We start from the raw sequence: 72,089 nt of genomic DNA, 5'->3' as shown, positions 1-72,089 counted from the left end.
ACAGTGCATGTCAGAGCACAAACCAAACATTAAGTCAAAGGAATTATCTGTAGACCTTCAAGATATGATTGTCTTGAGGCACAAATCTGGGAAAGGGTACAGAAACATTTCTGCTGCTTTGAAGCTCCCAGTGAGCACAGTGGCCTCCATCATCCATAAATAGAAGATGTTTGGATCCACCAGGACTCTTCCCAGAGCTGGCTGCCTGTCTAAACTGAGCGAGTGGGGTACCTTAGTCAGGGAGGTGACCAAGTTTCCAGATTCCCATGGTTCTCCACTCCCACACTAATTTCTTAGGCCTTTTAACTGGACACAGTTCCCCACCTCTGTATCTGATTGTTAAGCTTCATCCCTGATCTTGCACTGTTCCTTTGTGTTTTCCTCTGTGTTAAAGATACATGTGTGTGTGTGTGTGTTTTTTTTTTTAATGAGTTCAGCCTGTGAATTCAGCCATCAGGTTTTGGTCACCTAGTATGACTAATAATAAAAATAATAATAAATTTTATTTATTTTTTTTTTTTTTACAGTAAAAACATCATAAAAATATACACATCAATTAATAACATTAGCTGTAAGCTTTTCTAAAAAGATAAGATTTTAGTCCTTTCTTAAAAGCATCAACCGTCTGTGGAGCACTGAGGTGGTCTGTTAGAACATTCCACAGGCGGGGAGCAGTGGCCTCAAAGGCTCAGTCCCCCCATGGTCTTGAGCTGTGTCCTGGGCAGGAGAAGACGGTGCTGGCCTGACCGGGTTCTGCCTGAGGTGTGTAGAGTGAGCAGGTCTGTGAGGTAGGTGGGAGCATCACCATAGAGACAGTGGTGGGTGTGCAGAAGGACCTTGTACTCAATACGGAGGTGAACGGGGAGCCAGTGGAGGGTGTGGAGGATGGGGGTGATATGCTCATGTTTCCGTGCCCTCATCAGGACCCTGGCAGCGCTGTTCTGAGCATACTGGAGCTTTTGGATGCTCCTGCCAGGGATCCCGATGAAGAGTGCATTACAGTAGTCCAACCTGGAGGAGACGAAAGTATGGACGAGCTTCTCTGCAGCTGGGACGTAAAGGGAAGAACGAAGTTTGGAAATATTACGGAGGTGAAAGAAGGAAGTTTTGCAGATGTGGGTGACATGGTTGTCAAAAGAAAGGTGGGGGTCAAACTTGACCCCAAGGTTTGTAATAGAGGGAGAATGGGGACTGCTGTGGCCAAAGAGAGAAATGGAGGTGATACTGTTTTGGAGCTGTGGGAGGGGCGGAAACCAGATTGGAATTTTTCATACAAACTGTTTGAGATGATTGTGAAGTTAAAGGGAAATTACTCTTTCAAGGATGTTGGAAATGAATGGAAGGTTTGAGATAGGACGATAATTTGAAGTGGGTTCAGGGTCGAGAGTGGGTTTTTTCATAAGTGGTTTGTTGAAAGCTGTTTTAAGGGAGGTTGGGATGGTTCCAGTTTCAAGACAGAGGTTAATGATTTTGGTAATGATGGGACATGGATTTGAAGTGAATTTTGAGCAGAGGGGAAGGAAGGGGATCTAAGAAACAAGTCAGTGGTTTTAAAGTACGGATGATCTTCTCGACCTCCTGCTGGATTGTTATTGATTATTGTGGAGTAGTGTCCTGACCTTGCAGCGGAAAGAGCTTTAGCATAAGATCTTTGATGTTCCCGGTAGTCTGATTTATGAACCGTCAGGCCAGATGTTTTGTAGGTCCACTCCAGGACACGACCAGACCTTTTCATTGCTCGGAGCTGGTTCGTGAACCAGGTAGCTGAGCGGGAGAAGGTGACAGTCCGGGTTTTTAGTGGAGCATGAGAGTCCAAGATGGAGCTAAGGCTGTTATTGTAGTAGTCCACAAGGTCGGCAACAGATGATTCGGGGGGGGGGGGTGGGGGGGCAGACAGAAGTTGAAGGTCCTGTTTGAGAGAGGTGGAGTCAGTGTTCTTAATCTTCCTAAATGTTATTTTCCGTTTTTGTTTGGTGAAATGGGAGGATATGGGACTTTGATGGCAATTGCCTGATGGTCAGAGGCACCAATTTCATAGACCTGGAGATCTGTGATTGGGATTGAGTCTGTGATTACCACGTCCAGTGTGTGACCCTTGCTATGTGTAGGACCATTAACGAGTTAGATAAATGATAGATGAGGGACAGTGTGGCAGGGAATGGGTGTTTACAGTTGAAAACCAGGCTTTCGAATGAGCAAACAGAGGGGACAGGTAGAGGATATAGTTCGATGTTGCTGCGATATAAAACAGCAAGATCCCCGCCATGCCAGTTGTGCGGGCCTTTTCTGGGTACATTTACATTTACTAGGTACATAGTACGAATACCCAGGCCTCATTGAGGGCAGAGTAGACTTCAGGCTGTTGCCATGTCTCACTAAGGCACATAATATCTATCCCCTTTTCCAAAATATGGATGAGTCCAGCTTTGTTAGACAGTGACTGAACATTTAGTTGTTCAAGTGTGATGTTTTTTTGAGAGTCTGGGTTGTCTTGGTATGACTGATCATTGTTTACTGACCCTGTTCCTGTTTTTGTGGACAGCTCTTCTGCTTCTCCCCTCAAAGACACAGTTTGCTTTTTGGACTGTGTTTGGACTGTTTTTTTCATGTACTTGACCTCTGCCTCCTTATCTGCCATTTCCTGGAGAACATTGTGGTACAAACGATTCCTATTATGCCTGTACTCCCAAAGCCTGCTGCATTTTGATTAAATAAACCAGCTTTTTACCTATCTCCATTGTTGTTCTCTGCATTGGGGTCCTCTGTCAAGCCATTACAGCTCTAACTTTCAGGGCACAACATCTCCAAAGTAATGAGGATGATTGAGCACTAATGTGCAACCCTGTGTTGAAGAGTGTCGGTGCATCATGAACCTGCCTGTGTAAGGTGTATCTGAATGTTGCACTGTACAAATAGAAAATATCTGCTGGCTTGACTTTAGACAAGGTATTTGTTGGCTGATGCAGCATACGTCACTTTCTGTTGCCTCATGTGGCAACAGCACTGCACCTGAACACCTCATTTTAAGACCAACACACCCATGGGTGCACAAATACCTTCGCTATTTTAACAACATGGGTGCAACAAATACATTTACTGACTGCAATGTGTTGTTTAAACCTGATGCTTATTTAATGGCTTTCTTTTTTACAGTACATACTCAGTAGTCTAAATTACAAACGTGTAAGAGCAATTATACATCTTCCTGTAATTAAACATAACTTATGTAACAATGATTATGATTGGACTGAAAAATAAACCTCTTGGACAAACTGCTTATAATGCTAATGACTCTGTGCATAAACATTTTAAAGAACCTTTTGACTGTGCGACAGTAAAAACTGAATATACCACAAATACTGCATTAAATGAGAATGAACAGCAACTTTGATGATGTACTTACAAGGTGGTTGTTATTGGGGCGTATGTAGGCGTACACCCCACAGTGGGCACGTAGTCGTGAACTGTGTGAGTTACGTATCACAGTAATAACACATCTATTATGAGACGTTTGGTATTAACCATGCTGCTGAGTGCTGTCCATCAAGATGCTACAGATGAGGTTATGTGGCCAAGTAGTACTGTATAATTCATTCTAAAGTACACTTTTCTGCACGCTTGTACTCATACAGTATTTGAGAGTCAAGACTCCAAAGCATTTGTACCTGCTTCAAATTATTGGCAGAGAATTTCAAATATATTGGGAAATAACAATATTATCCCAGATTACTGATCAACAATAAAAATGCATTCAGGAGATTGCTGCAACCTCTGCTTGTATTTGTCATTTCTATCCTTTTGATTGTTGTATTTTTTTTTATTAATTAATCATGAGAGTGCTGTTTGTTCTCCTTCTCCCGCCTTTGTTTTCTTTGAGTGTTTTGGGCATGCACTTTGATACGTGTCTTTGGGTCCAATCCTCAGCTTAGTTCAAAGCAGTGCACAGCACAGCACAAGTGTCATTACTAGATTCCACTCTCAGCTGGCACTCATATTTTATAAATCATAGTACCACTGGCGCTCATATGCACAGGTTGGTAGAAACTACCAAAGACACTGACACGTGAACGCTTCAGAATTCATGCAAACAGGATGGTGCTGTATGACTAATCTATTTGGAGTTGGCAGTTTCCAAAAACTGAGTGAGTGTACAAGACGGAGACTGGTGAGGGAAGCCACCAAAACACTCAGGACAAGTGTGAAGGAGTTATATCGTAGACTTCTGTGCGTGTGACTGGAGAAACTGCATTTTTTTCACCTTAGAAAACAAGAACCTACAGTAATTCAACAATGAAAAGTTGCTCAGCACAAAAAGAAAGAAAACCATCACTGTAACAGCCCAAAAACATGTACACAAAGACGCTGATCTCAACTGCATTTACATATTTATATACACATAATTCACCAAGGGTATCCACATTTTATTAAAACTGTCCCTCTCTTTTTTTTGTTAGACAGACCAGAAATTCCAAAGATGTGTTTCATTTCATCGTGAATTGGCGCTATATAAATTAATAAATTTGATTTGATTTGATCTTGTACCTACAATTGTGTTGGAGCCTTGCATAAGAGCTGAAGTAATTTATTTGTCTTTGCACAATATGTAGGTCAAAACATGAAACACTTTTCTATGATGTGCATTAATAATATAAATGTTAGGAAGACCAAAGACAACACAAACTAGATCCAACCCAGTTCAATTCTCAACATGTTTCTATATTTTAGGAATTTCAGGTCAAAGCCATAAACACTACAGTGTATTAGGCTTGCCAGTACTTATTTTGCACTTTAGCCACAATAAAGTTCCAAGATCAGTGTACCCTCTGAAAATGTTGGAAAGGACATTGTGAAAAAAAACAAAAAAAACAAAAAACTAGAAGCACTCAGAGAGTGCAAACCTCCGCCAAGGCCATAGGGTCACTGACGCCATAACATCTACACGCCGTGGAATCATTGAACCTAAAAAAGTCTAACAATGATGTTTGCTCAGTAGTAAAAAAAAGTTTCATCTGCTGTGACTGGATAGCATGTATCCTTAGCGCTTGGCATCACAGTTTATTGCAACTTGCACCTTTCCCAGAAGCTACTGTCATCTGAGCACTGATATTGATATTGCATGTGCTTATAGACAAAAACAAATAAGAGACAAAATTTAATTTATTATTCAACTAAACTGCAATTATATGAATTTTTTATGAAACACTTCTCTAAACAAGGCCATAGGGTCACTGACCCTAAAGAGATTCCCTCCTTGGCACAGTGATCTATTCAACAATTCAGTGTTACAACCAAAACTATGATACGTACACTTTTCTTTCCTTTATATTTGACATCCTTGACCATGAAAACATACCACTAGAACTTGGAATCACTTTTACGTCTTTATTAGTTCAAACGTTATTGTATAAAAACGATTTTTCGGTAATGGCGGTTTTCTTCTGGATCTAGCGCCATAACATTTGAAACTACATCAAATCTGATGACACCTTACTGAATCAGTACAGATTCAGCTACAATTTGGTGTCAGTTGTGCATCTCTAGCTTCATTTGTCACCTCACACTGACACATTTTCTATTTTTCCTATATTTTTGCATATTCTGGATCACCAGATCCGGAATCCGGATCCGATCATCACCAGACTTTGTTGTTTGATAGAACATTTGACTATGTTACACCCTAATTTTTTTCAAGCCTTTCTACCTTGTTTTTGTGGAGTTAGAAACTAGAATGTCAAAATTCCCCATATCCCGCAATGGTGAAGAATCCTTTAAAAAATTCCTGGATCCGGATCGTGATCCGGATCACCACTAAAATATAATCACTTGTTCCTCTTGTCATTTCCAACCACTCCACAAAATTTCATCAAAATCCATTCTACACCTTTTGAGTTATCCTGCTGACAAACAGACAAACAGACAGACAGACAAACAAACAAACGCGACAGAAAACATAACCTCCTTGGCGGAGGTAAAAATCTGCTTCTCTATGACAGAGACACTGATGTCAACAAAGACATTTTTGTTCTTCACGACCTCCTTTATGTGAATGAAAAAAAAATGGTGATTTCTAGGAATACCATTTTGGTGACTGGCAGCATTCCGTTGAGGAAGACTTCTACATATCTCATAGCTTTTGGCTGCTCACCTGATATTCCTTTTACTGTGGGTGGGTTCCTGGGGTTCCTGCCCATTTTCCATTTAGCTGTTGTCCTACTTCAGGTCCCCCTCCTCCCACCCATCTTTGTCTGTGGTGGGGGGGTTCTCTTGGCCATCGGTGTTGGCCACTTGGGGTGTGTGTGTGTGTGTGTGTGTGTGTGTGTGTGTGTGTGTGTGTGTGTGTGTGTGTGTGTGTGTGTGTGTGTGTGTGTGTGATATATTATGATTTATGCAATGTCAGCCAAACCATTGAAAACTATTTTTTTGTCTACCTGGTATGTTGGAGATCTGTATTTCAGCCATTTGCCTGTTTAACTGGACTGTTTGTTTGCTCGTACCCTCACGGACACCGTTGCCTGTCGGACTGTGTTCCCATGAACCAAACGTTCACCTGTGAGTATGACAACTTTACCAGTCTGTTCCCACACGGACCCTATTGTTGAACGGACTCTTGTTCCTGTGTTGTTTGACTGCCACAGTTCCATTAGCAACCATTAAAGACCATGTTTACTGTTCATCAGTGTGGTTCTGTGCTCACTGGTTCTCAGCAGTACCAGAATAATTACAGACATGTTACATGACAGAAAGGATAACCATATTCTGATCATGTTGCACACATTACAGCAGTTATTACACACATATAACAATATATTCTTTACTGTAACAAGATGGAGTAATCAACCAATCAGTTTGTTAAAATAAGCAGAATGTTCCCAAAGCCAAAATTGCTGTTTTACGACTAATCCTCAAATTTCAGTTGCATGATGTATGTTTAACAATGTTGTGCAGATGGTGTTTTGATAGTAGTCTCACAATGCTGAAAACTGTTTTAATAGACAGCAGAATTAAATCATTCTTTATATTGTTGTTCTGAAGGTATGACAGCTATATTTCTTATGTTTTTTATCAGCCCCCATAAAAATCAGTGTTAATTCAATGTTATGATATTTGTTTCATTTTTTCAGTTATGTAATTTTGACACACATTGTTCTTCTGTCTTGTTTTGTTGTGTGAATCTGAACAGCAACATCTGAAGGACAGTTTATTTTTTTTTAAAGTTCTTGTTCTTTCTTGTATTGTCTGATGACTCTGAGCAGTACAGAATTGATTTTGTATGATTTCTAAAAAAAAAAAAAAAAAGCTTTTCCCAGACATCTTTCAGTTTCAAAGGGCAGTGACCCAGAAATATGAATGTCACGACCAAGATGAATGAATGTCTCTACAAGTTCGTCACTTTCACCACATACAGATATGCTTCTGATGCACGAGTGCAGGAAGTCATTGAAAGTCTGGGTATTGATCCAGAATAATCACAAACCCAGACACTCTGGTGCACTGGATGTGCTGTGTGCAAGCAGTGGCTGGATAACTGCATTCAGCCATACATATATATAGGCATGCATGCACATATTTATCATAAACACATTTGAAGAGACAATTATTCATAGAGAATGCAGGTCTGGAATCTCTTTCCAACACACTGCTGCAGAGAATTTGCACAGAGGGGAACTTTGCAACTCTCCATCATTGTGAGAGAGTTTCAAAAATGTAAAACTATTGATCAGTATAGCTCCCGATGACCAAACTATACGCTCAAAGAACACAAGCAGGCAGTGTAGGTCAGGGACACAAAGTCAAACATGGAGAAAGTAGGCACAGAATAATTACATCTGTTTAACTGATCACACATATTGTAACAAACTGGCAAGCAGGTGGATCCTGCAGGCACACAGACAAAAAATGGAATTGTAGGCATGTGTGCCATGTTAATTTCATGTTACAGAGCAAACTGAGCTGCAGCGTGTAGAGGAGTCTGTGGTGTGGAGGAGTTGCAGGTTGAGTTCAAAGAAGTTATTTTGAATGTAACAAACACAAATCTCAAAGCTGTGTGTGGATCAGAGCTGCTAAAAAAGTCTTTTCTTGTATGTTCTTAGAACATGCCAGTACCAGGAATCTTTGAGGCAGGTCGAGTCTCAACAAAAGAGCAAGGGGTTGAATGCTTCAATCAGTTCTTGGCACTGAACACCTGGGTGCCTCATGTACAAAGACTTGCATGAATTTCCTACTAAAACATGGCGTACGCCAAAACCCAGAATCTGGCAAAAGCACAAAAATATTCTGATATATCAAAGTGTGTGTAGGCATGGATCCACGCACGTTCCGTTTGTACATCCCAATGAACGTGGAATTGAGCCTGGAACCAAACTCCTCCCTGGCCATGCCCCATTTAAATATGCAATTTCATGTAAATAGGCCCTTTGAGCAGGGATTCCCCACGACATCACATCAGAAAACATGAACACAGAAAATAAATTATTCAATAGATGATTGCGGGAGCTACCGAGCGTATGTGTGTGAGGCCGACACGCAGAACAGCGCACACACACTGACGTTAAAAAGGTGAGGCGGGCCTCCGCTGACAGTGTGACATTCACATGTGTTTATTGACAAATACTGAGCACAGGAAGCCTGTTAAGAAGCTCTGCAAATCGAGCAAAAATAAAAAACAAACCCCTTAATAATAATAATAATAAAATCATATTTGAATGCACACATGCCCAAATGTGGCCGTGCTGGTTTACGTTCGGATAATAAATACATGATTTATACAGCAAACAGCTACTTAATTAAAGTTGCTTGATTGATTGAGCAGCTGCCATCGTGCAACATGCCAAAGACCAGCCTGATGCACATTTGCGCATCCCATACGATGTGAACAGGTGAGCAGTAATAGCTCAGATTACATGGAAACTGGTTCTCGCTGCAAATGGCAATTTGCAATGGCCTGTATCTGGATCACTTGTGGATGACTGTGTTCCACACAGCTGGCGTGGCTCGGCTCAAGGTTGTCTGGCACACTCCTGAACGATCAGTTAGCTCACACTGAAATGCCCCTGTTTCCAGGAAGCCCAGTGTGGTCAGCACCTGTGTGGACACAGACAACCCCTGGCTCCTCACCGCATTGTGCTCTGGCATGGCCACAGTTCTGTGCGCTACTCCAGTAACAGTGGCCTTGGTAATCGAAATCGGTTTATGAGCCAATTATTGTCATTTGCAAGTAAATCCGGAAATCAGCCAGTCAGAGTGCACATAGCATCGTAACCATATAATAAAAACTGGTATTTTTTTCTTCCTTATTATCATGGTTATTTTAACCCTAATGCTAGTCCTTAGCTTTAACCAAATATAAACTCATGTTTCTGAACATTTTAAGCAAAATCCACAGTGTGAACATGCATGGGAATTCATAGGAATATGAGCAAGATGTAGCACTAAATGTTTCATATCATATACTGTATCATGTCATGAGAATATGCTGTTATGAGGCTAATCTTCCTGCTACGACATCTCCAGGATCAGGGTTATGGTAATCCACCACTGATGTGAGAACCACCTTTTTCTCCCAGGCTGCAAAAGAAAGGGTATTTACCTGGATTACAAACACTACAGGGATATGACATGACTCCCTGTGCAGAGAAAGGTAGTTGCAAGGGTTATAGTCAACAGGATTCAGTGCCAGCTAAATTGCTGCTCAGCTACCGGAGCACTGTGGTTTCACGCCAGAGAAATCCAACATCAACCACATTCTAGGTTTGGAAGAGCTCACTGGATGCAAGCATCAATACTGTATCAACATTTGAATACTTGGATATCACTGGAATAAATTTGTGTTAAATGAATGGTTAATTAGGAAGATCCAGATGAGGTGTACTAATTGTATTGTTTGGGAAATTCAGCTATGAATTACGTCACCCAATGATTTGGAGTCATATGGGGTTAAAATGGAATATTGCTTTGCTCATATCCTTTATCCCTTTATTGATTCCACTTTAATAAGCGGCTGTGCAGATACAAGTGATCTTGTGAACGAGAACCAAACATCATCCTACATGCACAAATACAGTGTGTTCCCAACCTGCTGTGATGCAGTGCGCATGTTTTGTGACCACACATCTCCGACCAACCTGCTTCTCTTCATTTCTCTCGAATCTGACAGAGGCAAGATTGTAGGTATCTTTCTTGTTCGACCTCCTCTCCTCCACATCCTGACTGCGAGGAGTCATGAGTTCAAAGCCACATTCATGAATGGCAACCATTGTGATGACTGGTGTGTGGACTGGAGTGAAACAGAACAGATTGTTGAGTATTGAGTATTCCACGCCACTTCTGCTTTATTTGTTCCAGCAGTTGTTGCAAATGGGAAGCATAATAGGCCCCACTGATAGTCTATCACTTCTGAAGATAGTCCACCATTATAATGCCCTCAGCCTCCCAGAAGACAGAGGCCATGGCCTTTACAGTAGATTAGACAGCTTTGGCTTTCTTCAGAGGGGGAGAACCCAGGTTTCCATTGCTTCATCCATGGTCACGAATCATCGCATGAAGTTATCCGGATTTGCCTCAAAAAGCCAAAGATTGTCCCTGGATATCTAGAAGCATGTGCGTTTTGATTGGCCATGAGAAGCCTTGGGATCCATCGTGCTGAAAGTTTTGTCATTCCCAGTTCTTCCATAAGAACCCAGTGAACTCACTTCTGGCAAATGCCTACAGTACTGGCTATGTGATGCTCACTTACTCTTCAGTCAGCGAGGACCATATCATGGATCTTCTGGATCATATCAGTCGAGGTGGCACTTCTGGGTTTTCCTGATCTTGCTCCATCTTTGACTCTTGTTCTGCCCCTCTTAAATTCAATTAACCAGCATTATGGGGTATCCTCCCCTAATGTCATCACCATGCCCTCATGGATCTCCTTCAGAGATGTCCCCTTTGTCGTGAGATTCTGAATCACAGCACGCCCACCAGGTTTGTCCAGTTTTACAATCTGACACACCCCTTCTCACTTCACTGAAATACTGTCTGCAACATTGCACCCAGTGAGTCAAAATTTCACACATTCCTAAGAGATATGTTGGTTTCTTAGAATGCAAAAGATGGAGAACCAAGCCCTTCTTTTTCTGGGTCGGGCTCAAAACTTTTCATCACCCCATGTATATTGGTGTAAATTTACTCTTTTTATTTAAATTCTAGTTTCCAGCAGAATTTTCATAAAGATTTACACTTGCTGCAGTCATTCTAATGGTTTCCACATTACAGAAGACAGTCTGAGGAGTCAGTGTTGTTTTGGTGTCAGTTAAGACTTCTAGAGAACATGTCTGTGTTTTTACTGAATCATTTCTACTTGGCAGATATCAAATGTCATCACTCTGCTGTGATATGTGTCACCACCCCGGGTGGCCCGTGCCAGCCATCTGGCCCGGTGAGGCTGGATCACACAGAAACATACTGCACTGAAAATCATGATCAGAATGTGACGTGTCCTGTGGTTTGTCACATGCACACATACTAAATTAAATCGGTCAAGTCAATGAATACCTAATTTTACACACACTGTTAAACTGAACATTCCATTTTAATACAATAATTAAGTTAATGTAAATCAAACTTTGAAAAAAGTTGTAGTCACTCATTTCCATTAATTAAACTAACTAAAAAATGCATTGTTGTCATAACAACTCAGTTCCTTAAAGTGCATTTAAAGTTTTGGGGCATTTAAGTGTTGGTGACGTATTGCCAGTGCATTCCATTCACTCATTTTAATTGAGTTTATGTAACGGAGGCCAGCAGGTGTCGCTGTGCATATGTATAGTAGTGTTCAGAATAATAGTAGTGCTGTGTGACTAAAAACATTAATCCAGGTTTTGCATATATTTCTTATTGTTACATGGGAAACAACGTACCAGGAGTTTCAATAGATTCTCACAAATCCAACAAGACCAAGCATTCATGATATGCACACTTTTAAGGCTATGAAATTGGGCTATTAGTAAAAAAAAGTAGAAAAGGGGGTGTTCACAATAATAGTAGCATCTGCTGTTGACGCTACAAACTCAAAACTATTATGTTCAAATTACTTTTTTAGCAATCCTGTGAATCACTAAACTAGTATTTAGTTGTATAACCACAGTTTTTCATGATTTCTTCACATCTGCGAGGCATGGAGTCACCTTTCAGCTGTTATTCCACTCCAGGATTCTTTAACAACATTCCACAATTCATTCACATTTCTTGGTTTTGCTTCAGAAACAGCTTTTTTGATGTCACCCCACAAGTTCTCAATTGGATTTAGGTCCGGGGATTAGGCAGGCCACTCCAAAACATTATGTTGGTTTGGAACCAAGATTTTGCTCGTTTACTAGTGTGCTTGGGGTCATTGTCTTGTTGAAACACCCATTTCAAGGGCATGTCCTCTTCAGCATAAGGCAACATGACCTCTTCAAGTATTTTGACATATCCAAACTGATCCATGATACCTGGTATGCGATATATAGGCCCAACACCATAGTAGGAGAAACATGCCCATATCATGATGCTTGCACCACCAAGCTTCACTGTCTTCACTGTGAACTGTGGCTTGAATTCAGAGTTTGGGGGTCGTCTCACAAACTGTCTGCGGCCCTTGGACCCAAAAAGAACAATTTTACTCTCATCAGTCCACAAAATATTCCTCCATTTCTCTTTAGGCCAGTTGATGTGTTCTTTGGCAAATTGTAACCTCTTCTGCACATGTCTTTTATTTAACAGAGGGACTTTGCAGGGGATTCTTGCAAATAGCTTCACACAGGCGTCTTCTAACTGTCACAGCACTTACAGGTAACTCCAGACTGTCTTTGATCATCCTGGAGCTGATCAGCGGGTGAGCCTTTGCCATTCTGGTTATTCTTCTATCCATTTTGATGGTTGTTTTACATTTTCTTCCATGCGTCTCTGGTTTTTTTTTGTCCATTTTAAAGCATTGGAGATCACCGTAGATGAACAGCCTATAATTTTTTGCACCTGTGTATAAGTTTTCCCCTCTCCAATCAAAATTTTAATCAAACTACGCTGTTCTTCTGAACAATGTCTTGAACATCCCATTTTCCTCAGGCTTTCAAAAAGAAAAGCATGTTCAACAGGTGCTGGCTTCATCCTTAAATAGGGGACACCTGATTCACACCTGTTTGTTCAACAAAATTGACGAACTCACTGACTGAATGCCGCACTACTATTACTGTGAACACCCCCTTTTTGACTTTTTTTTTACTAATAGCCTAATTTCATAGCCTTAAGAGTGTGCATATCATGAATGCTTGGTCTTGTTGGATTTGTGAGAATCTACTGAATCTACTGGAACCTGGATTAATCTTTTTAGTCACATAGCACTACTATTATTCTGAACACTACTGTAGTTAATAAACCTGACTCAAAAGAATTCTCTGGTCACAAGGCCAGGGTCCTGGGTTTTAGCCTTCTGGTTAGAAAGTTCGACTTCCATGCCGGAGATTGTGAGTCCGCTTTTCCTTCATTCAACGGCAATCTGAGGAATTTGGAGGTGTATGCCGCCTTTTTTTAAAGCTGAAAATGGTAGAGTGATAGAAATAAACAGGTCTGTGAATAATACATCAACAAGATCAACATCAACATTCATTCATTTATTCCAAAGTGCTTTACAGTAAAATCAAAGATCAAGAATTCACACATATAAAGCAAATGTACGATAGAGTTAAAGCAAAAAAACACGAAGGCTTGAGCACAGCATCACCAGCAGACTGTTTAATATTTATCCGGTCTGATCAGTTCCTTGGCTAAGTAATTGGTGGTCAGGCTTTCATTCTCTCTGCTGGCTGTTTGCTCACTTTGCTGAATGAAACCTGAAGGAAACCAAGAACTGGAAGTAGGCGGGCGACGGCACATGATGTAATGCGTGCTTTTAGAAATTATTAGATTTGTATGTGTGTGTGTGTGTGTGTGTGTGTTGAGAATGGTTGTAAATTGTCCAGGGTACAAAAACAGCCAAATCAAACTTCATAATTCATAATTTCATGCATCATATGATATTGATTGTTACAGTCAGTGTGCTGTTACCAAGCTGAACTAAATTGCTCAACACAGTGTGTGTTTCTGTGTGTTGGTCTCATTATCTGCCCGCCGTTCTACTTTCCAGCTCTCAGCTTACCCTCAGGGTCCACACTGGGCCACTGTCAGGTCATAGCCATTCGGAGTGGGCCTAGACGTGAAGTTGTCCTCACTGGACTTCCCAGCCCCTTGTCCTGTGGAGAGATAATTAGGTTTAGTTTCATGTTCTTTTTTCCATTAATTACCCAAAAACATACATACTTTGTCTTGTATTTCACTAAATTGCTTAAATCCTCAACACCCAAGTCTCCAAATTTGCTGATTTTGGTGTTTTTGGAGTTGTGGGGGAATGGTTGACGTTAGAAAGAAAGTGAGTTTCTTATATTGGCCACGATGGGTGTGAATATTTCAGTACCTCATGATTTGATTAGATTCTGATTCATGGGGTCACGATTTGATTCAAAATCCATTTTTGATTCTAAATCAATTCAGTACATAAAGCTGCTAATTTCAGGATCTATCCAAGTGCGCTGCAGTGTGCTAAGAAAGGTGCGTGACGGTATGATGCACGTTAGTATGTCTCAATTGTCTGCGTCATAAAATTGAAGCCTTCATTTTACACATCGCTGTTGGGATGCGGGCCTTTTGAAGTGAATCAGGTGACAGATTTATTTTAGTTTTTCTTATTTATTTATTTTGTGCAGCCAGTCTGCTCTGTGTCAGCTTGATCCCGTCAAATCTCAGAAGCCAACAATGCGGGATCTGGTTAGTACTTGGATGGGAGACCTCTCTGGAACACCAGCTGCTGTGTATGTTTCTCCAGATAAAACTGGAGTTGCATCAAAAGGGCAAAACTATCACTACTCTTGGCTTCATAGTGGAGTAGAGCAGAGAAGGATTTTCTTTCACCAAAACAGATCAAATCTAGGCTTGCATCTCAGATGTACCTTTTGGCAATTTGTAGCTAAACTTTCAGGTCAGATAACTGGTGATACAAAATGCAAAGCTTGCACTGTGCATAATTTCTCCAATTACAGCCACGTAAGCCTATAACTTCTTCTGGGTTGTCTGGGTGTCTTCTACTTCTTGCACAGTCACTCAGTTTTTGAGAACTGTCTACTCCATGCAGATTTACCATAGAGTGCCATATTGTTTGTATTTCTTTGTAATTGATGTAAATAAAGTCCAAGACATATTCAGTGGCAGCTTTACCATCAGAGAGCCTCATCCAAAACTACCACAAAAGACTCCAAGCTGTCAGTGATGTTAAAGGGGCAATACACAGTATTAAGAACAGGGGTATGTAAACGTTTGATCAGGTTCATTTGGGTAGTTCTCTTGTCATTTTGATTTAAAAAGAGGAAACACAGTTGTTTGACAATAAATGGCTTCACCCAACCACTAACCATGAGTGAAAAAATGTTTTTGTGTTGTCATTCATATTCTCTTAAAAAGGCCAAAAAAAAGCAAAAATTTTGCCAGGGTATGTAAACTTTTGAGCACAACTGTAGGCTATTGAGCACTTTAGTACCAGTACTAGTACTAGTAGTTAAGGGGAGAGAAACTTTTGTTCTGCATCATCATTACCAACTATGCTAAAACGTTCATGCCATATTTTTCTATTTTCTTCTAGAGAGTGGCTATACGCCCAACCGTTGGGTCAATAAAGTAAATACGCCAGCATATACGCCCAACCACAACCGACCAATGAGCGTGCTTGTAAGCTCACTTCCGGTTTCAACGTGGGAGGGAAAAAAGGCGGATATTTTCTCACCGGCTGCGGGAGGGTTTGCAGCCCGTGGAGGAGCTGTGATCTAAAGTGGTTCTGTTTGGCTCATCACACCCAGGGAACAGTGTTAAACTAACACCATCTTACAGCCAACAAGCAGCATTTTGTTCAAAAACTGTTTTGTCGTTAACAGGCTTCTGTTCAAAATGCTTATGAAGTTTGTCTGTTTTCATCCATTGCGGTGTTTTCACAGTAATTAAAGACGGCGCCATTAAATGTGTCAAACATACGCCGCAATAGAACCTTAAAAAGTGGTGTAAAAAACGTAGTTTAGATGCACAAAACATGTCAAATACACGATCATGGTTGGGCGAATAAGATAAGACATTATATTTATCTGCCCAACGGTTGTGCATGTAACGTTCAATGTATGACTTACCTGCCCAACGGTTGGGCGAATAAGATAAGACATTATATTTATTTGCCCAATGGTTGGGCGTATAGCCTTTCTTCTATTTCCTTTGAACTTTTTACACCTTCATTTTTGCAAGTAGCATTAGCACAGTAGTAGTAACAACAATAGCAGCTGTCTCTTCTTGAGGCTGCATTAGCTACACCTTAACAGTTCTCTAGAACCCGGGATAGGTGGTAGGTGATAGCTTTGTTGGTGAAGATGAAGTTTTCATTTAACTGTACCCTGGCGCGGGTGGCTGGCTAGCGTTAGCTGTTCTGCTGCTCTGCTTCTTTCATTTCAGGGTGATGATGTGCTAAATGTGCTCCAGCATTTGTTGTGTTTCCAAAATGTTTGACCTTCATTTTGCGCAGCTTGCATAGAGTATCCCAGAATCCTTTGCGCGCTGGGGAGGGAGGCTTGATAATGGCTCAGCTTAACACTAACTTTAACATTGAAAATGCCATAGGCATGCTAATGTGTTAGCGTCGCTCCTGTTTTTAAGTTATAAAATACATCTATCAACTGTTTCAGAAGACCATAACAGGTCAGTTTAACATAAAAAAGGTAAATATTACTCACAGACATATGCTCTTTAGGGTTTTAGTGGGGAAAAATTAAGATAAAGCGAAGTAAAACAAAGAACCAACGGAGCAGCAGATTGAAGATTGAACCACTGCTTCATTAGTTCAAGGTTCAAAGCAAAGCCACGCTGCAGAAACAATTGATTACAAACCTGCTGCAGGGTCTCTAATCAATGTAGAGAAATGATCATTTTCCTGACAAACACCCCCAAAAAACAACGGCCACTCTGAAGGACCGATAAGGGAATCGCTATTGATGTCGATGGATCGAATAATTTCATAAGGATACCAGAAAAAAACAGGTTCCCAACACGCAATCCTAACAGCAACACGCTTTAAAAAAAAAAAAAACCTCACATTAAAGACTCACGATTATCTTAAACACCTAAATATATATTTTGGCTGAAGTCACCTCCATAACGCCGCAATGTTGCAAACAAGTTGCTGCAAACGCTTGTTTACACTGACAACGAAATCTCGGCCTCCCCAGTGAGAACGTGATTACGCGTGAGATTTGACACCATAAAGGCGTCAATAGAGTTGGTCATATCATGTTCATTCTTACCCGGGACACTGTAGAATCCAAAGTGCACTCAAACGCTCGCTTTTAATGTTGGTGGAGCAGGTTGACCTTCTTGCATTTGCTGCTACTGCATGCTAACAACGAGCCAAGCTAATCTTTGCTAACGTAGCACAAACTGTTGTATGGAAGACGAGAGGAATGCATGACAGCAACTCCACATTTATGGCACTGACGAGAAACGAACTGAAACTGACAACGTTATTTTAAAAATAGATTTTTGAAAGTTCTGAATCGATTTTGAATAAATGGACTGAATTTCCATCTGCATCAGACGCTCAAAGCGCTTTACAATTATGCCTTACATTCACCCATTCACACAGACACACTGATGTTAGAGTGCTGGCATGCAAAGCGCTCACTACACACGGGGAATAACTTGGAGATTAAGGACTCTGCCCAAGGACCCTTAGTGATTTTCCGGTCAGGCTGGGATTTGAACCAAGGATCCTCTGGTCTCAAGCCCAACACTTAACCACTAGACCATCACCTCCCATCCCATTTTGAATCATTAAGGACAAGAATCGTGATTCTGATGTGAATCGATTTATTTCCACACCCCTATTGACCCCTTTCACACATGGAGCTGGGCACATTTACAGGAGACGATTGACTCAAAATCAAGTCAAGTCTTGGAGCATGCGCTGGTCCTGCGCTTTGCCACATCCACAATACCCTGTAATAAGCAGTGCAATGTACAGACTGCAAAAGTGTTGCCTCCACTGTGTAAACACACCATCATTCAGTGCAGCTGCTACCTCGATCTGGCAGAAAATCAACTGCATTTGTTGTGTTGGAGGATTTATGTGCAGAATCCTGTTTCATGCCTGGAGCAGTGAATGCCGCTCTAAGCTCAGCAAAGTTTCATTAGCCAGTGTTTACTGGTGGGAGTTTGTACAGACTTCAGTGAAAGGCCACGGTTAACCTCCAGAGGTTTAAGAGCAAAAATATCTGACAAATGTGACTGTGTGAGCATTATTTTGTTCAGTTCATCAACACTGTGCACATGGCGCATCTGCAGGACTACAGTGAATAAACTGTACAAACAGCAGCGAATTGATCAATTTTAAGACAAGCACAAATGCATACATATGCAAAACTGATTGTATTCAGATGCATTCAGAATTGTGTGCACATTTGTGTTTTTAATGGAGGAGACTAAGCCTGGCACATCCAAATTCATACCTTCCTGTTTTTCCTCTCTGCCTGAACCTAGTGAACCCTCCTTGCAGAAATAATGCAACCCTGCAGACATCATTGCATATACAGAAATCGACTTATTGACAACAGGATGACGTGTGTGAAGAGAGGATAAAAGAGGATGAAAGAGTAAGAAATGAATCAGGGAACAAAGAACCAACTCCACAGGATTAATATATGCGAGATCTGAGTCTGTTTTTCATGGAAAACAGCTGTCTTCTGGAGACGTCGGGCTGAGTCTGACAGACTGCTGTGATGTGTTTGAGCAGTATGAAACAGGATTACTAGAGAAAGTGTTATCCGATAGTGTCCGATAGTGGACACTATTTCAAATCAAATCAAATCAATTTTATTTATATAGCGCCAAATCACAACAAACAGTTGCCCCAAGGCGCCTTACAATATAAGGCGCCTTGGGGCAACTGTTTGGCCATACAATAATTACGGAAAAACCCCAACGGTCAAAACGACCCCCTGTAAGCAAGCACTTGGCAACAGTGGGAAGGAAAAACTCTCTTTTAACAGGAAGAAACCTCCAGCAGAACCAGGCTCAGGGAGGGGCAGTCTTCTGCTGGGACTGGTTGGGGCTGAGGGAGAGAACCAGGAAAAAGACATGCTGTGGAGGGGAGCAGAGATCAATCACTAATGATTAAATGCAGAGTGGTGCATACAGAGCAAAAAGAGAAAGAAACACTCAGTGCATCATGGGAAACCCCCAGCAGTTTAAGTCTATAGCAGCATAACTAAGGGATGGTTCAGGGTCACCTGATCCAGCCCTAACTATAAGCTTTAGCAAAAAGGAAAGTTTTAAGCCTAATCTTAAAAGTAGAGAGGGTGTCTGTCTCCCTGATCTGAATTGGGAGCTGGTTCCACAGGAGAGGAGCCTGAAAGCTGAAGGCTCTACCTCCCATTCTATTCTTACAAACCCTAGGAACTACAAGTAAGCCTGCAGTCTGAGAGCGAAGCGCTCTTTTGGGGTGATATGGTACTACGAGGTCCCTAAGATAAGATGGGACCTGATTATTCAAAACCTTATAAGTAAGAAGAAGAATTTTAAATTCTATTCTAGAATTAAAGTATTTAAAGTAAATGCCAGTCAATTTGATTGTCTATTTGCTAACTGGTGAAACAAATAAAAATTTGCAAAATTGACTGAATATTTGATGCAGGCACTTGCTCTTCTAAACACTTAGCCCCCGATCTTGACAATCTGTAGCACATGGACAAACGCGCATAACACAAGTGCATTTGGGGAATGTCCAGATCCAATCTGAGCACAAATTAAGGCACAGAGGACAAAGGAGTTGTATTTAGTCAGCTAATCGTAGGTGGGTTTTGTTGTAATATAAATGAAAACAATCAGATTGTTATCATGTTATGTGTGCTTGAATATGGTATATTGCAATTTTATGGGGTTTCAATTGAGAGGTTTTCTGGCGAGTTAACAGATCTGGACACAAAGAGACATAATGTGAGTGGATCATTTACTGCAGCAGCCACCAAAGATCCCTGACGTGAAGCGGTTGAGAGCCTTGTTCCTCCTTCTTATGCTTTTATTTTGTTTATGCTTAACTTTGCTGTAGTTTGACACACTAATGCATGTGTTTGTGTATAAATACAGAGTGTTAACACATCACAAATCCCCTGTATAAGGAGTATCTGAATATTTCACCATATAAATAGCAGAAAACTAGTCCCATCTTTTGGTGGTTCATGTGCGCTTGTCTTCTGCTGTCTCACGATATCAGCAAACAAAAACTGCACCTGATCACATGTTATTTTAAGTCCAAAACACCCATGGGTACAGAGTTGGGTGTAACTACAGCTACTGTTTGCACAATATGTATGCTGTGTGTAAAAATGACAGCTGTGGCAGTTATGATAAAATACGTCATGTTCAGTGTGTCATTTTTCCTAGCTGTGTAGGTTTTTGGAGTTTGCACGCTGATTACATTACAATAAGTCTGCAAATTTACAACACGGACTCAGATAAAGAGGAAATTGTACACTTTACCTTTAATTGAAGGTGATGATTGCAGAAAGAAAAGGCTTGTTGAGGACAAATTAATCCAGAATAAAGCATAATTCAGCAATGGAGAACTTCAAAATGTCATGCACGTCAAAGTCATTGAATGACACGCAGTTACAGAGTTGCAGAAACATAAATCAGGCTTTAAATTAATTAAATAAATCATCAAAAAAATTGTATTTTATATGTATTTTGATAGTACCTGTATCTGGATGTGTTGCTGTATGTGGTTAACTGATGAAAATAAAAAATCTTGAAAACATAAAAGGTTTGTTCAGTAGTTCAGCACAAATGGCCCCAAAATGTTGCCGTGTTCTCAGTTGTCGCTACTTTCTGTATAAAGGGACTCTAGCATATTTGAACCCCCTCAAAGCCATTTTGTTTGAGTAGTGCGGGTGCTCTTGGTCAGCGTGCTGCACTTGTCTGGCCTGAGTTGCATAGGTGGTCTGGGCTGAGGCCCAGTTGAGCTTGGGCATGATAGGGTGTAATACGCAGCAAATATATATATATATATATATATATATATATATATATATATATATATATATATATATATATATATATATATATATATATATATATATATATATATATATATATATATATATATATGTGCCAGGTTAATTGGGATTTTTTATTTTATTAAAGGTACTGTAATAAAAGTAAACATCTTCAACAAATCCTATTTTTCCAGATATTGATTGCAATTAAGTCTTCTGCAGGCCCTGAGGCCCACTGAGCCAATATTGATAGCTCTACATGAAGAACGTAATGGTGTAGTTTAAAAAAGATATGAGACAGACTTGACAGAAATAATATTTGTATTTATTTCAATTGCAACTGTTAAATTAAAGGAATTTATTGTGTGTATGTATGTGGGTGGTGTAATCCTGAAAAAACATATATGGAATATTTCTCAATACAAATATAAACAATTCCATTGTAATGATGACGCAGACTGAGAAGCAATACCACAGTTGCTGTTTCTACTGATACACAGCGGGTATGATGGTTACACACTGTAAGTACTCTTATCCTACAGAGATGTGAGATAGCCTGAGATGTCTTTCTTCCTTGACTGCCAAAACCCCAGCAGGTCGCAATGATTTTCAATGTCCCATCATTTATACCTAATCAACCTTTTGTCTGGCTCGATGCTGCTTTTCTGGTTTTCTTGGGCCGTCTTTCGTCTACCTCCTCGCCCCGCATCTTCTGCATCATGCGTCTGATGGCTACGAACACAAGCACACAGAAACCTGTGAGAGGAAGCTCAAGTATCAAAACCACCCACTGTTTGAAGTAACACTTCTTTCATACACTTAAAAAACTGATGCACTGGATAAACTCAGTAGAATTGTGGGCATGATTTCAGTCTAATAAATATCTGTAAGCCCCAAATGAAATAAAGTGCATCCATGCAAGATAATTCAATTTAATTTAGTTGGGACTACATATATTTTTTAGATAGAAATCCTGCTCATAATTTAATTGAGTTCATCCAGTGAGTCATTTGTTTAAGTGATACACTCAAAAAACTGACTCACTGGATTGGATTCCACCTAATAAATATATGTAGCCCCAACTCAAATAAAGTGCATCCATACGAGATAATTTAATTTAACTTAATTTAATTTGGACCACATACATTTTTTAGATGGAATTCTTGCCCCTAATTGAATTGAGGTCATTCAATAAATCATTTCTTTAAGTGACTCAAAAAACTGACTCACTGGATTGATTCCACCTAAGAAATATATGTAGTCCCAACTAAATTAAATTACATTATCTTGCATTAATGTATTTTATTTGAATTGGGGCTACATATATTTATTAGCTGGAATCCAATCCAATAAGTCAGTTTTTTGAGTGATATCACTTAAACAAATGACTTACTGGATGAACTCAAATTATGAGCAGGATTTCTATCTAAAAAATATATGTAGTCCCAACTAAATTAAATTACATTATTTGTATGAATGTATTTTCTTTGAATTGGGGCTACATATATTTTTTAGATGGAAATCCTGCATATAATTGAATTGAGTTAATCTAAAGAGCCATTTTTGAGTGTATATATGTTTCTTATTTTGTATTTGTATTTAAGTGTTGGCAACAATGGAACAGTAAGCCTGTTGACATTTGCAAAATGTTCAGTTAAATATTAGAAATAATGTTTATGTGTGATAGTATACTGGACAGCATGAGGGTACCTGAGCAAAGCCAGCCCTCTAACCTTGATTTCTGACACTTGCTTTACAGAGTTTGTTGATTGTTACTTTTCTATTACAAGCACATACAGACATGTTTATTTTTAGTTTTTGTTTTGCTCAATTCCTCCAAATGAGATTCCAGTCTACCTTCCAGTCACGTCTGAAAACTGCCTTGAAACAAAGTGCAAAGGAATAAAACATGGACATTTTTGGCAGTATGTTTTATGACTGAATGATTATTTTCATACATAATTTTTCCCCAAATATTGATATTAAGGCTGAATGGATCCTTGTCATTTGACTGGTGGGTTGTATGTCACGTGACATGGATTATTCATACCCTTTGCCGTTGTGTTTCACGAACCGTCCAATAGTTCTTTTTTTGTGTGTAATTTTGGTGCTATATGAAATGTACTATTGCACGCCCCGATCACGCTCACTCTACTGGGGGCGGAGTTTAGCTAAACATAGCAGAGATTGTTTTGCTGGAGGATGGCAATTTGAAGGAGCTAACTGATGCTGCTAATTCTTCTAACACACACATACACACACACACACACACACACACACAAAAATCCACTATGCTGTAAGCCATCTGGAGGCATGAAGAACTGTTAGGATGAAAAGCTGGAAAAATTTCTGATGTGATTTTTCACATCAGAAATTTTATTTTTATTTATTTATTTATTTATTTGGGGCGGCATGGTGGATTAGTAGTTAGCACTGTTGCCTCACAGCAAGAAGGTTGTGGGTTCAATTCCCGTGGCCTTTCTGTGTGGAGTTTGCATGTTCTCCCCGTGTTTGTGTGGGTTTCCTCCGGGTGCTCCGGTTTCCTCCCACATCCAAAGACATGCGGGTTAGGTGGATTGGAATCTTTAAATTGTCCTTAGGTGTGCGTGTGGGTGTGTCTGTGTTTGTTTGTCTGTTTGTGGCCCTGCGACAGACTGGCGTCCTGTCCTGCGTGTACCCCGCCTCACGCCCTATGACTGCTGGGATAGACTCCAGCCCCCTGCAACCCTTAATTGCAGTAGAAGATGGATGGATGGATGGATTTATTTATTTTTTGAAGTACACAAGGTCAGTGCACAGCATCACGGACTACATCGTCGAAAATGTTAGACTCCTGTTTAAAGTTTGTGTTGGACTGTTAAGCACCAGTGGAACACCAAAATGTAAGTCCCTTTTCTGTTTATACATTAATAAAATATCAAATGACAAAGATCTATTTTAGACATTATACAAAACAAATAAAGAATGTTTTTTCATTCTTTCAATGGAACAAATATTTAATTCAGTGAAAGATGGAACATTCCATCTTTTACTGAGATTAAATATTTGGTACAATTAAATATTTGTACTCATTGAACTCATAAACATTTATTATTTGTATATTGCTGAAATAACATTGTGTCAAACGTATTTGGAAACAATTGCAATTTGCAAGATATTTTTTGGAAGCAGCTACCTCCTGTTGAATTGATGCTGATGTTTTTCTGCTTTTGTTCATGTTGTCTAAAGTTGGAAGTGCTGTGGATCCTGTTGGCCACAGAAAAGAAGAAACTACTCTGAGTGGTTCACTAGTCCACAGTATGTGTGAATTATTGTCAGATTAAATCATCATTGGCTGGGTTTATCACTCAGTTTGCTGATAGCAGCACCTTGATCCTTTCTCACAGAAATTCACTGAATCACCCTTACAGGGTGCAAAATCCATCTGTGTTTTGCTCTTTGTTCTTCAACTTGTCCAACCTGTTCTTCAAACCCTACTTCTGACAGGTGTGTTGTCTTCAAAAGGTAAAAGTAAACAAAGATTTGAAAGAAAATTTTAAAACCTGATGGATTATTTCCTGGCATGTCTTAAATCTACCGTGCTAAACCCCACAGCACACTGAATTCATACTGAATTACTTTTATTCAGTAATTTATGCTCCGACCAGAGAAGACTCACCATCGCGGATTTCCTGTGTCATTTCTCTTGAAGTATCGCAGTTTGTAGACACAGATGAAAGTGGTTTCAGAGATTTATTTGGATCAGAGTTGTTTTCGCCTGCTCACATCAGCACACAGCTGTCATCTGAAACTGGATCACTTCCTCCGTATGTAACAACCTACTCTAATAAATCGGACACACCCACTGATTCACTGTAAAAAACAAGTTCATCCTCACTCTATTCTCTGCTTCTCTGTTCACTTCATTTAACCAGACACAGCAAAGTCTGTTTTTCTCTGCCACCAAGCACTCAAACAGATGTGGTCAGAAGTTTACATACACTCATCATGGTCATGAATGTCATGGCAATTTTGGGCTTTCAATGATGTTGTTGAACTGGTTGTTTTTTTTTTTTGTTTGTTTGTTTTTTTGCCAGGGTGGAATGATTGAACAGCACACATCATTACTTACTTGACAAAACAAAAATAGAGGGTACAAGTTTCAATTTATTTTGGATCTTCTCTAATCCACATAAGGTTGACATACATACAGGCGCAAATCTATACATACATTCATTTAAATATTTTAATATGTGGTGCTGAAGGTTCTACAAGAAGAAGTGAGCAGAGCGAGTGACTGCGTCAGCGCACCACATCAGAGCACAGCTCGTCTGAACGATTAGAACGAGATGTTAAATCTATTATAAACGTACTTTTACAACTGCGCACAAGAAGGAAAGAACATGCAACTGTTTTACCATGCCATGACAATGTGAACATGACAAATACTTACCTTCATAGATGGCTCCAAATGCTTTCTCTGTCTCGTTCAGCACATGCACTCACACTGCTGCTGCTGGAGTGGTCCTCTGTGATTCAGGAAGCGATTAGAGCCGTTTTCAAAAGCTAACTTGCAGAGAAAATGATTAATCCACCATGAAGTAATTATTTTATATACGCAGCATCCAGTGCAGAGCGCGTGGCAGCCAATGGGACAAAGCATGGTGTCCAGCTGGGTACACAGCAGGTGGGATCATCACGACAATGTGCGTGCAAGTGTGTGCATCAAAGTCGTGCAAGTGTCAGAGGGCCTTAAGAAGGAGAATTGTAGATTTACATAAGTTGGGAAGGCCTTTTGGAGCCATTTCTAAACCACTGCAGATTTCAAGATCATCCGTTCAAACAATTGTACATAAGTACCAGTTAGAGAGATGTGTCACCACTTTGCCAAGGTCTGGAAGAAGACCCAAACTGTCACTATTAGATGAGAGGGAATTGGTTAAGGTGTTCAGGAACCACCAAGACTCAGGCCTGCCACGAACTGCAAACTGCTGGGAAACTAGCATCACTGTCCACAGTGAAGCGAGTTTTACATTGCCATGAACTGTATCTGAACATGTAACAGAGAGGGTGCCGACCACGAAAGAAGCCTCTACTCCAAAACCAGTTTCTTCAAGCTAGAAATTTGCAGCTGCCCACATGGACAAGCCAAATGCCTTCACCACAGACAGGGCACCGTGAGATCAGTCCAGCGCCCTGGGGTGCAGGGCCAGTGTCCATCCATTGCCTCATCAGTTTCACTTCAGAAAAAGCTGTCTTCATGGAAGACTGCATTCCAAAAGCAGACTGCAGTGGCTCAGAGAGGTCACCCTCAGCAACGTGGTCCATGGGCTACTGGATCAGCTTCAGCCAGGGCATCTTGTGGTCAGTCCAGCACCCTGGGGTGCGTAGCTGTCATCCACAGGAGGTCTCATCAGTGCCTCGGACAGAGAGAAAAAGAGCAGAATCAGTGAGCTAGAAATAACTGCACATAAGGTATGAGCTCACCAACAATAAATAATAGCACGTGTTGGTGCGTGATAGTCGTGATTTTCGTGGCGCATGTTTTTGGCTGTCAAAAAAATCTTCCACAAATGTCACACACCACCCTCATTTCACTTCATGTTGTGGAGGTTGCAACTGAGCGCGTTGATCCATCTTGATTAGTGTTGATCCTTAACAGAGCGTGACAGCGTTCTCTGACATGTGCACAATTAAACCCTGCTGCACTGCATTCAATTTCATTGCTGCAGTATGCTGAAGAAGGACAGTGATGCCAAGTTGGCTAAAAGTCTTGTTCCAGTGCTCCAGGTGTTCCACCTGCTGCATGTGCCTAATATTTGGGAAAACGAGCAAGAGCCGCGTGAAGCCATACATCTGGCTCTCTTCGTCTCCTCCTCCTCTCTGTGCCACAGAGCCTAACTAAGCATGTTCTTGTGGTGTGGATTTTGAGAAGCAAACTGGAGCGACCTGAATTGTTCAGCAGCTGACGGTTGAATGAATATGGGTGTGTGTGGAGACAATTCACCTCATTCACAACGTGACAGAACTTAATGATGCGCTGTTACGCGTACCATTAATCGTAACACGTGGTAACAGGCTGCAGCAGTTCCTGAGGACACCTGACACCTCTGCCTCAAATCATCACATTCGTGATCAGCGGCCAAAAATGTATACTTCATGGCATTCGTGGCATGCCGTCGTTATGTGTAAATGCAGCATTAGGAGAAAGAGGAAGCAAGAAGACTCTACGGTGCACGTGGGCAGGACCAATGCCATGAAGCAGAGGGATGAAGACCACTCAGATGAAGGACAACGCCTCAGATTAGCATGAATCATTGCATTAGCATAAGAAGACAGATGAGTATAAAAACAGAGTCCAGCCCACTGTTCAGGGTTCCTCTTTGCTGAGAGCTTGCTGGAACACCAGACGCCTGGTTGGAAGCTCTTAGCTACTGGGACCCTTAGAACTTCTGGGTATGATTTAATCTATGTCACTCATTCTGTAAAACCTGAATTCTGTTAAATTCTGTGACACTGAAATTCTGTTTAATAAATCTCTGAGCGGTGGTTTAGCCCTCAGGGTAATTGTGTTTAAATTTAAATAACTGGTCAAAACCTTCTTTCAAATTGACAGACGCGCGGGATAAGAGAGACAGGAGGAGGCAAGGTCACTGGAGACCCCTGAATTATCCCATGAGTATCTAAATCTTGTTTTTAAAGGCATTTATAATCATTCCACCCTGGCAAAAGAATAGCTCAAAGACATCATTAAAAGCTCAAAATTAACATGACATTCATGCCCATGATGAGTGTCTGCGAACTTCCAACCAGAACTGTACGTGACTATACAATAATCCATTTTATATAAACTAATATGGAAATGTAATTTCCAACGCCATGCAATTTCAAAACCAAGGAGAAAAGATTATCATTTTTTGTTCTTTATACCCAAATATGGAAGCAATTTAAATCATTTCAGTTCCAGTTTTACTTGGCTCGATTCTGGGAAATGATTTACCTTTGACAAGCATCAGTGTATTTCTGGAGCCACAGGTGTGCCACTTAATAGAAAGCACCAGGCAGAAGCCATTCTGACAAGTTCTGCCGGCCTCACAAGAATTGCAAACACATCATAGAAATGCCCAAAGCTGCAGAAGGAACTCTCTGTGGTGTCTGTCTGAAAGCCATGCAGAACCTCAAGTTGCACTTTTTGTCTCTGACATCACGTGCACACTCTGAAACAACGGGAATTGCAACCCTTTTCACATTATTTGTAAGACAAAAGCTGGCTTGAAATTAATGACATCTCAACATTGCTGTGGCGCTCTGGTTGCTCCCCCATCTTTTATTGTGAAATAATGCTGAATTTATGTGTTGTGTGGGCCGCCAGAAGAGGAGGTACTGCTGGCCCACCACCAGAGGGCGCCCTGCCTGAAGTGCGGGCTTCAGGCACGAGAGGGCGCTGCCGCCACGGACACAGCCGGGAGCGACAGCTGTCACTCATTCTTCATCATCGCACTCCATAAAACCCAGACGTCATCTCCACCTCATCGCCGAGATATTGTACTTCTATGAAGGTAACTTTCTCTGCTTATATTGATTGATTGTGTTGCAGCTGTCTTACAAGAGGACCGGCGTGGGTCACGACTGTTTCGTCCTTCGTCTCGTCAGATAAGTGGTTAAACAGACGCTGCACGAGTGTGTGTTAGAGGTGGAGGTGGCATTCCCACCGTTGTTGTTACGGGGTGTACACACACCCACACTTGACTGTCTTTGTTCTTCGCCAGCAGTACCAGATCCGACAGTCGGGGACGGTGATCACCTGGGAATTCGGGACTTGGCGGCTCCAGTATTCACCAGGTTCGGTGGCGGCGGAAATCGTGTGGTTCCGGCTCTTCTCAGGACAGACGTCTTCTATCCTCGAGCCTGCCCACACGTCACCTTTGTGAATTGACTGTTATCAGATTCTGAGACTGTCTGTGTATTCGTTGTGCACCTTCACAACATTAAATTGTTACGTTTTGGCTCATCTATTGACCGTTCATTTGCGCCCCCTGTTGTGGGTCCATGTCACTACACTTTCACAACAATGTGGAAATGATTGTTGTATAAAAGCTTCAGCTATCTGACGCTGAGATACCGTCCTCATTTATCAGGCCTTAGGACATCACACACCCCATGCGGCTGAGTTAAAAAAGATCAGATATAACAGTTTTTTTTTTACTTTATCTTAAGATCTCATATAAAACAGTATCCAGAGCCTATTTGCATGGACTACTGGTTTTACTACTGGTCCATAGATAAACTGTTCTTGGCAGCTGCAAATTGTGGGCTGCCAGAAAATGCACCCCCTGCTTGTTTTTCCTCTGCAGACACTTCAGGATCAAATGGTGTTATCCACATTATAATTTGGTCTTTTTTTTGGGGATAATAGTGTGAATTTCATACATATGGCAATCATCTTGGCTAAAGATAAATGCAAAAATGGAGCTGCTGTTATTGGCAGGACTGATGCAGAGCTCTGGTGAGTAATGCTTCTCCATAGGAATCAAATGCAGTCTGTTTTCTTCCCATTTTGACTCACAGTGTAAATTTCAAACATTAAAGGTAAGTACATAAAATGCATAGCTGTGGATCAAGCAACACTTTGAAATATCTTTGTTTCAAACATTGTTCTGCCATAAGATTCCTTTTAATTGCAGGTACGGGATGATCTGCTGGCAACCAGAAATACTCAAAAGTACGGGAAAATAAAACTGGAATCAAAAATTTGGATTTATTTGGTAAAAATTCATATTCATGTAAAATACAAATTGTGACAGACAATAACACAAAGTATAAAATACACTTCAATGTAGTCCCCATGTGATTCAGTACAAAGTATGACTGACTTCATTTTAATATTTAATATATGAATGCAAATGTTCATTAATTTGAAAATCTTTACTTGAATATATGTTTTGCATCTGTCCAGGCTTTCAGCCATGTATTATATTGGAAAAGCTAGTAAAGAAACAATGTGGGGTTTTGCAGTGGCACACTCAAACTGCTTAAAGGACATGTTGCACAGAATTCATATTAACATAGATTTTGGCTGTTTGTTAGTTTGTGCACTGCTGTGAATCTTCTGTGAACATACGCCAATCAAAACAAACAGCTACAGAGACTGCTGAAAACAAAGTACTTGTGAGTACTCAATCTGAGTGTTTCTGACAGCGTTTACACCACTCTGAGCAAACATCCCAGCAAGCTTTTGAATGGAATGTAGACAAACTGTTGCTAATGTTAAGAACAAAGCTGCAAATTAATTGCAAAGTATACATAAGCGTGATGTTGTTCATGATGACTCATTTTTAAAGTGATAACTGTGTTCCTTTTGATGCTGTCGCAGTAGAAGCATCAGCCACTCTCCTCTGTGAGAAGACTGCATGTGCACATCTATTAGTCTTGAATGCAGCCTTGTAAAAACAGTCTCCATGAGAGACACAGCTTTGTGCATGCTCATAAGTGTTGTCATCGATGTAACTGTGAAAAATCTAAGAAATACATCTGTGTGACCAGGCAGCCTGCAAAAACAGCATTGTGGAAGAGTTTGACACACCCACACAGAATCATAGAGACTTTCCATGTACCCGTTCACAGCGGCAGTTACAATGGGGTTAAAAGCAGACTCGGCACACATTAGGATCCAAAATCCGACAGACTCTCTCAAAACATTAAGAGAGTTCTGGTGTGAAGTGTGTCATTTCCTCTCTGTATGGAGCACTGAACTGTGCTGGCAAGCAGAGCTCGTGCACAATTGTGAGCTCATAGAAAGTCCTGAAGCTCCTGTAAATCACATATTCCTGACTTTTTCCAACCATTAACGTAGTGGAGGTATAAGCGGGTAGCAAGCTGAGGCAGAGTCCAAAAAACAAGCAAAGTTCCAAATACATGGCGTCAAGGAGTTCACAGGGCTGAGGCAGAGGCAAAGTCAAAAAACAAGCTGAGTACAGGGATAAGACGAGGCAGAGGTTAATTACACAGGCAAGGTCAGAAATACAGCAAGGCAAAACAGGACAATGGCGTGAGGCTGGAAAGTGCAAAAATGCAACAATCTATTGAGGGACTGTGAGACTGTCAGGGCTTAAATACTAGTGGAAGAATCGGTGTGAAATGAGGAACAGGCGTGCAGAAGGTGCTGGAAGGGGCGTAACCGGGGAAGACAAAGGTAAGTGCAAGAGAGTGCAGTAAGACAAAAGCAAAGTGCATTGGGGCAAGATAATTAAGTGACAGAAAACCCAAAGGTGCAAAACGTGATGTGCTAGAATAACCGTAATAAACGCGAACAAAACAGAGAGGCAAAACTAAAAACTAAGGTGGCGAGTCAAAGAGTGGAAAGCCAGAAAACTAATGATAAGAACTAAAACGAGAGGACGTGATACAGGAAAGTGAATACACTAAACATGACAAAACAAACTATTGACAAACTATGGAGGCCATAGTGCTGCACACTGGGGATGTGAAGTTATGAAAAGAGAAGTTGAGATTCACAGTGTAAAAATGAAGGGGTAGATGTCGTATGCAGCAGCACTCAAAAGCATCCAACCACCAAAGAAAAATGTTGGAAATATTAGAAGGGAAACTGCATCAGTGACAAGAAATGCTCAAAGAGATGAAAATTAAGACATGGGAAGAAAAAGAGGGACTTAGTTATCTTTATTGCAGAGGTAAAAAAAAAAAAAAACCCCAGCTGACATTAAATCAAAAACAGAGGATTCAAATTATTACAAAGGCAGCAATACAAGTGAAGAGGGTGGAAAAGAAGGGTTAAAGTCACTACTGCTAGACTGAGAATTGGTCAAACTTTCTTGAACAGTACTCTCTTTCTCCTGGGAAAGCACCAGGGTGGATGATGTTTGGAATGTCAACAACCAGAGACCGTGCAGCATGCTCTCATATAATGTATTAAATATTCCAGAGAAAGGCAAGAGCTTCTCAGAATGTAGACAAATATGCCTGAAAAAAGTTTCTGTACTTGAAAGACACTGGTCTGAGAGAACACTGGTCGAGAGGATTTAGTACTGCTATAACGGACTGATGCAGAAGGCGGCAGCAATGCAACAATAAGGATGCCGCCTGCCGTTTAACGTAAAAGAAGAAGAAAAAAAGCAGAACCTCCACAGAAGAAGAAGAAATAAAAGATGCTTCCTCTTCGTGACAAATGGAAAGAGAAACCTCTCAGCGGCTCCTGAAAAGGTGGGCACTGTTTGGCACACATTTTATAGTGGGTGTAAATTCTCATTTAACGCTATCATTTTTCTGCGTCACTGCAGTCCATGTCTGTAAACACAATAAGTAGGTTAGCTAAAGCTAGATGCTTATGTGATGGGTATTAGCAGTAGCCTGTTTCAGCTAATGTAGCTTGAAGTCTGGCTTTAGTATGTTGTTTCTTTTCCGACTCTTTAATGTTCTGACAGGATGTTAGTACGTTGTTAGTTAGACGTGGTCTTTCTGATGAATATTGTTGTTTTGATTAGCCGATGGCCAGACTCCATTCACTAAACGGGGAGGTAAGAATTTGTGTCATGTTGAATGGTTTGCTGCAGGAACACATTTGAACAAAACATCAGTATTGGCTAAATAGAAGGCTTTCTTTAGGTCAGCCTATTTATGACATTTGTGTGACATGATATTGTTTTAAAATTTTTCCTATTTACATAGACTAAAAGTAATTCATCAGACAGCTGTACCAATAAACAAATTCAGCATCTCAGTTCGCTGTCACGGGCTGAACTTGCCCCTGTACCAGATTTGTATGTAACATGGAGTTGCGTCAGTATCTCAGTAATACTTGCAAATGCACAGAGGGTGATTTACAAATATCCCATGATTTGTACACGTGTTTTTTGGATCCACAAACACAAATTTCCGATATGTAACGTGTGTGTTGGTTTTTCAAAAAATGTGTATTTGTAAATCTAATTTTTTCATTTGTTAAAAAAAGGATTTGCAAAACTGAAAATTCCAGCATTTGTGGATCACCGATTACACGCATTCATTGTGTTACTTGTGCAATATTGAGACATTCTGAGTGCAAACTGCAGTTTAGTTTCACAAATATATGTTGCTATTCATATTTCCATCCAGTAGATGGCAGTGTTGTTCTATGCATTTTGATGGGCAGGGGGCGGTGCGACTAAACACCGACAGGTACCGAAAGGAGCCGAGAGGAGCCAACAGGAACTGACAAGAGCCCACAGGAGCCGGTGGGAACCAACAGGAAACTGACAGGAGTGCACTCACTCAGTGCAGCGCTTACAAACGATTTCCCCCTGCTCCCAGACAAAAATAACAGTATGTTGGTTATCATGTACATGATATAAAAAAATTAGTTTCATAATCTTTTGACGGCGTTTAATGCATGCGTGTCTTCACGTTGATTACAGGCACAGACAAAATAGTCAGATATATTCTGACTTGTTTGACACTCACCTCAAAGGTGCTGATGAATTGTAATCCTAACTCAGGAATTGTGACGCTCGTTTAGTGGACTTGGGTTCATGTCTTTGAAATGTCATCATTACATATAGTGTGAACGGTTATGTATATAAACTGTTAGTAATACATGCATTGCGTATGCACACATTATAGGTAACTGAGAGTAACATCAGTCTCCTCAATCAGAAGTGGAGCGCCCACAAGTCTGAGGACCGGCAGGTGTTGATCCAGAAAGAGCCAACGAGAGGACTGGCTCACCTGTAAAGAACCAGATAAAAGGTGGGCGGTTGACACATAGACGACTGCAGATGGCTGGCTTTTGGATAACTTCCGCTGGCCAGAGTGCGAATGTATCGACTGGGGAGAGAGGAGGAACGCAGTGGCATCCATTGCTGCTGGTGTTCTGGTAAGAAATGGCTGTGGTGTTTGACACCTTCAGCACAGTGACAATAATGGGTGATGACAAAAAAAAACCCAAACAAACAAAAAAAACCCTCCTAGGCCATCCGCCATGAGGACCCCTAGAACTGAAAGGCACTGCCATTTTGAAGGGTCACACGTGAAATCCTCCTGGTTCGGTCGCGGCAGCATCACTTCCGGTTTGCTTCCGCGTCAGACCAGTATCCGCCTCATCAGCCACACGGATCCCATAGAGTTGGATATAGCGAAGCTAGAGGGTGGAGTCATACCTGGCCATGTGCCATCAAGGAGCATGTGCTGCCATTATCAAAGGGCAGGTGACACTGTGTGATTGTGCAGTCTTGTTTTCAGACAGATTTTACTTGGATTTAGACTTTTACTTGGACGGCTTTGACTTGGACTGGAGTTTACATAAATGCATGTATGCATTCACTCTCTTTAAACCCACGGTCAACCCCAGAGTGTGCAGTGAGCATTATTTTGTGCCAATTTAACTTTGGCTTTATTTGCATTGCATGATGCACCATGCTTAGCGATGATCGGGTTTTCATGTCAATGTTATGATCCTGAAGCCCTGCTATTTCTGCCAAGAATGTAAGAAATTGAACCCCCCCCAATTTAATTAATAATATTATTTTAATCGAAAAGCGAACCAAAAACAAGTATGTACAGCATTTACCGTCCATGGGGAGCACCCCTAGAACCGAAGGGTGCTGCCATTTTGCATAGTCACATGATGTGATCTAAAATAGTGTTGGGGGGGAAAAAATTTATTCTGAAATGTGCAGGGGAAGAAATCTAAGATGAGCCACAGATCTGAACTTCAATTAGAGTAAAACTTGCTTAAACTGTCATCATATAAATCGAATGCTTGCACTCATCAACAGCAGAAGTTCCAATGCTCTTGCATGGTTTTCCATGTAATAAACACCTTATATACCGGATTTTGTATAATATATTTTCACTCACATAGGACAAAACTTACCCTCCCATCACAATTAATTCCATTAAAAACCCCTCGCATGTACTGGACAGAGCAGTCTGGGCGTGCCCACTCACAACAGAGGTATGAAATTAAGATCAGCACTGACACTCGCCAATTTGAGGAAAGTGGATACCGTATTTCCTTGATTAAAAACACGAGCAATCATTTATTTTTTTCAAACCATGCCCAGATCCGGCGCCCAAATGAGGTGGTGATTATTAACAAAATGCTGCTTCGTGCCTGCACTCTAATATGGTGTTAAGTTTCACACATATCCCTGGATGTGGTAAATCAAAGACAACCACTTTAGATCAGAGCTCTCCGCGTGGCGCCGAACCCTCTTTGTACCCTGATGCGAACCTGCTTTAACAATGGAGACCACAAGGGCTGTGATGGATCACTTTTATGTTACTCACACGATGCCACACATGCTTTCTGCCGTCTGCCCTGAACAGTGAAAATCGAGATTCATCCAATCATGATTGGAGCATTTTAAAATTTTGACCCCTGTGTAATTCTTTATTGACCCCTGTAGCTAATTAGAAGCCAGCTCCAGGATGGCCCCATATCTTGAAAATAAACATTAGCTCATTTAGAATTGTGTGCCAAGGTTTATGCTTTTATCACAAAATGCACAGTTGTTATGGAAATTTTAGTTAAGCTGCTCCACTATGGTGACTCTTGTTACATTTGCTGTTTTTCATAAAGGGACAGCATTAAATTGAACCCTGTGATGATTTGTCAGACTGATACACAAAAACATGGAACGGTTTCATAGAGGGAAAAACTTATCAGGTGAACTGACGAATGTGTTTGTGTAAAATATTTTCTTCCCGGCCTTCTGACTTTTTACGCTGCGCCACCTGCATCAGCTAGCAGCAGAATCTGATAGTGACTTTCTGCCACCACAAATGCAGCTCGAATGCATGTGGACATGCGCCTGTGATTATTTTAAAGCTGCAAAACAACAAGAATGTTGCTGAAGGAGGAATAACATGAATTATTTGTTTCCGACTGGGCGCACACCACTAAATATCTTTGTGCAAACCTTTACTTTGGGTAAAGCCCGATGTTTACGCCAGCAGAGCGGAGCCGTGCAAAACTTTTTATGAGGTGGCCACCTCACATTTCTCTGAGCAGGAAAAACCCTGATATACCTTTTTCAGGATCAATACCATTCAGCAACGTCGGCAAACGTATTTTTTTCCTTTCTGGAGATCAGTGGACTCTTTAGCTCACTATATATCAAAGCTCACTGAGAAAGGATTAATGGTTGGAACAGCACACACTTATTGATTGAGATCAGAGGCAACAGTGTGCACATTTTGTCCTCATCTTCCTGATAGATCTTTGAAATTATTGCTGTGTATGGACAATGTGCATCTGGTTTCACAGGGTGTCTCTAACGGTGCACAAGCACTGCCAGACTACTTTTGATGTGAGAGTGGAGCTTTTTCTGCATCGAGGTTTATGCAATTACCGTATTTGCTAGTCGCACTGGAGTATAAGTCACATTTGTCCAAAAATGTCTCTTTAAGAGAGAGAGAGGAAAAAAAAAAAAGTCACACCGGAGTATGTTGCATTTATCACTTCATTAAGAAGACGCAAAATGGATTAAATCACTGTATTATTCATTTATAAGACACAGGTGTAAAGGAGCACAGCTAGCGAGCTAATTAATGTCACTATAAGGGCACAAAATGCCAGTAAACTGCTTCTTTCAGCCACTGAACAGATGATCATATGTGAGGTGAACGTACCACACGATGAAACGTTTGAAAACCCCGTGAATCTTTTATATATTTAAAACAAATGCAGTGCTTTAGCCATCAGAAGCTAAGAGCTAATTAATGTTTTTGTTACAAGCACAAACTGCTTTAAGCCACTGAAAATGCGATCATATGTGAGGTGAATATACATAATTTAAATGTAATTTTATACTCATTTTTTAGTACATTTAAAAAATAAACTCACCATTAAATTTGAATTTATGCTCAATGTAATCAAGTCCTGTTAGTAGGTTTCCACCTCTCTCAGTTTTTAAATTGAAAAGGCAGTTTAATGGATGGTTTCTGGCAGTTAAATGGACTCTCTAGTGATGGTGACAGAGAAGAGAACACTGGACAAACTGCTGGACATTCTGGATGATGCCAGTCACCCTCTGCACACCGTCATCAGCAACCAAAGGAGCTTCTTCAGCCACAGACTGCTCCTTCCCAAGTGTAGGACCAACAGACTGAAAAACTCCTTTGTCCCTCAGGCCATCAGACTGTACAACTCCTCACTCAGGGGGAGGGGGAGTAAGAGGAAGACAGAGGACGGGAAGGAGAGGAACAGTAGTAGCGATCAGTATGTCTGGTATTTATATTTGTGTATGGTGTATTTATATTTGCAGTTTGTTTGTTTTTGTTTTTTTTTTACTTTCACTTTTGATGCTCTGTGTGCTTCTTACCTTGTGTGCTGCTATACAATGCTGCTGTGCATATAGTATTTGATAAACCTCACTTGCCAATGCCAAAAGACTCTCTGGCCACAGAAGCCAGAGCCCATGGGTTTTAGCCTTCTGGTCAGAGCATGTGCCTCCCATGCTGGATATTTGGAGTTTGCATCCCGAGGTGGAGCGACGGAGGAGAGAAACACATACACAATGCAGAGGTTAGACATGAACATTTCCAAGTCACTGATGATGTCTTGTACTTTAATTACATCAGTTATGAAGATATACAAACAGTATAGTACTCTATGGTAAGTCCGTGTGGAGCAGACGGGTCTCAAAAAGTAAGGGACCGTGCAAGGAGGAGATGAGTGAGGAAAGCCGCCAAGACGACCCTGAAGGCGTTCTAGGCTTCTGTGGCTGCAACTGCAGAAATTGTACATAGTACAAGTTTTTTTCATTTTTCATCACTGGTTAGTGGAGTGGTATAGAGGATTTTTTTTTTTTTTTTTAATAGAAAACTTCAAAGTTCATCTACAATTTGCCAGCAGGCACATTGGACATGCAAGCCAAGAAAATTCTTCTGTGCTCCATTCCAATATGAAGCTATGAATGGTAATGCACAGGAGCAGAAGAGGGAAGTCAAACAGCTAGGAGTTATGGAGAACATGCAAATGGTTGGTGAGACAGAAGAAGATGCAGAGGACAGGGTATGATGGAAATGGTTGATCTGCTGTGGTGACCCCAACTGAGCTCCTGTTAAAAAGGATGTTTTCAGTAAACTTGCTGGACAGATAGAATTTTTTTTTCTTGCATTAGCTGTCAGTAGGATGTCGTCATTATACTGAGATTTCTGGGTTTTCACAAATCCCTCTCTACCTGGCTGATTCCTCTTTGTCTTCCACGGCATCTGGTTACTTGATAGAGTAATCAGTAAAAGGTGTCAAACTTTAGTTTCATCTTGTATGTATTTATCTCCCCCCCCCTCCATTAGTTCTTCACAGGCTGGTGGGTTATGATTGACGCAGCAGTGATGTATCCATTGCAGGAGCAAATGAATCACGCCTTCCACACTTGTGGTGTCTTCTCAACCATAGCATTCTTTATGTAAGGATAACACACACACACACACTGGGGGTCTGTCTGCAGAAATAACTAACTCAATACTGAGATAATTTTGCTGGTTGTATTAAACTTAAAATATTTATGATTGCTGAGGAGGAGATTCGATCCATATGTTTATGTGACACTAAAAAAATCTGCAGAAACACGTATGTTTGCATTTCAGATTGGCACTGTCCTTGACTAAGTTTAACAGATTGAAACTAAATAAACATCAGCACTAGGATTATATAAAATTTTGAAGAATAGTATTAGGTCTTCAGGTGTGTGTGTGTATATGTATGTGTATATACAACCCCTGGCAAAAATTATGGAATCACCGGCCTCGGAGGATGTTCATTCAGTTGTTTAATTTTGTAGAAAAAAAGCAGATCACAGACATGACACAAAACTAAAGTCATTTCAAATGGCAACTTTCTGGCTTTAAGAAACACTATAAAAAAAATTGCGGCAGTCAGTAACAGTTACTTTTTTAGACCAAGCAGAGGGAAAAAAATATGGAATCACTCAATTCTGAGGAATAAATTATGGAATCACCCTGTAAATTTTCATCCCCAAAACTAACACCTGCATCAAATCAGATCTGCTCATTAGTCTGCATCTAAAAAGGAGTGATCACACCTTGGAGAGCTGTTACACCAAGTGGACTGACATGAATCATGGCTCCAACACGAGAGATGTCAATTGAAACAAAGGAGAGGATTATCAAACTCTTAAGAGGGTAAATCATCACGCAATGTTGCAAAAGATGTTGGTTGTTCACAGTCAGCTGTGTCTAAACTCTGGGCCAAATACAAACAACATGGGAAGGTTGTTAAAGGCAAACATACTGGTAGACCAAGGAAGACATCAAAGCGTCAAGACAGAAAACTTAAAGATCGTTATGACTGCCATTGTTACTTTGCAGCTAAACAGAAGCTGCTCTGACCAGAAAGATCGATTCCAATGCTGAACATCACACTGATGCTTAAATGTGACGGCAGCACTGCAGCCACACACTACAGCCGTCTGTTTGCTGTGGTAACGATGCAGCCTTTTGACTTTGCACATTTGATCTCAGCAGTGCAGTGGAGCAGGTTTGTCACTGCACAGAAACAAGCTGTGTATGACATCTGCAATGTCCAGCACATAAAAGAATTGCACAGAACATCCTGTTCCTCGCACTGTGTAACTATTCAGTTTGTCTTATTTTTTTATTTTTTTTTAGGATCAATGCTGTTTCTAATGGACAAGTGAGAGGGGACACATATGGTGAGGGCTGCCTTGGCAGGACAGGTGCGTTACAAGGGAAATCCTTATTCTTGCTTCTATTATTACTATTTTCAAAGCACTTTCTGTTGATAGTTAAGTATTGATATTTACCAAGGAAGAAGTAGCATGGGGGCTATTACTGTACTCTTAATTGTCATACGAGGACATATTTTACATGATACATAAAATATTTTGGAACATTTATTGTACCTTCTAGGGTAAAAATGTTTCCTCAACAAACATACACAATATAAAACTACCAAATAAATAGCTGCACTTCATTCACAGTGTTTCAGAAATACCAGCTCTTTGAACAGAGCTTTTGATTAATCGATGCAAGTAATTGTTAGTTTCAGCCCTAAAGTAACCACTGTGAAACAGTCACAAAATATTTAATTTCTCTGATTCACTGATGTTTTAGCTGAAAATAGTCACACTCTCTGTTCACAGGGTAACGTGCTCAAGCACCACACTGTCTTTCTTGCTTTCTTGAGTCTTAAAAGGAAAGTAAACAGGAGCAGACAACAATTTAAAAGGAAGCAAAACACACATTATGGAGCTCTTTCAGACTGGAGACAAGTCTAAAATCATGTAGAGCTGCTGTCAGATTTCCCAGATAATTGGCCCATCTACTGACGACAAACTGTGCTCTCAGACTTAGTGTGGTATAATAAAAATACATGGGGAGATTTATATACTGCTTGTACTGCCCACTCCTATGTAGCAGTAGTATTTGTTAAATGTGGGGCATTTGTGTCACACGTATGTGTTTCTTTATAAACAGAAAAAAGGAGTGAGTTCAGTGTCCTACATATGACCAAAAGTGTTGTGCAGGGATTGGTATGATTGCTGAAACCCACTGAAAACAACAATTAGTCAGATATGAAGAAAAGTTGTGGTGATTGAACAAAGTTGCAGCGTCACACAGAAACCAGGGGGATTGGTTGAACTTGCATGAATTGTTGTGATTATGACATCACAACTTCCTGTAGGGGCTGGACTTTGGCTGTATCTACCTCTGAAAACATGACGTTCTTCCGTTTAACAACAGTTGCAAAAGGATGAAGTTAGGGCAGCTAGGAAGAGCAGAAAGGCAGTTGGTCCAGATGACATTCCAGTAGAGACAATGGAAATGTCTTGGAGACATGGCAGTGGAGTTTCTAACCAGATTGTTTAATAAAATCTTGGAAAGTGAGGGGATGCCTGAGGAGTGGAGATGAAGTGTGCTGGTTCCTATCTCTAAGAACAAGGGTGACCTGCAGAGCTGCAGTAACTACAGAGGCATAAAGTTGATCAGCCACAGCATGAAGTTATGGGAAAATAGTAGAAGGTAGGCTTAGCAATCAGGTGAAAATCCGTGAGCAGCAATATGGTTTCATGCCGAGAAAGAGCACTACAGATGCAATGTTTGCTGTGAGAATACTGATGAAGTATTGAATTCCAGAAGGAGTTGCATGGTGTGTTTGTGGATTTAGAGAAAGCTTATGATAGGGTGCCAAGAGAAGAGTTGTGGTATTGTATGAAGAAGTCTGGAGTGGCAGAGACGTATGTGAGGGTAGTGCAGGACATGTGCAAGACTAGTGTGACAGCGGTGAGATGGACAATAGGAATGACAGACTCATTCAAGGTGGAGGTGGGATTACACCAAGGATCAGCTCTGACTCCTTTCTTGTTTGAAATGGTGATGGACAGGTTGACTGATGAGATCAGATAGGAGTCTCCATGGACTATGATCTTTGCAGATCACATTGTGATCTGTAGTGAGAGTAGAGAGCAGGTTGAATCCAGCCTGGAAAGGTGGCGCTATGCTCTGGAGAGCAGGGGAATGAAAGTCAGTAGGACCATGGCTCAATACATGTGTATGAATGACAGGGAGCCCAGTGGAATAGTGTGGTTACAAGGAGTAGAAGTGGTGAAAGTGAATGAGTTTAAATACTTGGGGTCAACTGTCCAAAGTAATGGAGAGTGTGGTAGTGAGGTGAAGAAGAGAGTGCACGCAGGGTGGGTGGAGAAAGGTGGCATGAATGTGCCGAGACATTCTTGATAAAAAAATCTACTAGTATGATGAAGATGAAATAAGGATGGACATTTCAGCAAGACAGTGATCCCAAACACGCAGCCAAGGAAAATCTCAACTGGTGACAGAATGAAAATGAAGCTGACTTGAGTCCAATAGAAAATCTGTGGAAAGAACTAAAGATCAGAGTTCATAGAAGAAGTCCAGGGAACCTTTCATATAAGAAGAATGTGCCAAAATCTCACCTGAGCAGTACATGCAACTAGTTCTCTATACAGGAGTCATCTTGAAGCTGTTATTACCAACAAAGCCTTTTGTGCAAAGTATTAAATCAATTTCTGTAAGCGTGTTGAATACATTTTCTCTAGTGTCATTCCATTTTCACTCACTCACTCACTCACTCATCTTCAACCGCTTTTCCGGGTTCGGGTCGCGGGGGCAACATCTCCAGCAGGGGACCCCAGACTTCCCTTTCCCGTGCCACATTGACCACCTCTGACTGGTGGATCCCGAGGTGTTCCAAGGCCAGTGTGGAGATATAATCTCTCCAACTAGTCCTGGGTCTTCCCCAGGGTCTCCTCCCAGATGGATGTCCCTGGAACACCTCCCTCGGGAGGCGCCCAAGAGGCATCCTTACCAGATTCCCGAACCACCTCAGCTGGCTCCTTTCAATGCAAAGGAGCAGTGACTCTACTCCCATCTCTAAGGGAGACACCAGCCACCCTCCTGAGGAAGCCCATTTCGGCCACTTATACCCGCGATCTCCATGTTCTTTCGGTCATGACCCAACCCTCATGACCATAGGTGAGAGTAGGAACGAATTAGTTTTGGTTTCTTTTCATGTGTGGATTACTTGGGTGTTACCAACATATGGTGAAAATTTCATGTCAATAGTACCTTTTAGAAATATATTTACTGAGGAAAATGGTAACGTGTTCAATACCTGCTGTACAACCCCAATTCCAATGAAGTTGGAACGTTGTGTAAAATGTAAATTTAAAAACAGAATACAATGATTTGCAAATCCTCTTTAACCTATATTCAATTGAATACACCACAAAGACAAGCTACTCGTATTTAATGTTCAAACTGAAAAACTTTGTTTTTGTGCAAATATTTGCTCATCTTGAAATGGATGCCTGCAACATGAAAAGCTGGGACAGTTGTATGTTTACCACTGTGTTACATCACCTTTCCTTCTAACAACACTCAATAAGCGTTTGGGAACTGAGGACACTAATTGGTGAAGCTCTGTAGGTGGAATTCTTTCCCATCCTTGCTTGATGTACGACTCCAGTTGTTCAACAGTCTTCGTTGTCGTATTTTGTGCTTCATAATCCACCACACATTTTCAATGGGCGACAGGTCTGGACTGCAGGTAGGCCAGTCTAGTACCTGCACTTTTTTACTACAAAGCCACGCTGTTGTAACACATGCAGAATGTGGCTTGGCATTGTCTTGCTGAAATAATCAGGAACGTCCCTGAAAAAGACATTGCTTGGATGGCAGCATGTGTTGCTCCACAACCTGGATGTACTTTTCAGCATTGATGGTGCCATCACAGATGTGCAAGTTGCCCATGTCATGGGCACTAACACACGCCCATACCATCACAGATGCTGGCTTTTGAACTTTGCGCTGGTAACAATCTGGATGGTCTTTTTCCTCTTTTGTACAGAGGACACGACGTCCATGATTTCCAAAAACAGTTTGAAATGTGGACTCATCAGACCACAGCACACTTTTCCACTTTGTGTTTGTTCATTTCAAATGAGCTCGGGCCCAGAGAAGGCGGCGGAGTTTCTGGATGTTGTTGATGTATGGCTTTCACTTTGCATGGTAGAGTTTTAACTTGCACTTGTAGATGTAGCGACGAACTGTGATGACTGACAATGGTTTTCTGAAGTGTTCCTGAGCCCATGCGGTAAGATCCGTTACACAATGATGTCGGTTTTTAATGCAGTGCCGCCTGAGGGATCGAAGGTCACGGGCATTCAGTGTTGGTTTTTGGCCTTGCCGCTTACATGTAGAAAGTTCTCCAGATTCTCTGAATCTTCTGATTATATTATGGACTGTAGATGACTCGTGTAGGGAATGTGGTCTTGCATGATTAGACAGCATGATTATTGCACAGGGGTGCAATAATCATGCTGTCTAAGCAAAGAAGTGGTCATTGACACAGATTTAGACAGATTTGTGAACAATATTTTAGAGAAATAGGTCTTTTGTGTGTATAGAAAATGTTTTAGATCTTTGAGTTCAGCTCATAAAAAATGGGAGCAAAAACAAGTGTTGCATTTATATTTAAGTGTATATTATTCCTCAGACGTCTTAACAGAGCTGTAAACCTCATCTCATTGTCCAGTACAGTTTTGTACTGTGCAATGACAAAGCTATTGTATACATGTAAATTAGACATAACTTACTGAAAGCATGTATTTGACAGAATGGAATATGTACAGTTGTGGGAAATTAAGATTAAACATTTTTCACCTGGGTGTATGTAAGTGTATGTCCACAACTGTAGATATTGAATTTGCATGTCAGGAGCAAAGCAGCATTATAAGCAAATACAATTTAAAATCCACCATTGTTATTATTTAAAACTGCTGTCCTAAATTGATGGTGTTACACACAGTGCATCTGAAGCACTGCTGGTGCTGAGTGTAGCTGTTGTGCTAATTACAGTGATTTTCTTGTCTGTGTCCCTGCAGGAGCGCGCCTGTGGCTGTTTATTGGCTTCATGATGATGTTTGGATCACTTATCGCTTCCATCTGGATTCTGTTCGGCGCCTACGTAGAACCAAGTGCGTTTCTGAGAGCTTCATTTTCTTTTGGTCTGTTTTCTTTCCCACTTGCTGTTTCACCCTTCTCCCACTGCATCAGGGTTTTTTTTGTTGTTGTTGTTTGTTTGTTTTGCAGTAGTCATAGCTTTGCTTCAACATTCACCCACTCACATACGGTGCATCCAGAAAGTATTCACAGCACTTCACTTTTTCCATATTTTGTTATGTTACAGCCTTAATCCAAAATGGGTGACATTAATTTTTTTGGTCAAAGTTCTACTCACACAACCCCATAATGACAACATGAAACAAGGTATTTTGAAATTTTTGTAAACTTATTTAAAAAAACAAAAGAAAAAACATGTACATAGGTATTCACACCCTTTGCTCAGTACTTGGTTGATGCAGCTTTGGCAGCAATTGGGCACTGCAGTCTTGTTTGTGGGTGGGCGCTAAAGGGGTAATTTATAACGCAGTTTTTCTATATCCGGGGACAGCCCTCATCTGTCCCCAGCAGACACATGGCACTTTCTCTGAGTTTTTTGGCAAATTACACGGCAAACAAAGTGAAATTGGAAAGAAAAAGTTACGATGCGGTGCAAAGTGGACATGTGTTGCGGTTTGTTTATGACATGGGGCTCAAACATGTCGAGGCGGTTGTGCAGGCGAGGGAACTCTGCCTTGGTGTGTAAGCTAAAACTTACCGACACGACCTCTCCTTTTTGTCTTCTGTTCCCTTCTCCATTGGGAACCAAAAAAACTGCACATTTCATGAAGCTGATGTTAGCTGGGCAGCCATATAAAATACCATCTGAGGTTGGTAACCTGAAGTCTCCCTCTCTCATAGGGGGAAACTTTAAACAGAGTTTATTATTCCAAATGAATTGAGTGAACATCTTTCATAAAACAAAGCTGGTAATGGCAGTGGACGTGTCTGGAAATAATACAAAAATTTAGGTAAGATTGTTATTTTTATAGTATTTATTCATACCATCATAGCTATACTGTAGGGACATTAGCCCATCGGTTTAATGCTTCCTTGACTTCATCTACCAGGGGGTCATAATTTCCTGGAATTGTTTTGTTGAGTTCTTCAGTAATTTCAGCACCTAACTATTTACTATCTTTAGTAGTTGTTGTAAATGTAGTGTTTATAGTGGGAGGGTTTTTTTTTCTGTTTTACTCATTAAGAAACATTAATGCTGGTTTAGAGCTATTATTTTTATATCTGGACAATTCTCCAGTCATCTATTACTCTCATCAAATTTGAAATACTATTTCTTAAATTTCTCAGAAAAAAATACATTATCTACGAATAAATAAATCTGATGATTTCTTCCTCCACTTCTGATACAGTGGAAACACTGTGACTTCCCAATTGTTTCTGTATCAACATTCTGAAAATATCGCTTTTTGTACAGCTGTATAATGAAAACCCAGCCATTGTCAACATGCTTACTTTCCAAGTAATGAGGAAATTGAATGCAGCATCTTGCACTTGGTTTCAAAACAGAAGGTTCCCAGTTCAAGACCTCCCATGTCCCTTTTCCGTGTAGTGCCAGAAAGAAAATCTGGTGTAAAACATGCATCAAAAAGCAAAAAGGGAGAAGTTAAAAGAACTTACTAATGAATGAAGAGTATGAAATCTGATGTAGTTGAATCTGCTGAAAGTCTACACTTCAGTCAGATTTTGATTCAGTCGGCTCCTTTGTGGTTGTGTCCAGAGACAAAATGATGAAAACATCACTGATCAATAATTTATGGATCCTTTTATTTGGAGTTTAAACAGCTTAACTTTAGAAATGTGAATATAGAGAGGTCTGAATTCCTGAAAAGTGTTATATTTTAAAAACATAATGTGTAAAAGCCCATGAGTTTCCAAACTTTTGCCCGTTGCTGTGTTAAAATTACATTTAAACTGGCAAAATTTGAGATAAAGATATTAATAAATACCAGCTGTTGTTTTTTTTTTTGTTTGTTTTTTGTGATTCTTGCTGACACATAACAAATTCATAATCTTAAAACACCTTGAGGTCCTGTCACACTCTTGATGATTTAGCTTGCGCATGCTGATGTATTAAAAATGTGCAGAATATGCTGGTATACGTTTAATAAGTTATGGGTACGTTTTATATAAGTTAGGAGCATGTTGAAGCTCGCTGGTATACGGAGAGGTCGTAGAAAAATGTTTAGGCATGCACAATATTTTCTATGTGTGCCGATGTATGGCTCATACACGGGCCATAAGTTGTAAGTAAGTTATGCACACGCTCACACGTTGCTTGTAGGTCAGAATATGTCGAGATAATGTCTAGCCTACCCATAACCTATAATTAACTTGCTTTGAGCCTGTGTGTAACTTATTTCCAACGCATATTTATGTATGCGGACGTATTTGATGTGTTCCAGATGACCACAGAACACTGAACTTGTCAGCTACCACTTAATGGTGTATTGTGTGTTTCCACAATGGGTACCAAAATATCCGACCTGTACTGTACCTTTTTTTTTTTTTTTAAACACCCCTCAGCTGAAGTCCCAAAATTGCAAAAGAGAGGCGCTAACCAGCTAAAGTGAAACCTGCAGTCCTCAGACTGTTTCATATATTAAACCCATTCACACACTGGGTACATATGAAAGTCTTAATCTTACCGGTTACATTGTTCGAGTCGGATTCATCATCACAGCCTGACGAAAACTTATCCACATGAAGCATCCTTATTTGGGAAAATGACATCTGGAAATACTTTAATTCCTTGTGGCTGAAGAAACGTAGCATTTTAAAAGCAGACCCTCTGTGTTTGTCTGCTCCTGGTCCATTTCTCAGCCTGAAGCAGAGAATGCTGGCGCTTTGTCTGACAACTAGACAATAACTTATTTTAAAAGTTGAGTCACAGCACCTCATTCATTCACGTCAGCATTTACCACAGACATCATTCAATTCTTCAGCATTCTGCACACCATGAAAATAAATCCCATCATCCACCAAGACAAAAATAAAATGAAAAGAAATGATAAATTACTCCATGTTGTACAACCCAGACTAATCGGTGGAAAACGTGGTTGTTGGAGTACGCTGGCTAAATCATCATCGTGTGACAGGTTTTGAGAAGATGTGATGGCCATTTACTCTTGACATTTTATTACACTAGTAAATTGGTTTCTCATTAAAAAAGAAAAATGATCAAGCGATGAGATGAAAATTTTCATTATTTATAGCTTTATTTGTAATTCATGCTGTTACCGAGCAGGAGCTGAACTGCAGTCTTTGATTAGCAGCCAGCCTTTATGAGCTGCAAACCATTTTAATGATGCAGTTATTTATACTCATGTAGTTATCTGGCAAAAAGAGAAGGACGTGAACATCTGTGAAGACTGACAGTCTGTCATTATACTGTCTTTCAAACCAAATCCACTCATGGGTAAATAACCGGTGTTGAAATAATTGAATTGTGATTCATATTTTTGTTCACCCTTAGAGAAAGAAGTGGCACCAGGGCTGGCTGTGTTCTTCCAGAACACCTTCATATTTTTTAGGTGAGTTCAACATGGAACTGAAATCACTTTAGTACTCAAGATTCAAATATTGTACTACCACCGCAAAGCTACCAGTATTTACCAAAGATGCATACACTGCAATTTGAAAAACTCATTACCGTACTGATGACAATGCAGTAGAGTTAATTTAATAAGACAGTGGCTGTGATTGGAGAAACAGTTTGTAGTGTAATGTTTTGTCTGTTGCATCACCGGTTAAAGTTTCATGCTGGAGTAGTGCAGAAAACAAATTTTTTTAAACATGATATTTCAGCTGCAGTTTGCCAGAAGGCACATGTGAGACTCCAGTCTTGATTGAATAAATCATTCATTAATTTTCTGATGCTTATCTGGGTCTGAGTTATGGTGGCAGTAGAGCAAGCTTCTCATCCCACACTGCCCTATCTTCAGCCAAATTCTCAAGCTCTTCCTGGTGGATTCCAAGGCGTTCCCACCCAGTGTGTCCTGGGTTATCCATGGGGACGCCACTGTGCTTGGAAGACTTCCCTATGGAGATGAACTGGGGCATCCTTACCAGATGCCAGGACCACTCAGTCTCTTCTGGATAGTCAAGCTTCTCAACCTGTCCTGGAGTGTAAGGCCAGATACTCAAAAGAAGAATCTAATTTCTGCTGTTTTTCTGCAACCTTGTTCTTTCAGTTATTGTCCAACATTCATGACCATACAGTAGTGTTCAGAATAATAGTAGTGCTATATGACTAAAAAGATTAATCCAGGTTTTGAGTATATTTCTTATTTTTACATGGGAAACAAGGTACCAGTAGATTCAGTAGATTCTCACAAATCCAACAAGACCAAGCATTCATGATATGCTCACTCTTAAGGCTAAGAAATTGGGCTATTAGTAAAAAAAAAAAAAAGTAGAAAAGGGGGTGTTCACAATAATAGTAGTGTGGCATTCAGTCAGTGAGTTTGTCAATTTTGTGGAACAAACAGGTGTGAATCAGGTGTCCCCTATTTAAGGATGAAGCCAGCACCTGTTGAACATGCTTTTCTCTTTGAAAGACTGAGGAAAATGGGACGTTCAAGACATTGTTCAGAAAAACAGCGTAGTTTGATTAAAAAGTTGATTGGAGAGGGGAAAACTTGTATGCAGGTGCAAAAAATGATAAGCTGTTCATCTACAGTGATCTCCAGTGCTTTAAAATGGACAAAAAAACAGACGCGTGGAAGAAAACGGAAAACGACCATCAAAATGGATAGAATAATAACCAGAATGGCAAAGGCTCACCCATTGATCAGCTCCAGGATGATCAAAGACAGTCTGGATTTACCTGTAAGTGCTGTGACAGTTAGAAGACGCCTGTGTGAAGCTAATTTATTTGCAACAATCCCCCACAAAGTCCCTCTGTTAAACAAGACATGTGCAGAAGAGGTTACAATTTGCCAAAGAACACATCAGCTGGCCTAAAGAGAAATGGAGGAATATTTTGTGGACTGATGAGAGTAAAATTGTTCTTTTTGGGTCCAAGGGCCGCAGACAGTTTGTGAGACGACCCCCAAACTCGGAATTCAAGCCACAGTTCACAGTGAAGACAGTGAAGCTTGGTGGTGCAAGCATCATGATATGGGCATGTTTCTCCTACTATGGTGTTGGGCCTATATATCGCATACCAGGTATCATGGATCAGTTTGGATATGTCAGAATACTTGAAGAGGTCATGTTGCCTTATGCTGAAAAGGACATGCCCTTGAAATGGGTGTTTCAACAAGACAATGACCCCAAGCACACTAGTAAACGAGCAAAATCCTGGTTCCAAACCAACAAAATTAATGCCTCGCAGATGTGAAGAAATCATGAAAAACTGTGGTTATACAACTAAATACTAGTTTAGTGATTCACAGGATTGCTAAATAAGCAGTTTGAACATAATAGTTTAGAGTTTGTAGTGTCAACAGCAGATACTACTATTATTGTGAACACCCCCTTTTCTACTTTTTTTTTAAACTAATAGCCCAATTTCATAGCCTTAAGAGTGTGCATATCATGAATGCTTGGTCTTGTTGGATTTGTGAGAATCTACTGAATCTACTGGTACCTTGTTTCCCATGTAACAATAAGAAATATACTCAAAACCTGGATTAATCTTTTTAGTCACATTATTAGTCACTACTATTATTCTGAACACTACTGTAGGTGAGGATACAAGCGTAAATTGACTTGTAAATGGATAGTCTCACCTTCTGGCTCAGCTGCTTCTTCACCACGACTGTCCGGTCCAGCATCTGAAAAACATCAAACGCTGCCCCAATCAGTCTGTCAATCACATACTCCATTCTACCCTAACTTGTAAACAAGACCCAGAGATACTTAAACTCTTCCACTTGGGGCAGAACCTCTTTCCTGGTCCAGAAGGAACAATCCACCGTCTTCCGACAGAGGAACATTATCTCAGATTTTGATGTGCTGATCCTCATCCCAGTTGCTTCACACTCGGCCTCAAACGTGCTCAGTGTGCATCTAGGGTCACTGTCTGAATCCAACAGAACCACATCATCTGCAAAAAGCAGAGATGCAATTCTGATGTCACAGAACTGGACACCAACCAGTCCCTGACTGCTCCTTGAAATCCTGTGCATGAACTTCACAAGCAGGATTGGTGTCAAGGGGCAGCTCTGGTGGAGTCCATCATCCACCGGAAACAGGTCTGATGTGATGCAGAGAATGTGGACCCAGTTCTACTTTGGATGTGTAGAAACTGGCTCACTTATTGCAGTGGTTGTAGTACCCTGTACTCCCGCAGCACTGCGCCCACAGGAGGGCACATCAAACTACCCAGTTGTACACTTTTTCCAATTCCATAAAACATATGTAGACTGGATGGTCATACTCCCAAGACCCGTCTAAATGGTCACTGTGTAACTATCTTCAGACCTGACTGGACTTGCAGTTTACACTGCACCATATTATTGTGTGTTCACGTGTTTTATTCATTCATTCATTTATTTATTTAAAGTAGTTTTGGTCTGCTGGTCTAAACAAACGAGGTATTGTGAATTTGTGTTCAATATTCAACAACGGCAGCATTAACCACCAGAGCATTAGGGTCCTCAATACTGAGGGACAAACTCACTGTCTGAGCACTAAGACTGGTCAAGGACACAACTACGGTCGGCTAATTGCTGTGCTCATCGTGAGTTTACATAGTCAGTTGACTTTCTTTTTTTTTTCTTCTTCTTCCTTTTTTTGCATTAAAAATGCCACAACAGTTTGTGTGGCACAAACAGTGTTTCCAGATGGCTCACCATAACGTTGTTCTTGCTCTCTCTCTGTAGCACGCTCATCTACAAGTTTGGCCGGACTGAAGATTTATGGGGTTAAAGGTCAACTTGGATTCTTCTCTCTACAGCTCTTTTTTTTTTTTTTTTTCTTTCTTTCTTTCTTTTTTTTTAAATGGCCAGTCTGTTTCTCCACTGACGCCTACATTATGCAGATTGGCCAAAGTGTGATGTTTCCCTGAACAAACACTCAATCTCTCTTTTTAAGAATATAGTTTAGCAGCAATACCTGCTCCACAGCATAGAAAGTTAAGAAAGTTTTTAATTTACATAAAAGATCTTTTTGGGAGGGGTGAGGTTTCTTTAATAAACATGAACATTTATGTTTTTTTTTTTTTTTATTATTACTATTATTGCTTTTATTTGATGGCTTGATCATCTTAGAAATTGTGGATATGATGTACTTGAGAATTTTTTGTCAAATGAAAAGCAACTGAAGTGGCTGTCAACAGATATACCGATTAGCTGTATTGAGCTCCAATTATTGCAGAGTTAACATTTGACAGTGATCAGGAAGAGAAAACAGGCCAACAAGACATGGTTCCCATTATGTAAGAATGAAATACAACAATTTCATTTACAATGGGACAACTGACAAATATCGTGGCAACAAATCTATAATATTTTCACATAAAACATTGTATTTAGTATTTGTTTATATGCATTATATATGTTTTATTTATCAGTGCCGATTAATTTGTTGTTGTTTCTTTTGTTTGTTTGTTTTTTTAGGCTTGTTAAAAAATATTTAAGGCTCTTTTGGGGCTGGGTGATATGGCAAAAAATATAACCCCCCCCCCCCCCCCCCCCCCCCCCCCCCCCCCGTATCAATCACTTTTGGTATTTATCCCGAGATATAATTTGATAATGCTGCTAGTTTGAAGAGTGTAATAATTAAAGCCTGAAGAAACTGTCAGATTGAAAAAAAAATTGTTATAGCAAATACACTCGCAATTGATTTTGTAATTAAAAAATGATATCTTAACGATGTCATTGATGAGGAATCTCCTCCTGACATATCTGGCAGATATATATTTATATACTGTACCAGTCAAAAGTTTGGACACACTTACCTTTTTAGTTGAAAGGTAAAGTAAGCTGTTTATGTCCACATTAATGGATATTTGTCTGCATTTTTCGTTGGCATTAATAGAATATTTCTGGGCTGACGGGGCTTCTCGCCGCCTGTTCCAGAGACCAGAGGCTAGCTAATGTGTGACTGACCTACTGAATAAGGAATAATTTTGCAGCTTGTGTAGAGGAAACACTGGTGAGATAAGTAGCACCTGTGGCACAAAAGATGTGAAACTGATGGGGCATTTTTCAATTGAATGCAAAAATGGTCCATGGTGCGTGCCCTTCCCAATCTATGATTTAATTTCAGATTGTTGCGATGCTAAGCTTTGCTAAAACACCAAATTTATAAACTGGTGGTTGTGGGGGGTTGCATAGTGGGCCTGGTAGCCCGCAGTCTAAACTTGATGTTTTAATACAAAAATAGAAAGTTCCACTTTGAAGTGTTTAGTTCATAGAAACTCAAAACACAACGATCAGCTCAGTGTTAAAATTTTTACTTGTTAAACGAACTGTGGCAGTATGCGTTTGTTTCCTGACCAGGTTCCCAGTTCAAGGCCACCCCCGCCCATTCTCCATGTAATTTGGAGTTGGGTCAGGAAGGGCAACCAGTTTAAAACTTGTGCCGAATTAACATGCACATCTGTTATGGATCTGCTGTGGAGACCCCAACAAATGAAAGAGAGAAGCTGAAAGAACTTACTGCTGTAACTTTCATACTCAAGTTTTGATTGATACTGTAATTGTTTTGCTGCTGTGCGAGTTATTCTGAAATTATTGGTGGGGGGATCAAACATAATATTTTTTTAATACCGTAGACTGAAAAGCCGATTATTTTTTTATTGTATGCCAGATAAACCACAACTGTTTATTTGTGGTGTTATTTATGTGCAGTCTTTGAAAACATGTACAGTGAATCAAAGGTAACCATATGGGTATATTTTATCAACATATGCTTCCATGAATTTTTAGACTTTTTTTTTTTTTGTAAGTTATCTACAACAGCCTATGGCACTGAAACATACAAGGAATAAGAGCTTGAAGTGCAGCTTCAGGTTGAAGATATTTCCATCCATATCAGTTGAACAGTGCAAGAATTACTAAATGTACCCCCCCCCCCACCCCACACACACACACACACACACACACACACACACACACAGTTTTTCGAATTACCACTAATATTTGGGCATTTGCCTGTTAAGCTTTGTCAAGGCCAAATGGGTATTATACTCAAGTGGTAACCTTAGGCGGTTCCAAATAAGAGAGACCCAGAAGAACAAAACGTTGCTGTATGTAGTCACAAAGTAGATTTTGTTTGTAGCCATTGTAGGACCTGAAGTGGTCTTGTGAAGCTGTTCTTCACTCCTTGCTGTCTCATGTAATGTGTGCAACAGGCCAGTTTTTACAGAAACCAGTTCCTCAACGAACTCGTGTAGTCGACACAATAAAGGTTGTCAAATCAACTTCTCTGCCTTGAGGAATTTATTTCAGGAACAGTTGTTTACTGACTCCATTCACTGACTGAGCCTTTAGGCCCAAGCTGAGATGCAAAGAAGCACAATTTCTTTATAAAAAATTTTTAGCTTTTGCCAGCTTCGTCGTATCAGCACATTATTGGTGTGACCTGTGTCGCTACATCCTGCTCGTGGCAGGAATTCCCAACCAGCGGTATAGGAGGCAGGCATTTTTTTTTTTTTTTTTTTTGGTCTGTTGGGGTGCCCAAATTTATGCACCTGCCTAATTTTGTTGAATTATTGCACACTTTCTGTAAATACTAGAGACTTCATTTCACTTCGCAAATATCAGTGTGTTTATCTGCTATATGACATATTTAACTGAAATTGCTGATCCAGACAACCAATGATTTATAAAGGAAAATCGTGAAAATTATCAGGGGTGCCCAAACTTTTGCATACAACTGTATTTATTCTGCTTTTTGGCGTGCTGATTGGCTGCTGTTTCCAAGATACTGAAGGTTTTTATTTTTTTTAAACGTCTCCTTAATTATATTGTGTTGATCATAAACATTTATCTTTTCATGCTTCTCTGATTGTTTATATAATAATATTTCACCTGTTCTCTTTTTGTTACACTTTCAAAATCAGCAAAAGCTGAGAGAGATTCTCAGGTTCCAACTCACTGAGTGTGTCAATTATTCATCTGGTAATCCAGAGATTCAGGTTTGAAGATCTGATGATGCCACAGCGTGACACATTTGTGAATTCAGAAGTCTTTGCCATTTTATTTTGAAGTATCTTATAATCTGCAGGTTTTATTTGTACGAGACATTTTATAATTGAATTTTTTTTCTTATGGATGTAGTATTTGTCTCATGGTGAGGGTTATTGCGGGCTACAGTCAGCTATAGTTTAGTTCAGACCACTTCAAATAATGCATATTGTCATTGTTTATCAGTAATGTTAGAAATGGTCAAACATTCATAATATAAATTTAAAAATATTATAACTTAGCAATTTTCAGCCAATCCTCAAACTGTCCTGTGTTGTGAAAATTCTGGAATTATTAGTTAATGAGTTCAAATTATTCCTCTAAAGTAATTCTGTGTTAAAATGCATCAACCTGGTTTCAGACTAAACACAGAACTGTTAGTGTGACAACTGTGATGGTAAATTATATTTTAGCTGCAGTCGATGAAACTAAACGTTGTGCTGCACTTTCTGTTGATTTAGCCAAACATTTGATACTATTGCTCATGCTCTAAACTAATTAATAATAATCCCAACGAAAACAATAGGGTTCCCTGTTCCCAGCAGGTCTTGGACACATTCTGTATGTTGTCACTCCAACGACACCTGAGCAGGGTGGCCTCTGCACTGATCTCTATAAAACACTGGATCGCTCATTGGCCAATATTTTTTGAAGCAAACCGGCCGCCATATTACCACTCCCACGTTCCGCTCCTGAACGCTATTTTCTATTATCTTTAATAGGCGTACGCAACTTTATTCTTTGTAATTTTGTTAAAAAATACCTTCATGTGCAGCTATAAACTGCGCAAATCGCCAGATCAAAGGCTGTGAACGAATATTTCACCCGTTAGTATGACTGAAATGGGAAGTAATGAACAATAATTTAATAATAGAGTTCTCTCCCTTGACAAAGATAATGATAATAAGTGGCTTATTAACACACGTAACCACATGTTGCGTTTTGTGTTGGAGGAACTATTTTAAGAAATTTATTTGGTCTACTTGTGCATAGTTTTGGAGCTTTACGTGTTGTTGCTACAAACTGTTACTTATATTAGGCTGAAGCTCATAGAGCTGTGTGTAATAAATGTCATTGCAGGGAAAACTAACTCTCCTGTAGCTAGTTAAGTGGTATTTTATTCATTTGGTGCAATTATTTCTGTATTATCCATCATGACTTTTGTTGTCCATCCACTTTTGTTCATGATATGGTACCCATACATACATACACACACACACATATATATATATGTGTGTGTGTGTGTGTGCTGATGATGATTCCACAAAACTTGTATAAACTTTGATTAAAGCTTGATCATTTTTAGAATTCAGTATTTGTCCCAGTGAGATATGAGTAATTGAGAGTAAAAGGGAAGAAAGTGTCAAAGTAATAAAAGAAAGAAAATTAATCCAACAGCTAATTATGGCAGGCATAGATTAGAAGGGATCAATCTTACATTATCCGAAGAACAAAAAATAAGTAAATGAGATAATCAGCTCAATTATTACTTGAAAATGTTGACGTTCTAATAAGTTGTTTATGTTCGGTCTGCATAAGTTGGGCGTGACAAGATGGCCGCCAGGTTGCTTCAGCGGATCGGTCGCGTGATTTTTGCGTCCCGCGGCCATTTTGGATTACGACGCTGTGGTCGCTGTGATACGCTACGTGCATTTAGCGAACAACTGTAGAAGCTTCAACAATGGTCAACTTTTGTGCTGTTATCGGTTGTTCAAACAGAGGTGACAAAAATGAGGCAGGTCGGTCATTTTACAGGCTACCAGCAGTTATTGTGCATCAAGGAGTGGAGTGTTACGAGCTGTCTAAGCGACGCAGAGAGACCTGGCTCAGCAGAATAGGCAGAGCAGATCTGAAGGAATCAAATTATCCTTACACCCGAATTTGTAGTGACCACTTTACAACAGGTAAGAAGCTCCTATTATTATAATATTTTGAGTATATTTACAAGTTTATTTCTGTACGATGTGACACAAAAATCAAACAGATGCAGTTACCTTGATTCTTGTTGACGCAGGAGAACATTCTAGTGCAGCAGATAATATTTACAGAGGAATCCTGCAAATGGTGATACAAGCACCAAATTTGGCAAAAGTACACCTTAGATATTACTCGTTTGAATAAACTGACGGGCCACTTGACCCTGTGCAAATGACGTCACGAAACTTCCGTTCCGCCTTGTTGGGGGACAAACAAGAGGCGCACACTAGCTGGCTGCAGATATTTGCGATAAAATGCCGAGTTTTTGTGGTATAATCGGCTGTAGTAATCGTAAGAACAGGGAAACTAATCACAGTTTCTTCAGGTTACCGGCAATTATCGAGCATCAAGGAGAAAATACGCGAGAACTGTCTTCAAAGAGGCGAGCAATCTGGCTAGCACGGATAGCTAGAAGTGACCTTACATCCGAGTCCAGTTTAGCCAATCTACGGATCTGTTCGGATCATTTCATTAAAGGTCAGTCTCCCTATTTAACTAGTGTGTTTCATGTACAGTGTTTATTTCACTTATAAATCCTAGAATATGCAAACTTGTCATATCTACATGCAGTTGAGTAACCACACTGCGTATGTGCGTGTGCTTTTAGTGTTTGGTGCGCGCTTTTTTTTCCGAGTGATTTTCAACTTTTCTTTGTAACTTTTATCCTCCGCGCGTAAATTAGCTTGATATTCACTCTCTTCAACGCTTCTTTCTACATTGTCCGAGTGTTTGCTTGTCCTCCAACATGGCGGGGCGGGGCGGGGGGGGGGGGCGGTACCCAGTGACGTTTTGCACATAGGCCACATAGGGGTCATTGAACAAGTACATGGGGTCAAAATATAAAAATGCTCCAGTCATATTGAAAATTATACCAGATTATTTGTCTGATTGTAAAGATTACAAAAAGGTATAGTTTGGACTATCTACGACTGAATTCTATAGCATTATGGGGTAAAAACAAGAAGAATGGTGATAGTTCAGTTTCAGTTTGTACAGGGGTCAAAAATTAGAGTTGCTCCAATTTTGTTCAAAGGTGATGCAAATTATTGGTTAAGATAATAGAGCTTCAAAAAGGAATAGTTTTCCCCATTTATCATGTTTAGTTGTCACATTACGGGGTAACGTATGTCACATGTCGTAGAATTCAGTGGGCGTCAACATTATTTGACCTTTTACTTTAGAGATCAAGTATTCAACACAGTCAAAACTGTGCTTGTATCACCATGTGAAGTAAGGTTTCAGTTATTTGCTGCACTATTCATCATCAAGCCTCTGCACACCCAGAGAGAAGCTTGGCTGACAGGTTAGCATGAGCCGTCTTTTTCACTCAATTGATTCCATCTTCTTTCTTATTCAGGTAAACCAGCTGGGCTGTATTATCATACCCATCCGGACTGGGCACCATCAGTGAACTTAGGTCACAAGAAGGTACCGAGGCCTACACCAGTAACACTTTCGAGATATGACCGAGTGCAAAAGAGAACCCGAAAAAAGAAGGACATTGATGCTGCTACAAGCCTGCTTGATTTTAGCAATTCACTTCAAGCACAAGACACAAGCCTGCCTGATTTGAGCGAGTCATTACGGGTAAAGTCTGAAGAACCAAACATGATGTGCAGCCTCTTAGAAGACTTTATTGAACTGGAAACTGGTGTTGGATCACAGACTGACCTAACTGGAGAAATGATTGATAAAATGTTCACAGAAATAAAGAATCTAACATGTGAAAAAAATGAGCTTAAAGAGAGACTTTCAAAAGCCACCATTTCTGAAAACCCTCTTTCCAAGGTGATGATCGTGTGAAATTCTATACTGAGCTGCCAAATTTTGCATTGTTAATGCTTATTTATATTCTTGTGCAGCCCCACATTAATGTTAGTCATCAAAGTTCATTGACCAAATTTCAACATTTGATATTGACTTTAATGAAACTTAGATTCAATGTACCCATCCAGGAATTACCTTACGGATTCTGTGTATCATTGTCAACTGTGTCACGTGTGTTCACCTCGACTGTCAATATTCTGTTTAAACATTTGAAGTTTTTGGTGAAATGGCCAACACGTGAGGAACTTAGATTGACTATGCCAATGGAGTTCAGGGTGCATTTTGGCACCAAAATTGCTGTCATCATAGACTGCTTCGAGGTCGTCATCGACCATCCATCAAATTGGTTAGCAAGATGCAAAACCTGGTCCAATTACAAGCATCACAACACCATAAAGTTCCTGATAGGTATCTGCCCACAAGGTGAAATATCATACATATCAAAGGCCTGGGGTGGAAGGTCCAGTGATAAATATATAACAGAATACTCTGGATTTTTGGATAATATTTTGCTTGGGGATGTCAGTCTGCCTGACAGAGGTTTTGACATTAATGAATCGGTGGGTCTTATGTGTGCAGAGGTTAAATGACCGTCTTTTATGAAAGGTTGGAAGCGGTTATCTGTACATGATGTTGTATATACCCGAGAGATCGCATCTTTGAGGATACATGTTGAATGAGTCATCGGTTGTGTGAGATAGCGATGCACCATTTTGAGTGGACCAGTTCCAATTGATTACTCAATGACCAAATGCATTGAAGGTTTCACTTTGATGGACAAAATAGCCAGAGTATGCTGTGCCTTGTATAATGCATGTGATACCGTTGTTCCATCAGAGACTGAACTTAGCTAGCACACTGGGGCCAAAATTTACTTTGAACTTTTGAAAAAGTTCAGAAAGTTGGACCGAAATGGAAACGTATTACCAACATCCCTCTTTCTAGATAACCCACATAATATATTTTGCATTATTAGCACAGCACTATGGCTAAAGGCGTACAAGAGAACCCATATTGTTCATGGAAAAAGCTCCATTGCCATGTTTTGGGATAAGTATGCACGGGTAATGGAAATTCGTACGCCTTCTTGATTTGTACAGCTAGAAGTAAATGTCTCTACAATCACATTCCCATGTGGATTTTGGTTCTGACTATCACAGAAATCTAAACAGCTTTCATATTTTTAACTATGAGCCAAAATTAGAAAAATATTCCCATCCAAGTTGGGTTTTATGGGCTATACATATCAAGATGGTGTATGAATCATACTTACCTGAGACATTTCAAACATTTCTACATTTTAATTATTTCAATTCACATGGAAAAAAAAATCTCTTTGAAATTTGCACAGCTAGCTTGGGCACCTTAATCACGTGCCCAAGTTGTGCAAATTCCATAAGAATTGCTCTTCATTTCAAATTTATTAGACTTTGAAGCAGAATTTTTGATTTTGCACTTAGTACCATTTGGCTCCAAGCCCTCGATATACAGTATAAGGGTAGATAATTGATGAGTCAGTAAGCAGTATGATGTTTGTTTAAAAAAAAAAAAAATTAGCAATGTTAAGTTTAATTGTTCAAACCACTGCAAGCTCTGATTACAGGAGTAGACAGTGTATTTGGTGTCGCATCTTGTGAATGCGTGCAGGCTGGGTAAGGCTTCACATATCAGAGGTATACAGTATCGTATACCTCTGTACCTGTATACCGTCGTATACAGCAGGTATACATATCGACTATACAGCATCTTTTATCAGAAAGGCAAAGTGGAAACCATACGAATTGATGGCAAGAAAAGAGAAGTATGTGCAGGCTATGTGTGCACTGGGAAAGGCAGACATAATCAACTTGGATGTTGCTGCTACTCTAGAAGAGTATGTCTGTGCAATGTATGGCATGAAAGATGTCAGCCGAATCAGTGATGCTAGATTTCACTTGTTCAAGAAGCTGTATGCCCCCATGAAGCAGGCCAAGCCACTTGAGAAAATACGGTCTTCAGATCCATGCTGCTTACCACCTTGCAGAGCTGTTCTACAGGAAAAGCTTAAACGTACCAATTACGTAGCCTTTATGTGGAAGAATGCTCGAAAGTCACAACCAGTGGAATTTGTTCCTGTTGGTCATGGTTGGAAGATAGATGAAAACAACAGGTTAGGGATTGTATGGTTTGAATGCCCCCAAATGCCAGATGCCTTGTCACTGCAAGATGTGGAGGCTGATGTCGATGATGAGGATGATAACGAAGATGATGAAATGTTGATGCAAAATGCATCTTCTGATGAAGAGGCGTCAGAGGAAGAATATGACTATGATACCAGACTATGTTAAAGGTGAACTCCACACGGCAGTGCTATATGCATTACCTGGCGACTTTGTTGTGAAAAGTCTGGGATATTGCTACGGGCTTTTATAGCCATTCAAACTAGAAGTACAATGTTAGAAAAAACAAGTTGGTAGTGTATGGGTAACTCCGGTGTACTTCAGATGTGAGTTACATTTGTAGATCTGGCATTAAGCTTGATCAATCTCTTGAAAATGTTTATACATACTAGTATTACTTGTGAGGCACTTGACCTTGTGACCTCTACCACCAAATATGTTTATTAGCAATGGTCTAATGTCAAGAAAGGTTGTCAATTCAGGGATGCCTTAAAGACAGTGAGCTGGTTCTGTTAATGTGAAAACAATGTTGTAATGTATTTTCCATTCCCAATGCATCAGCTTCAGTTTTCTATGCAACGTATGTTATAATGTACAGCGCAATTACCATACTTTTGTATTTTTGGTGGAAACCAAACTATTCTAAATTTCTACCTTGATGTCTGGTCTCTATAAAAAAAATAACATTTGTAAATATTCATGAGAATTTCCATTCAAAATCTGGCCAAAACAAAATATGAGTGAAAATTTTGGGCCGGCAGTCTGTCAGGTGACCTTTTGACCCCTACTGACCTCCAAAGTAGTATTTTGAATAAAAGTCTACATTAAAACAAACATTTTGGTGTATAGAACTTTTTTTCTAGCCCTAATACTTCTGGCGATATTGAGGTTTTAATTTGCCCTACCCCATTATTTTTCGATAAATGCGAGTGCAGGAAAATAACAAACGGTTAATTCCTACTATATGCCCCGGCTGGGACACGCAAGCAGTCCTGTTTTGAATGTGCCTAAGTTCCTCTTTTCAAAAAATACCCATTAAACAACCTGTCATTCTACGCAATTAAATGGCCCCTGGCTCTATAACCAGAACGGGCGCGATGCGAGCAACTGCAGCGACAGGTTGCCATGTAATCCCTATGTAAGGACGCGTTTTGGCGGCAAGTCACGCAGCGCGACGCGATGGACGTGAATGAAGCGACGTGAGTGAAGTGATTGAGCGATTGGCGCATTTGTGGCGCGATATTGCGTCGCATCACGTCGCGTTGCCCTCCTCCCCAAGTTCAAAAATCTGAACTTTTTTGTCTCGTCGCGCCGCAATGACCAATCAGGGACTGAATATGTAGTGATGTGGAGATGTTTGGAGTTTGACTGAAGATGTGAACATGTCCTGTCTCTGGTAGCAGCCTGTGAGCAGGACTTATGTCTCTTTTGACCTTTATTTCACAATTATGACAGAGTTTTGGAGCGAGCAGCAGCCCCACAGCAGCGGGGGTGGAGTTTTTTTATTTTACATGCGCGAGCGAATCGTCCGTGGAGGTTATTTTACTTATTAACTACACAGATGTATAATAAAACAAATGGTGACTGGTTTCTAAACACAATTATGACAGTTTTTTGGGGGGAAGAGCGAGCTGCAGCAAACAGTGGAGTTTTTTTTTTTTTTTTTATTGTTTACATGTGCGTGCGTGAACGGGACAGGAGGTCCTCAAATTCGGTCTTGCAGAGGAGGAAAGACTGCTGAAAGCAGCCGTCATCCAGACGCAGCTTCTGCAGCAAATAATGATACTCTCTGTATTGGGAGCTTTCCACAACAACTCGCTCCGTGTGATCAAGGTCCGTCATGTTAACTTGACTGACAACCGGAACCGGCGAGCGGAATGGAAGCTCCTCCTATTTGATGACGCACTGGGGCGAATTTTCGCAGCAAAAGCAGAGCGACACACCGGGTGAAGGAGGCACGTTCGTCGCCACTCGACCCTTGCGAATTTGTAGCGTCTGATCGCGCCCGGTGTGAACGCGGCATAGCAACTTTCAGCACAAGCTGACAGTTGCTACAAGAACTACTCCTCACAGACCCATCGAGTTACCATTCATTTTGCTGGAAATTTTGAGAAATTCAAATCTGGCATCAGATTGGTTAACAGGTTAAGATTAGGTTAATCCATGACGCTTAACCGGTTATGAAAATTTCTAATCGTCAGAGCCTTAGCATGAATGGAGACACACTTTATTTTCTTGTTTCCACATTTTGCTCTTGTCAATTCACAAGTTTGAAATCATCAGGCGATTACACATTATGCTTCATGTTTTGTATAATTAAAGGTTTTCAATGAAAATGTGACGTTTTCTTTTGATCAGATGGATCCATGAAACTTATCACTGTGATATGCACCTTCATATTATGAACTTTGCTCAAAAGCTGGAGTTGATTAAATATAGACATAAATCAACCTGTTGTCTGTATCACTGCATATCTGGCAGGTCTTGTGATGCCTACTTGACATGCAATGACACTCGTAATCATTTCGACTCTTTCACCGCGGGAGGTGTAAATTTGTGCCCAAGTGCTATCTTAAACTCTTACATCAAACTTCAATTTGTATCAACATTTTTGGTTGAAAGAACTACAAACATGGTGGCTCTACGACCAATATTTCTTGTGTTACTGCCACCTCAAGCCTTGGGTACAGATGTAGCCAGAGGTTCAGGAGCTGGGAACTCAAAGATATGCTGATCTCTATTTTATATATAAACTCTGTGGTGAAAGACAACAACAGGTGGCTGACTTCCTGCAATCTAAAGGTATTCAAATGGACTGTAATAACATTGAAGCGTGCCACCCCCTGCCCAGGAGAGAGGATGGAGACAAGCGAGCAGTTATAATGAGGTTTGTCAACAGAAAACATAAAATGGCATCGTTAAAACGGACGGAAACTTAAAGGAACAAATGTATTCATCAATGAACATCTGACCAAAAGAAACGCAGACATCACCAGGAAAGCTCGTTTCTTAAAAAAAAGCAGGGAAAAATTCAACAGACATGGACATCCAACTGCAAAACATTTATCAAATTGAATGGAACACCCGTACAAGCGAAGGTTATGGTAATCAGGAACATCGAGGATCTGGACAAATACGACCAATAAGGTATGAGGACACAAACACATCACAACACCATGACACAGACCAGAGGAACCTATTCATCTACTACATCATCTACATCTGGAGACAAGAAGGATATAACTCAAAGGATTGCTGATCATGGAAAACTAGAACTGAGAACATTTAAATACACAGACCACAATGTACTGGACTTGGAGCACGATATAGACCCGGACAATAATTTCTTCTCAAATATCAATGACAGTTGTTGCTATTATACAGATGAACAGTTTAATCGGATCATTAAAACGGATAACAAATTATCAATAATCCATTTCAACAGCAGAAGTCTATATGCAAACTTTAACAACATTAAAGAATATTTAAGTCAATTTAAAAAAAATATTTAACATAATTGCTATATCAGAAACATGGATCAATGAAGATAAAGGAATGGATTTTGAACTGGATGGATATTAATTTAATTGTGTAAACAGAATAAGAGTGGAGGAGGAGTGGCTGTGTATGTGGATAAGAACATGGATTATAAAATAGACAATATGACAACTGTGATTGATAACTTATTAGAATGTATAACTATTGAAATATGTGAAGAAAAAAGCAAAAATGTATTAGTCAGCTGTATATATAGAGCACCAGGATCTAGTATTGAAACATTCACTGACTGTATGGGAAAAATGTTATCAAAAACTAATCAAAAAACTGTTCATTCGTGGTGACTTAAATATTGATCTGCTCAATCCAAATAAGCATAAAATAACAGATGAATTTATCAGTATAATGTACAATATGAGTTTATATCCAAAAATCACCAGGCCAAGCAGAATTACATCCCATAGTGCCACCTTAATTGATAATATATTCAGCAATGATATTGAGAATAACACTGTGAGTGGATTATTAATCAATGACATTAGTGATCATCTACCAGTTTTCATCGTTTATAATAGAAACCATCGGCGGAATCAGCCAGAGGAGAAAATAAAATACAGGCGAGTGCGGACAGAGGAAAACATGAACACACTAAAGAAGGATTTACAGGAGCAAAACTGGGAAAAGGTATACAGTGAAAGTGATGTTGATAGTGCATATGAAACTTTTTTACAAATACTTACATCATTATATGATAAAAATTGTCCAATTAAACAAGACTACAGAAAACAAAAAATCCAAGATCGACCATGGATGACGAAAGGGTTACGAAATGCATGTAATAAGAAAAATACACTGTATAGAGAATTCATAAAACTAAAGACTAAAGAGGCAGAAAATAGATATAAGAAATACAAAAATAGATTAACTAATATTATACGGGTATGTAGGAAGGAATATTATAGTAACATATATAATAACAAAAACAATATTAAAGGAATATGGGATATATTAAATAGCATTATCAAAAATGGTAATAAACAGTTACCCTCAGTATTTCATTGATAATAATGTCAAGAAGGAAAATAAGGATGAGGTAGTCAACGGTTTTAATAATTTTTTTGTAAATATTGGACCAAGCTTGGCAGAAAAAATTCCCAATTCCCAACCTGAGGATTGGGATAATAATCTCATAGAAAGAAATCCCTGTTCAATGTTCCTCACAGCAGTGGATGGAAAAGAAATTATAGACATTGTGAATAATTGTAAATATAAAGCATCTACCGATTTAAATGAAATTGATATGTTGGTGGTAAAACAGGTCATTGAATGGATTGTAGAACCATTAACATACATCTGTAACTTATCATTTCAAACCGGTAAATTTCCCAATCAAATGAAAATAGCTAAGGTTGTGCCACTGTATAAGACTGGGGATAGACACCACTTCACAAATTATAGACCTGTTTCTTTGCTTCCACAATTTTCCAAATTATTAGAAAAGTTATTCAATAATAGATTAGACAAATTCATAAATAAACATAAATTACTTACTGATAGTCAATATGGATTCAGAGCACATAGTTCAACATCACTTGCATTAATAGAATCAGTTGAGATTACAAACGCCATAGACCACAAATTACATTCAGTTGGAATATTTATAGACCTTAAAAAGGCTTTTGATACAATCAATCATGACATATTAATCAGTAAACTTGAACAGTATAGGATTGGGGGTTGGTGTTGCACTGGGTGAGAAGCTACTTAAGTTACAGAAAACAGTTTGTGAAGTTGGGGGAATATACATCATCATGCTTGGACAATGCTTGTGGCGTCCCACAGGGGTCAGTATTGGGTCCAAAACTGTTTCTAATTTATATAAATGATATTGTCAATGTTTCCAAAATATTAAAATTAGTATTATTTGCAGATGACACAAACATTTTTTGTTCAGGGGGGGATTTGCAGGAGTTACTGAGGAGGATCAGTATAGAAATGGGAAAATTGAAAATATGGTTTGACAGAAACAAATTATCATTAAACTTAAGTAAAACAAAATACATGTTATTTGGCTATTGTAATACAGACATACAGGTTCAGTTACAAGTTGAGGGCGTAGATATTGAAAGGGTACATGAAAATAAGTCTCTGGGGGTGATAATAGATGATAAGATAAACTGGAAGACTCATATAAAACATATACAAAGTAAACTGTCAAGAAGCATTTCAGTTCTAAACAAAGCGAAACATATTCTGGACCACAACTCACTCCACATTCTTTACTTTTCACTGGTTTTACCATATTTACAGTACTGTGCAGAGGTATGGGGTAATACTTATAAAGGTACAACACAATCACTATCAGTAATGCAGAAAAGAGCTATAAGAATTATTCATAATACTGGCTATAGAGATCATACAAATCCACTATTTTTACAATCCAAATTCTTAAAATTCACAGACTTGGTTCATTTTCAAACAGTACAAATCGTGTATAAAGCAATAAACAATTTACTTCCAGCAAATATTAAAAATATGTTTTTTAACAGATCAGGGAATTACAGTCTGAGGGGGAAATTTAATTTAAAGCATCAGTGGGCACGAACAATATTAAAAGGTTTCTGTATTTCTGTCTGTGGGGTGAGGATGTGGAACAGATTGGGAGTGGGGCTCAAGCAATGTCCAAGCATGAACCAGTTCAAACAGCGGTACAAAAATATGTTTTTTTCTAGGTATAGGGAGGAGGAAGGGTAATGAGGGTTAGGGTGTTTTTGTTTTTTGCTTCGGCTTGTAAATATATAGTATTTTGTATGTAAGTAGGTATGTGTAGGTGTATATTTATGTTTGTGTATATATATATATGTGTATATGTGTGTATGTATGTATGTATATACACTCAACAAAAATATAAACGCAACACTTTTGGTTTTGCTCCCATTTTGTATGAGATGAACTCAAAGATCTAAAACTTTTTCCACATACACAATATCACCATTTCCCTCAAATATTGTTCACAAACCAGTCTAAATCTGTGATAGTGAGCACTTCTCCTTTGCTGAGATAATCCATCCCACCTCACAGGTGTGCCATATCAATATGCTGATTAGACACCATGATTAGTGCACAGATGTGCCTTAGACTGCCCACAATAAAAGGCCACTCTGAAAGATGCAGTTTTGTTTTATTGGGGGGGGATACCAGTCAGTATCTGGTGTGACCACCATTTGCCTCATGCAGTGCAACACATCTCCTTCGCATAGAGTTGATCAGGTTGTCAATTGTGGCCTGTGGAATGTTGGTCCACTACTCTTCAATGGCTGTGCGAAGTTGCTGGATATTGACAGGAACTGGTACATGCTGTCGTATACGCCGGTCCAGAGCATCCCAAACATGCTCAATGGGTGACATGTCCGGTGAGTATGCCGGCCATGCAAGAACTGGGACATTTTCAGCTTCCAAGAATTGTGTACAGATCCTTGCAACATGGGGCCGTGCATTATCCTGCTGCAACATGAGGTGATGTTCTTGGATGAATGGCACAACAATGGGCCTCAAGATCTCGTCACGGTATCTCTGTGCGTTCAAAATGCCATCAATAAAATGCACCTGTGTTCTTCATCCATAACAGACGCCTGCCCATACCATAACCCCACCGCCACCATGGGCCACTCGATCCACAACATTGACATCAGAAAACCGCTCACCCACACGACGCCACACACGCTGTCTGCCATCTGCCCTGGACAGTGTGAACCGGGATTCATCCGTGAAGAGAACACCTCTCCAACGTGCCAAACGCCAGCGAATGTGAGCATTTGCCCACTCAAGTCGGTTAGGACGATGAACTGGAGTCAGGTCGAGACCCCGATGAGGACGACGAGCATGTAGATGAGCTTCCCTGAGACGGTTTCTGACAGTTTGTGCAGAAATTCTTTGGTTATGCAAACCGATTGTTTCAGCAGCTGTCTGAGTGGCTGGTCTCAGACGATCTTGGAGGTGAACATGCTGGATGTGGAGGTCCTGGACTGGTGTGGTTACACGTGGTCTGCGGTTGTGAGGCTGGTTGGATGTACTGCCAGATTCTCTGAAATGCCTTTGGAGACGTGTTATGGTAGAGAAATGAACATTCAATACATGAGCAACAGCTCTGGTTGACATTCCTGCTGTCAGCATGCCAATTACACGCTCCCTCAAATCTTGCGACATCTGTGGCATTGTGCTGTGTGATAAAACTGCACCTTTCAGAGTGGCCTTTTATTGTGGGCAGTCTAAGGCACACCTGTGCACTAATCATGGTGTCTAATCAGCATCTTGATATGGCACACCTGTGAGGTGGGATGGATTATCTCAGCAAAGGAGAAGTGCTCACTAGCACAGATTTAGACTGGTTTGTGAACAATATTTGAGGGAAATGGTGATATTGTGTATGTGGAAAAAGTTTTAGATCTTTGAGTTCATCTCATACAAAATAGGAGCAAAACCAAAAGTGTTGAGTTTATATATATATATATACATATATATATATATATATATATATATATATATATACACATACATACATAATTGGAGCCAAGTTTTGACTTTAGCCTTTGACCTTTTTTTTTTTTTTTTTTCATCTATTTTTGTCCAAATCTAGTCTCTGTCCTTGGTTGATCCTCAGTCGCTTCATCCACATCAGGTTTTGTTCGCAGTCACACCGGATCAGAAGCGGCACTCTGTGAAGATGTATGTGTGAAAAAATGGCTTCTTATGAGGAAGCGTTCGTCTGTTGGACCTGAACCTACAAATTTATTGTTCTTTGGCTCAGACCTCACTCACTTAACAAGTTTCATGAAAAGGTGTCGGTAATACATATTTGCGTAATCGTGGTGACAAGCCAACAGATGTGAAAACCACACGTGTTGTCTGCTTGTTGTCTTGTTACCGTATGAGTCATTTTTATTGGCAGCACTGTTCATCTTCATCATGTGATTTCCTTTAGCATGACTCAGTGGATACAGATAAAGTACACACAGATGGGATTTGTGGTTTTGGTTTCTAAACTGCGTAACACTGCCAATTTTTAACAAGCTGTAATGATGTAAACAGTGAACATTAGTTTGTGTTAACAGCATTGTCATTTGACTCAAAGATCATTAAAACCTGTTTGTTAAACTTAATACTTGTTCTAAAAGTGTCACCACACTTAGTCCAAATAAGGTCTTACAGGAAAAAAGGGCCAATGTACAGAAAAAATTTGGGCACAAAGAGGACATAAGTTGTTTGATGGTTTGACCTACAGTTACACAGCTGCTGCCTCCATTCATGATGCTTATTTGAGCAGACAGAAAAAATAATTTGGAAATGTGTTTCTGGAGATAAAGGAGTTTCTCAGTTGCCATAGCTAAATTTATGTCTTTATCTGTAATTCTGTTCTGTGGTGTGCCACAAGGTTCCATTTTGGGACCTATTTTAAGTCATATTAGCTCCTATTTGGACATATTTTGAGTACATTTGAAAATGTTGCCTATCATTGTTATGCAGATGATATCCAGCTGTATATCTCATTTGCACCTCAGAGTGTTGTTAAGCAAACTGTCAGTGTCATAAAGAACTTAATGGCTGCTAATGATCTGTCACTTAATACAGCAAAAAGTGACGTTCTGAAGAAAAGTTCTTGTTTGTCCACCAGGTAACTTCATTCCCACAGTGATTAAGAACCTTGGCTCTCTGTCATCATCTGTTCACCCGTCAGAAAGCTGGGTTGTTACTTTTGACCAGGTTTTCAACTTTGGTACATGCTCGCAGTCTTGTGTAAACTTGCTTCTCCCATTTATGGAACATTTCCTGTCTGGAAACATTGTGTCTTAAGACAAGTTGGACATGATTATCCATGCTTTTATTTCATCACATTCGGATTACTGTAATTCACTGTTAGGCTCAGTAAGTCTTCTTTGGATCGCTTACAAACAGTTCAGAATGCGGCTGCAAGGCTTTTTACAAGGTTCTCTGGAGGTCTCATGTGACACCCATTCTGTCATCTTTACACTGGGTCCTCATACAGTTTAGATTTCAGTTTAAAAACCTGAAGCACTGTGAATACTTTCCAGATGCACTGTATAATAATAATAATAATAATAATAATAATAAATCACTCTAAAAGCATGTGGAAGGTAGCTTTTTTTTATTAGCACAAAACATTAATGGTCACTTGGCTCCAAACACACATAAAACAGGCGCAAAAAAAAAAAAAAAAAAAAAAAAATTGTTAATCACAACGCAAATGAGTGGCACTTACGGTTTCCATTACAATTTCATCACAATGCAATTAATTAGGCCTGTATAATAAATAAACACATGGGTTTGTACTAAATACTGATGTATACGTGTGACAAATAAACACATGGGTTTGTACTAAATACTGATGTATATGTGTGACTGACTTGTTAATTTTAAGAACATTTCTTTGATAATAAAGAAGTAGATCACCGAGCAATTCTATTATTCTTTAAGATTTATTGGGGAAAAATACATTTTCAACACCATAAATTTAATAACAAAACAAAACACACACACCTAGCTGTAGTAAAATGTAACCAATCTCAATTTATATACATTATTTTTTTGCACACGGCACTGTTGAGTCATCTTTGCATAAAAAAAAAGAAGCACCAACTAAACTAGAAATTATGACTGAACACGATTTTGACATTGACCTCCATATGAAAAATCAAAGATGCCGTGCCAAGGTCAGCTGTTAAACTGTCGCACACACGCATGGATATACACACACACACACGAGATGTGAAAACACTAAGGCCGTTGCACCATGGTGCTTATCACATCTTTGTAGTTTACAGTACAACACCTGAGGAAAAACAACCTGATAGACCAAATTCCAGGCACACAAGACCCCCCCCCCCCACACACACACACACAGTTGAAGAGTGAAGAATTTTTTTTTTTAAAACAGTATGAGAGCACCAAAAAAAAAAAAAAAAAAAAAAAAAAAAAAAAAAAAAAAATTGTAGTTCTACTTTGAATACTAAATATTTCAGTAAGTCAAAATTCCCAAATCACTTGGCTTTTTGAAAAACACAGCTAACCCCCCCCCCCCCCCCCACTCCCTTTCCAAAAAAAATAAATAAATAAATAAAAAACACAGGATACAAATTCAGTCAGCTTCTATTTGAAGAATCGAAGCATCATAAATTGTCAATGTGGACACTGAAATGAAGATGAAAGCTCCAAAGCATTGATAAATCTCAAAAGTCTTACAACTGTTCCTGTGTCAATCTAAAAAAAAAAAAAAAAAAAAAAAAAAAAAAAAAATCACAAATACTAAAGACACGCCCTCAGGGGAAGTGACTCAGCACAAACACTGCCAATGGTTCTTCCAGCTGAGAGTTTATCGAGAAGAGTTTGAAATTAATTCCACTTGAAATGTTCTGATTTTAGGGGGTTGTTACAAAAGTCTGCACAAATGTCCCCAAAATGCTTTGATCGATTAATGCCACGAGTAAGTAAGTGGTTCTGGGTACTCGCTACCACTTCATAATGCACCTAAGTCAGGTCTGAGAGCATGCACGGCTGCACCCACGGCATCATGGAACCACCTCGGGTCCTGGACGGTAACCATCGAGACAGACAAGTGATCCAAAGTGATATTCTTTATAGCACACAAAAATAACACATACTGAAGCAGAAATAGTGTAGAATACATAGTCAAAAGAAATATTAGTATTTATGATTCAGACTAATGAATAATGATTGTTGTATAGCTGATGTCTGGTGTTTTATCAGCTGTATTAAACCCCAGGAAGCTGATGTCATTAGATCATGTGACTGCCATGGTTGGCAAGAAAAGATAGCTTGAATTATCACAACTCCCACATCATTGTCATCTTCTGCCTTGAACGACATGT

At 39.9% G+C, this 72,089-nt stretch overlaps 2 protein-coding genes and 1 long non-coding RNA gene across 5 annotated transcripts; 2 read left to right on the top strand and 1 right to left on the bottom strand.

Moving 5' to 3' along the window:
• Window positions 1-14,092: 14,092 nt before the first annotated feature.
• Window positions 14,093-24,910, bottom strand: LOC117524225. The gene is made up of 3 exons (XR_004564745.1): window positions 24,784-24,910; window positions 21,765-21,857; window positions 14,093-14,246 (listed from the first exon to the last, which is right to left on the bottom strand). It is a non-coding gene; the product is annotated as an uncharacterized LOC117524225 (long non-coding RNA).
• A 7,312-nt stretch (window positions 24,911-32,222) lies between these two features.
• On the top strand, window positions 32,223-53,559 carry LOC117524224 (transmembrane protein 50B-like). 3 transcript variants are annotated; one of them, XM_034185997.1, is made up of 8 exons: window positions 32,223-32,324; window positions 33,720-33,972; window positions 38,400-38,512; window positions 39,735-39,802; window positions 44,510-44,602; window positions 48,061-48,118; window positions 51,416-51,478; window positions 51,523-53,559. In XM_034185997.1, exons 3-7 carry the CDS (start codon window positions 38,421-38,423, stop codon window positions 51,459-51,461), a joined length of 357 nt encoding a protein of 118 aa, XP_034041888.1. In that variant the 5' UTR covers window positions 32,223-32,324; window positions 33,720-33,972; window positions 38,400-38,420; the 3' UTR covers window positions 51,462-51,478; window positions 51,523-53,559. The 3 variants fall into 3 exon arrangements, with proteins under 3 accessions (XP_034041888.1, XP_034041889.1, XP_034041886.1); XM_034185998.1 differs by having other exon boundaries at window positions 33,720-33,845; window positions 51,416-53,559; XM_034185995.1 differs by having other exon boundaries at window positions 51,416-53,559.
• A 3,354-nt stretch (window positions 53,560-56,913) lies between these two features.
• On the top strand, window positions 56,914-61,477 carry LOC117524223. Its single transcript, XM_034185994.1, has 2 exons — window positions 56,914-57,178; window positions 58,059-61,477. Exons 1-2 carry the CDS (start codon window positions 56,956-56,958, stop codon window positions 58,502-58,504), a joined length of 669 nt encoding a protein of 222 aa, XP_034041885.1. The 5' UTR covers window positions 56,914-56,955; the 3' UTR covers window positions 58,505-61,477.
• The last annotated feature ends 10,612 nt before the right edge of the window (window positions 61,478-72,089 follow it).

This window comes from Thalassophryne amazonica, chromosome 14 (assembly GCF_902500255.1).
Source record: "Thalassophryne amazonica chromosome 14, fThaAma1.1, whole genome shotgun sequence".
NCBI classification, from domain to species: Eukaryota; Metazoa; Chordata; class Actinopteri; order Batrachoidiformes; family Batrachoididae; genus Thalassophryne; species Thalassophryne amazonica.
This window is presented reverse-complemented; position numbering and strand designations above follow the sequence as displayed.

Coding starts and splice junctions, on each gene's coding strand:
- LOC117524224 (XM_034185998.1), top strand. CDS start 38,421: ATGATTGACGCAGCAGTGATGTATCCATTGCAGGAGCAAATGAATCAC. Junction 38,513..39,734: donor TCAACCATAGCATTCTTTAT/GTAAGGATAACA, acceptor ATTTTTTTTTAG/GATCAATGCTGTTTCTAATG. Junction 44,603..48,060: donor CGGCGCCTACGTAGAACCAA/GTGCGTTTCTGA, acceptor GTTCACCCTTAG/AGAAAGAAGTGGCACCAGGG.
- LOC117524223 (XM_034185994.1), top strand. CDS start 56,956: ATGCCGAGTTTTTGTGGTATAATCGGCTGTAGTAATCGTAAGAACAGG. Junction 57,179..58,058: donor TTCGGATCATTTCATTAAAG/GTCAGTCTCCCT, acceptor TTTCTTATTCAG/GTAAACCAGCTGGGCTGTAT.